Source organism: Hetaerina americana, unplaced genomic scaffold (assembly GCF_022747635.1).
Source record: "Hetaerina americana unplaced genomic scaffold, ioHetAmer1.1.p SCAF_6, whole genome shotgun sequence".
Lineage (NCBI taxonomy): Eukaryota > Metazoa > Arthropoda > Insecta > Odonata > Calopterygidae > Hetaerina > Hetaerina americana.
The window spans coordinates 38589378-38661466 of NW_027287205.1; the positions used below are offsets into that span (position 1 = coordinate 38589378).

The following is a 72089-nucleotide window of genomic DNA, read 5'->3' on the forward strand; positions in this document are numbered from 1 at the left end:
CCTGAAAATATGACCACTCAAAATTTAACTTCTATGTTGAAGCCTCATTCATTTAATGGATTTCCGATAACTCTTCAGAGAAAGGAAAAAGTAGAAGCAAGAAGATAAAAGAATTATCAGGACATGAAGACGAAAAATGGCACCAACTATAATAGGTATTACTAGACGTTTATTAACTACACCATAGAGACTCATAAAGCTAGGAAAAACTGCAAAAACATATTAGTGTAAAGCTAACGCGATAGTTGGCTTGGATAGATTGAATGTGATACGGATGAGATGAATTGGTGACTAGTATTCCTAAATCGCGTGATGGAGAAAATAACTAATAGAAATTGAAATGCGTCGATTTCTATCAATGATACTCAACATAATCACACAAGCATTGAGGGAAAAATGATAGAAAGAGCTTTTTCATTAGTTAAATAAAAGGTAATAAACGAAGTTATAAGATTTAGATAAGATAAAAGGTAATTTGCTCATTATTTGAAATGTTTTACCAATTGATTGTCAATTAACAATTAGGAAAAACATTATTTTCGATGTTGCATTTTCGCTGTCGTATCACCCCTTGCCACACATCCTAGCAGGGTCTTGTAGAGTTCAATGTAGAAGTAAATGAGAGAGGGGGTGAACTTTGAGTAGGAATACAGTAGGCAGACAGCTAATTTAGTTAGATTTGGAAAGATGAATAAGTTTAAACTTAACCAATCAGCCAATATAATGCCATTATTGATGTTTTCATGAAAATATAAATATGGGGAAAATAGATCTGTCAAAATATGACGAAAGCAATGAGATTTTCAAGAAAATGGAATTATAACGGAATCATTCAAATAGGGGTAGGGCGAAGGTCAGTTATTCAGCATTTTTTCGGATAAATATGGCCGTAGAATATTTATGAATGAAAGTGAGTTTGAATTACTAAGGCATTGTATTTTAACTCTGAATAAATGTTTTCCCTCAGATTTACAATTACTTTGCTTGCGCTACCGCATCGATAAATTTTCCGTCACACGAACTTCTATCTCCAAATATAGCAGTTTTGAAAGCCACATCCACAGGTTGGTCCTATTTTAGAATCACCAAGGGTCATATTTCCCCATGCGAGTTTTGTCAAGGGCAGTACATCAATTTCTTAGACGGCATGTATTCCCAAGAGGACCTCATAATTAAGTTCCTTTGATTAGCAACGCTGAAGTAATGATCAATAACAATTGCCATGGTGAAAACGGAAACAGTTCAAATGCAATAAAATCGAGCATATTATTATATTTAATGCATAAAAGACTATTTATATTCAAGTACTGCATTCAAAAGACAAACGATCGTTGTGGGTGTGTATATGTATGTAAATATATACATATATATATATATATAAACACAGGTGTAGATTTTTTAAACAAAGAAACACAAACAAAGGACACTCACATATATGGTTTTGACGTTTCGACGGCTCGACCGTCGTCATCAGAATGGTGTTCTGGGGGAAGAGCGGAGAGGAGATGTGAGGGAGAGAGGTGGGGGAAGGAGAGGTAAGGGACCAATAGGAAATGAACAAGGGGGTGGGAGGGGATATGTAGGCAGCCATACGATGCATTCAGTGGGCGTGGTTCATCCCGGGGGGTTTAAATGACTGGGACACCCAGATATGCGCCATCTCGCGGATTCTCACCTCTATGATACTTGCAGATTTGGGAAGAGTTTCAATCACCGAAACGGAGAAGCAGTCATCAAAAGATTGGTTGTGGGAAGCAGTGTGAGTAGGGATGGGATAATTTAGGAAGGTGGGGGATTTGGTGGAATATCGGTGGTTATTTATGCGAAGGGAAAGGGTGGTCGTGCATTCGCCCATGTAGAAGGCAGGGCAGAAATTACAGGAGAAGATGGCAGCATTTTCAGCGCGGGTGGTTGCATGGGGCGGATATGGGCGGGGAAGAGACGGGGGTGCTCGCAGTTGGTTTTTTCGACTTGAAGATGTCTCGCAAGTTCGACGGGCGTTTAAAAGAAACAGAAGGACGATGTGGGAATAAAAGTGATGTAGACTGACTGTTATTAATAATTGGGAAGAGGTCGGGGATTAAATGTTTAATTTTGTGTGTTCGGAGGAAGAAATTGGTGACAAGATTAGGGCATTTTGGGCGGTTTGGTTTGGGGTGAGGAGTGTAATGGGTTGATGGTTTGAGAATTTTACTGTTTAGTAGTTTTTCAGGGTACCCACATTTTCTGAGAGAGTCATGTAGCTGGTACAAGTATTTCTGTTAGGAGGGGGTGTGGTTGCAGATACGGCAGCCACGCCCCCTCTGAGAGTGAGAAGGGGATGGAGCGTTCTGTATGAGGTGGATGGCAGCTGTCGAAATGAAGATACTGTTGTTTATTGGTTAGTTTAATGTGGACTGAGGTGTGAAACGTATTGTTTTGGAGGTGAATATCCCCACTGAATGCATTCAATAGCTGCCTACACATCCCCTCCCACCCCCTTGTTCATTTCCTATTGGTCCCTTACCTCTCCTTCCCTCACCCCTCCCACGCACATGCCCTCTCCGCTCTTCCCCGAGAACGCTATCCTGATGACGACGGTCGAGGCGTCGAAACGTCAAAACCAAATATGTGAATATCCTTTTTTTTCGTCGTAGGCTGACTAACTCCTAGGTAATTCTGAAGCGACAGTTTAATGAAAGAGCCATTGCGTATTGTGCCCTTTGGTGATCAAATAAAGCTGAAATTCTTTCTTCATAAACAATGGTTGAGATATTACAGCAATAAAATTACGTAAGATTCCTCCTAAATCCACTCATGTAAAGGATATAATAAAGAACATATGAAACCTTAATTATATGTCACACCTCTTTAAACTCCAAAACCCTTTGCTTCATTTGAAGATAGTCCCCTTCTATCATTGTCTTCAACATCATACTGCCTCCTAATATATCTTCCGCCCATTTTTTTACTTCCATCGAGTTTCCCCCGAGACTTTCGTCTCTTTTCCTTTTAATTTTGACATTAAATGAAATAAATCTAAAATGACATAAATCCCTAAATAACAAAAGAGGAGGGACATATTTATATTCATATAAAGCCGCTTTAGTAAGAAGTAAGACGAAGCGAGTTCAACACGAAAGCAATTCTGAGTTAAATTGTATATTTTCTTCTGAATCTCTCGGCCAATGTGACGTGCAAACAGTAATCAAAGTATTAAGTTGTTTTCATCATACAGCGATACAGCAACCGGCGACGTCCAGCATAGTGACAGAGGAAGCGTCGTCCTATTTCCGCAGAAACTGTTAGAGGCCCGACCAACGTGCGTCGGAGCAAGCAAACACGGTCAAGTTTGTTAAGGTCGCGCGGTCAGGTCATGATCGTATCATTTTTCATTCAATAGACTACCTTGACTTGTCAAGGACTCTTTTCTTGACTTCGTGAAAAAAAGTACATAAATTTCCTACAGAATTTCACAGTGTTTCCGAATCGCCTTGCAAACAAAGATGGCGCATTCTTACCACGTAACAGTATGGCTTAAATATTCATAATGAGAACGGCGACTGAGCAAACAAACGGTGAAAATCGCACTATAAATTAGTATCGCGGGCAGATTTTTATTCTGCGTCTTATGAAAACTGATAAACATGCATTAGTATTCCCGAAAAGGAGCGTAATTTTTCGTGGAAGGGAATTGGGCGCTCGGAATTATTCACGTGGGGGGAGGGAGGGAGGACGAGCGAATCGGACCCTCGCCTTCACCCAACTGACCGACGGCTCCCATGGACGCGTAACCTTGGCCGCATGAGTGACCCCGGTATCCGTGCATAATATCGACCCCTCTTTGAATTTCGCATGCGTCCCGGAGCATGAGAGACGTGCGGACGCGACCACCCGGTGGGCCATGAAGGTCATTCACACGCTTCGCCGCTCGCCAACTCACCACGCTCATCGCTGTCGATTCCGGCTTAATTTATTGATGAGTGGAGCTGAATTTGTTTTCCCAAGTTCCTCGAAGACGCTGATGCGGCCAATGCCGGACAGACAAGGGGTCAGTCCGACGAGAGCTCACTCGTCTGCGAAACATTAATTAGGGCCCTGGCTCGGAGTTCTTGGTTCCTTGCACGCCCGATGACGAGGGACGGAAATTTGAGAGAGGTGGGAATCACGTAAAGTCTTCGACCCAACACTCAGCCTTGAAACAAACCAATAACTGGACTTTAACCTTTCACTTTTCCTATTGAATACTAACAAATTAAATATTTCAATTCAACATTGCTAAGAAGCTTTCTTGACTGCGTAATATGCAAATTAACATCCAATACTTTACTTCCACTATGTACCACTGAAACACACCGTCAGATTCGTACACTTTCTTCGTTATGGTCTTACAATAAAAAGCAAGTATTGGTAGATATTAGGAGAGACGACTGACGGCTGAGATAATTATTTTAACGAGAAATAGGTTGGTAATTTCGTAGGAAGTTCAGCGAATGAGAGAATGGTGGAGGGAAATCCAGCATTGTCATATTCTTAATAAAATACGCCGAGTAATTACACATAATTCAACGCTACATCCGACGGATATTGTACACCACGTACAGTGCAATAGACAAGGCACCCCAAGTAGAAATCGGGTTAACTCTGAAAATTTCTGCCGTTGGTACTGTCAGGATTCAAGCCAGGACCCTTAGTATTGCGAATTCAGTTCAGTAGTCACCTCAAGAATCCAAACCCAAAAATATTGATAATTAAGGAAAAGGAAATAGAAATTCCAGCATGATGAGTAGCTTAAATAATGAGATACATTCGTCGGAGACAACTCTACCACGTTCGATTTCCTATACACCACGTAGGATGGAAATTTTGAAATGGAAAGAAAGAAAAACCAAGACACCTAGGTTTTTTCAAGTATGAACGAAGGTTGTTGGGAGAAATTCAAAGAAGGTAGGAAGGGTGAGTACAGAGCATATTGAGTAGCATTCGAATGTTGAAGACTGTGACAGAGGGGAGAATTTAAGATGGAAGAGGTAGGAAAAGAATGGGCAACCTGGAAGGTATGAAGATGGCAAAATTATGTGTTGTTATGGAGTAGATTTGATGATCGGAATGGTGCGGTGAATCATGTACAGGCTTCCCACCGTGAAGTCCCGGATTCTAATCCCGGAGGTCCCAGTACCTTTAATTGTAAGTGGTATCCTTATTATCCCACTTGGGGTATTTTGTGGGAAGTACTTTAAGCGAGTATGTCGTCCGCCAATTGGGAAATTAAAATGTGTGACCCCTTGGCAAATTATACTAAGTGGAGGCTAATCGACGTCGGGTTTCTCTCCACCCTTCTGACATACCCAAACAACTACCCCTACCAAATTATCCTACCGAAATGCACCATATCCATTTTTCTTGCCTCTATTGGATACCTCCCAACAATCCTCTCTTCCCCCACCGTGCCTAGCACTTCCTCCTTTGTTTTCCTCCACTTTACCTTTTCCATCCTTCCCCACACCACTTTTCAAAAGCCTCCAATTTACGCCTATCACCTTGGTTTAACGACTATAATTCCGCGCTGTACAAAACCATGTTCCATATCAAAGTTTTGACGAGCCGTTTTTCGACATTCTTACTCTACGTTCCTGCCATTAATTCCATCATCTTCGTGAAAAGCTTCTTTGTCTAACGAAATTCTTCGTCTTAAGTTCCTTATACTTTGACCACCTGAAACTAAAACACTTTTAAGAAAGGTAAAATTATCCACCTGCAGTAAATGCATTTGGATGCAAAGAAATTCAATGTGGAAAACTTTCCGAATTTCTACAATACGCCGTGACTTAATTTCTTGAGTGAAAGAGTTATTAATAAAAATGGTGCTTTAGGAACCATTGTAAATACAAAAGCTATATACATGACTTGAAATAAAGCATGAATGCAAATTGCATGGGTTTAATGTTCAATTAGAGGGAAGGATTATAGCTCCGAATCACATTGATAGGCCAGACTAAAATTAGAAGGAAAGTTGACGGCAGAACATGACGATAATTTTTCTCTAGCGCAACTCGTGATCAGAAGGATAGTAAAGAGTAAGGAGACAATTTGAACAACTATAAAATTATATCGAATTCCAATACTCACCATTTATATTAATATCTGACGACAAAATACTCCCTGCCACATGCCCTCATGTTAACTTTCCGAGCAAGAAGTGGTTGATATCACCAGTAACCGCTCTCTTACACTGATTCCTACCAACTGGCATCTGACTACCATTGACTGATGTGGGAAAGACCTGCAGCAATCTTTTTAATAGAGGAACAAGAGTATCAAAATAATTGTTCCAAGTCGTAAGTTCCAGAAAATAGTTTTTAAAATGAAAATTCTTTAGAATACTTTTCAAACGAGAAAACATCCTTTGAACCGAGATTCTAAATTCATAACATGCAAAGTAGTTAATTATGCATTGCAGGTAAATAATAACTAATTGTCAAGAATAACTCAAGAATTCGGCAATGGGACGATGAATTAACAAAAATACGTCTTTAAAAAACAATGCACGGAGTATCAATATAAATCAGAAGTCCCCATATTAGTGGACGTAGACTTTCATGGGTCGATGTGACATTGAAATTGGCTATTAGGACTTGGGATTCATGGAAAATGTTGATTAAAAATCACTAATAAATAATTAAATATAATTAAAATTACCCATATAATTTACTGATATATATTATGTCTGTTTAAATATTATACATTTTATATTGTGTTCTTTAACGTTAATATTTAACTAATAAATGTGTTTTCATCAATATTTTTCATTAAGGTCACAACGCAAATGCACTTCCTTTGTTTCTTTTAAAATATGACACTTCGAATTCCATCTAAATAATATTTTCAACACTTTTCCTCTAATTCATTATATCTCAAATTACATAAGCGTTCCTTTTTCGCTTGTCTTATTATAATGAAAATTAAATTTGAGAGGATCGATGACAAGTTGTGAAATCGTCAAAAAATCTTTGGTAACCCCTGATTTAAATGTATGCTATATTCAAACAACATAACATAGTCTTCCACATCAGTATTTTAGTTTGAGTGAGTCACTTAAATCTACATTGAAATGACTGGTGTAAACAAGGAATCATTAAAGGTGAATTGCAAACCAAGATAGAGAGAGATAGAAATTCCGAGACGTAAAGAAAATTTCATGTTCACCTCTCCCATAACAATGCCTCAAATCACGTCTTTGCCCGCTTGTGACGCCCTCGGGAGGAAACAACATATGAATAAAGCTCTCGAGCTATTACTCCTTGGAAATTCCCTACTCGCGTCGTGGCGAAAATCGAACAGAAGGTGTCCGGGGAAGGGGTGGTGAACTACTTGAGAAGGCTGGGAGGGACGGGGTGGGGGGTGGGCTTCTACGACCGCCTGTACAAAGGACGGCGGCCCATTAATTATACCACTGGATTCCATTGGCATTTTCCCCCATCTCAGGATTACCCTCCGATGCTCACGTCGACACTTGTAACGTTCCCCACTCCTGTCCGCAACTCGGATTAATAGCACCATGTAAAGTAAGCGCGCGAGCTACGTCACCAGCGAGCATGCAAGATTAAGAAGGCACGCTGGGGGAGACTCGTGGCCTGAGTCGAATCGACCAACTCCTTGGGCACGCTCGTGGTTGAGGTCAGCCCCCACCCTCCCCCACCCATTCAAGTGCAAGATGGAATGACAAAGGAGGCGAGAAGTAGCGGCTTGTAGGAGGAAAAGCACGATATGCGTGGGCAAGGGTTCCACGTAACCTTCGCATGATCCCTCTAAAATGCACTGTTTGGTCATTTCTGAGTTATTAAGGCATTGAAGGTCACAGCGTGGAAGTGGACAGCCACATTACTGATTACCTATCAGCCAAGATTAGGGGAAGGATAGAGCCTATAAGTAAAACCCCTTATGTGACCATGAAATTACCTTCTCAATACTATTAGTAGGCTCTCTTTTTTCAAGAAATAAAATAAGTAGGAATAATATGTAAAGATCAGTTGATACGATCATACGAATTAGCAACTTGATAATTCTATTGAAGACAAGTGTAATGCCAAAATAGTTTTTAATTCTCTGGCTTGTATTAATGTCAGGCAGAAAGAATACATCGGATTTTCTGAAAAATGTACACCTCATTCCTGCGAAATAAAGGAATTTCCCTGATTCAATTTCCTACAGCAAGAATATAGTTTTTTCCAGTTTTAGAGTACTAGAGTAATTATTCTAATTCCTTTAAAAAATATCAATAAAAAAATTAGCATTTAAGTAAACGGTCAATTTTTATGCAAACAATTTCTACAATAATTCTTCAATTTTCGTCGAGACTTGTTTACTTCCTAGTACATGACGTATTTCTAAATTGGATTACGACTGATTTAAACATATATCTAATTCCAGCTTTTTATGACAATTTTAGGGATAAGAAGTCGTCAAAATTTTTTTCTCTAAAAAAATGCCATCCTTAGGAATTACCAAACCTTATGCTAAGAATCTAGCTCAAGAGCTATACAATTATAAGAATTGAAATATTTCCGAAGTGAATTCCAAGAGAAAAATATTTAGCATAAAAGTTTTAGCGAAAAGTAATACCTACAAATTTAATTTTCTTGAAGTTCTTTCAAGGACTGTAGTTCCAAAAGAAGATAAAGATAGAATATTCGTACACATTAATGTTTTCATGACAAATATAATTAAATGGATACCCTTCGATGGGCTTACTTTGGATAAAATCGATCAAGTTTTGCTATTGTTTAAAAAAGGTAAAAAAGACGAAAATGATTATTTCACCAAAAGTACTCCTAAAGTAACTCATACCAACCGAATTCATTCAAAATTATTGCTCATTCTGACATTCTCAAGTTTGTTTTCCATATATTAATTTGGGGAGGGTTACATTTTTGCAGACTAACATTTGCTTATTCCTAAGACAAACATCCTTTATAAAACTTCACATAGTACAAACAAAGCTGCAGGTATTCTAATGCCATTCAATCTCATCATTATGCTCGTCATTCTCAATCATTTAAGTTACAAGGTACAAGCATAAAATGACGTATTGGTGGCCCAAATTGAGGATCTCGCACGTTTTTAGCACCAGCCCTTTCCTATTTTCAACTCGATGATTGCGAAACCTGTTGGTTGTAGAAATGCCTTGGTGAAGCGACTTAAAATAGTTATTTTCAGGAGAAAAGACTTCAGAAGAAAAGAAGGTCACTGATAAAAGAAGTATTTATCTGATCGAGCCTTGGAATAAGGGGCAGAAAACGGAAAATTCTGAAAAAGACTGGTCTGATAACCTTAGTTAAGAAACGTGCCTAACTACCTACCCATTGAAGAACCTTGGAAGTAAAACTTTTTCATCAGACGCATATTTCCCGGCTACATTTTATACTCTGAACTCTCAAATCAACGCCGCGTGGTTGAGTCTCTAAACACAATCAGCTGATCCTGGCTAGCTCGCTAGAAAGCGTAAAGTGAATTCACTCAGCCAATCAGGGTATTCCACCTATTTCAAAGATAGGTTTTGGACGCTCCCTAGGGACTTTTCGTTTCTTGGTGGGAAGGTAACTTTGCGGGAACCTGCTTCTTTCTTCGTGACCTATGTCTATCTTCATAATGACTAAGAAGCTTGCTCACTTCCTTCCTCTGGTCTGCTTACCCAAATCGTTCTCCCTTCTACGTATTATGGCTTATCCCTTAAAAAACCTTGGATGTAAAATTTTTCCATCAGGCACATATCCAACTATATTTTTTATATACAGAAACCTCTGCATTTATCTTCCTCTACGTCCAACTTATTTTCACCATTCTCCGCTACACCTCGAAACCCTCCAATTTATCTTTCCCAACCCATCTTCTTGCCACCAGAGCCTAGTCTCACTTCCATTAACGCTCCATGCTTAAGTCTATATTAATCTTTGCTACACATCTGTACTGAGTGTATGCTCACATTTCCCTGCAAATTACTGCCGAAACACATAAACTGCTCCAAATGCTCTATTTTATTCCTTCCTTTAATAATTAACTTAGCTTTCCTATTTCTTACGAATTTCATTACTTTTATTTTCTTGTAGTTAATACTCATCCCGTACCTCTCCCAATGATCCTATTAAGCACTCAATAATAGCTGCATTCCATAGGCTGTCTGACACACTATGGCTTGTTAACCCGCAAATCTAACTGAATTAATGCAGGGTTTTTAGCCGCCCAGGGTTATACCTGACTTGGGACCCTCCCTGGCCACCAAAAAAGTGAGATGTAACTAAGCGCTTGTTCTGTAAAAATATTTTCAATGATCAAAGAAGGTATATTTTACGCCAATTTTAAAATCTCTGCCAGAACGTTCGTTTCGTATCCCCGGTCCCAAACCAGCGTGGAATATATAAGACCTTAACGTTGAGCGCAGTACTACAGAAATAAATGGATTCCTGTATATGGATTCTTATACTTATATGGATTATACTCCTGTATATGGATTCAAACCTGGTAATTGAGGCGAGAGGATGAACGCACATCAGAGGATTTTGGGATGTCTTCATGGAGAAAAATTGTGAAAGTAAGTCAAACAGAGAGGGCGGACACGACAAATCTTTAAACTTGATGGAAGATTAAAGGATGTTGTGAGGTGAAATTCGAAGGAGACAGAATAATTGGGTGGCAGAGAATTAAGACAAATTTAATTACTGTGGGGTCTTAAGCACCATGGTACATGAATGAAAAAGCTTCACGCCAACACAAAAAATGCGTTAGAAATAATAATAGCATTTATATGAAAAAATTAAAATTCTTTTCTGTCAGCACTAGTAACAGGATGGAATAATACATTAACAATACAATAATAAGTTAAAAATTACAACCAACATTTCCATACACAGAAATAAATTTATTTATCCCGTTTAAAATATATTAATTAGTTAATTATGCAATTAAAGTAATGCTTCATTAATTATTTGTTGCATTCCATCCCATCGGTTTTTCCATTTTCAACCACTTTGATTTTTAATTAAAATGGGTAAAATGTACATCATTATTATTAATCAGTGTCTACCGTTTATAATAGTTTTTTAATGGCGACAAAATGAATAGCAATACACTTCTTGTCGTCTCCTAAATGTTCAACATAAGGGAAGTTAACAATTAATCGCAAACAGGAGCTTTGAAGTCACCTTAACCCAGTGCTGCGATCTTTGTCAACACATGAGAAAGTAAATGAACAAGGCTCAAAATATGGCAGTTTTAGAGTTTGGGTCAGCTCCTAACGTAATAGCATGGGAATCAGATGCTTAAAACAATTTGATTAGCACAAAGAATTGTACGCATTATTAGATATAACCTTAACATGCCCATGCCAGCTCAAGTTATAATTTAAGCCAACTCCAGTTTGATCTCCTGAGATATTGAGCTTCGATTTGATATTAAAGGCAGTAATATCAAGCAACATTTTATAAAAACGGGGTAAAGGAGTGAATGCAATAAATATTTTTGGTAGGTATGAAGGTTGATGGAACATGTGAGGAACTGATGAAGGAAATAATGAAGTATAAGCAAGAGGAGATGCGAAACACTTGAGAGTTACAAGTGATTATCCAAAGCCTACTTTAGATAGGTTGATTATCCATTCCAAGAAACTGCGGGAGATGCCGCAACAGTAACTTTTAACGGAGTCATTCCACAGGATTTGCTTATTTTTCTCCATATTTTTAAAGATTCCCTGCCCAGTATTTATAACAATGTTGTCACACTCTCCACCCTCCTGTGCTTCCCCAACTCGGATCTTGCTGCCTTCCACAGTTTTCGTATAAGACCTTCTTTATGAGGACCCCGTACTTGCAATGCGTACCCTGAAGTCGGTCTTTCAAGGGTTTTATATGCCTTTCCCTTAGTTTCTCGCTGCCCAATGCAACATTTTGAAATATTTCTTGGCATTAACGTCCACGATTGGCCCTCACCTTAAATCTTTGGTTAAATACACACCTAAGTATTTACAGCTACCGCATTTATGAAAGACATTTTCATAAAAAACCGAATATATGTTTGGTGGGAACAAAACATGGTTATTAGTCTCTCTATGGACCACCCAACGGCTCCCACTCCCAATCACCTGTCCTTCGACTATAACCTCCCGTGTCCGAGGACTTCCCAAAATAACGTCTCCGAAAATGACCATAACTGATTTAAAGATGCGGAATGAAATATTATCTTGGTCCACCTCGACTCGAAAACGTCCACGAGGTCTTTTGGACCCCCCCCCCCCCAAACGATACGACGCAAATATGGCGTGAGTCAGCACTTCACATCACTGAAGTATTCATATGGAGAGAGAAGAAACGATAAAAATTAATCGATTCTCGATGGTTTCCTTTCTGTCCGCGCTCTATCTGATTGGCATGTCGGTAATTATGCTCCTGGCAACCTCATCGCTCTCAAACACGCCGTATGTTGCAATAAGTAAACACTGCCTGGATACAAACGGAAATATTAATAAAATATTATAATTAGGTTAAACGCAAAATGCTTACGTAATTCGGATGTTCTGCATTGTCCGTTTAAGAAAAACATGCTCACTTGAGAAATTCGTGACTAACGGACCACCAGGAACACCTGAAACCTTTCTCTTTAAGTCATTTTATTTCAAAATTTGTGCGATCGTAGCAATAAATTGAGTAATCTCAAACACCTATCCTACGCTATAAAGAAGACTCAAGGATAGAGCAGATTGTTTGTAATCAGAAAGTACTGTCTGAATGAATAAAATACCAGAACTTGTAACCTTGAGAAATCATAAAGGAGACGTAGAACCCTAGAATACAACATGAGCCACCGAATAGAATTGAAAAAATCTCTTAATTTGGATTCGAATATGTCAATTGGAATTACCATGTAAGAGTCTCCCAGCGAGAGAGATTGGTAATATGGACTAAAATGCGCCAAAAAACTTAAAAGCACTCCGTTAATGTTTTTTTGTACCTACCTTCAAAGAAAGTAAAAGACCTTTCGAAATGCGTAGTTACAAAGATTTTATCGCTTCTCGAGCACAGTTTCCATGGTCACGGAGTTGCCGCCGGCTCATTCGTTCGTACTGTAATGAAGCAAGCGAGCTTTGGAAGGCTTTGAGCCGAGTATTACTTCGCATTTTCAACTCAAAGGTAAAGTTTTGCATAATTTTTCATAATCTTGTAATAAGTAAAACACGTTAATATAGGTAAAAAAAATAAATGGCTGCTTTAATGAAGGTTGATTTAAGGCTATCAAAGCTAAAATGGAATGTAAATACAGGGTGCGGTAACATAGCTTCCTTTTTTGAAAGCATTTTGCGTTTGAAAAAAGGAAGTTATGTTGCCGCACCCTGTTTATCCATAGATGCCAACTAAATGTATATAGTTTGATATTGCAGATGGAAATCAAATGGTTAATATGTGCGTGAAGTGAACACAATTCTTTCAATTTCTATAATAAATAAAGACACATAAATGAAAAATAAAAGCCATTGTTTATAATTTATTAAAAAATAGAAATTTAAACCCGTAACTAATGTATGTACTTAATTCTTGAATTGGAATTGGACTAAAAGGCACTTTAAACTTGAAATTATTAACATTTTTCTCAAATTGAGAGAATATATAGTATACCAAAAATATGCGTTCAAATGCAAATTTTGGCAGTTCTTCGTACTTTTCACGTCGTGATCTGTACGAATATCAAATCGCTGTTCTCACGTAATGGAAATTTAAAATATTAGCATTTAAATTAATGGACGTTCGACGCCATTACGTACTTATGATAAATCGAAATTTTAAAAGTCAAACTTCTGGGAACTGAAACTCCATTAATCCCTAATTTTACGCCTGATAGTAAAACAAAAAGATGAATTACTAAATAAATAATACTGAAATCTCTCCAAGATTTGTTATTGATCCCAAAGTCAAAGTTCAATTTAGTTGTACATTGAAAGTACTCAAATTCAAGTACCGAGAAGTATTTTCTCGATGACGTTTCCGATACATCCGTAGACATTTGATATTCAACAAAATGTATGTAAACCATGCGATTAACTTTTGTACAAGACTTTGATCCTTTATTCTTAAGTTCTTGATTTAATTTATCAATCATAAATTACTTAATTTACCTATATGTTAATTCTAATGAGATCTCTCCTTATTCTGCTAGCCGTAGCATCTTATTGCTATTTTAATCATAGTTCTCCTTGACGAATTATTATTTAAAACTAATTTTAGGTTTGTAATTGAATTAATTTTCATTCTCTAATAAAAGTTTACAAAATTAACAAAAATCAGGTCCAGATATAATATATATTTTTTAAATTAAATGCAGAAAAAATTAATAACATTGTCATGATTATAAATACACATAAATAAATAAAAAAAATTATGAAGAGAATATAATATGTAATATATTATGAGACTTCATCTAGAAATAAAAGACGTGCCGATGTCATGAAGTGACAACACATTAATAGGACGTGTGAGAGCTAGTGGATTCGTAATGACTTTTAACAGGAAGATACAGCCAAAACGTGCATAAAAAATTGCAAGACGAAAATTTCGTTTCTGAGGATCAAAGAAACATATTGGTATAAATCTGTCTGGGGCACAACTTTTACCTCGTCTAATCAACCTATATTAAACTAAATGTTCTTTATAATTCCGTTTAGAATGAGGCGAAAATGAGAACACACTGTCCTTGAATGTATTTACATATTTACGGTCTGAGCCGTCGAAGTGGAATGGAATTGCATTAAATACCTCGATATTATATTTTCAGTTTGACGGATAAATTTGTGACGCAGAACTGCTTGATAGGGAGGGGAAGCGGATGGGGAGAGATTTGAAAGGATGGAGGGGAAGAGAGAGAGAGAGAGAGGGATTGAAAGCACGTTGGCGACGGAGGAAACATGATATTTTGGAGAAAAGGGTGCGCGCGCACGAGACTAAGCAGATAAACTGTTTTGATTCCCTTATGGCCGGTCATGTAAGAGTCGAGTCCGCAGAGTATAATTTTACGCCCACGCGTATGCTTTATCCGCAATTCACATACGACCTACATAGTAAGTTTAACCATAATCGATTACGACTACATAAACTACCATGGCATATTCATGAATTTGTTCTCTAGAGTTACTAGTAGAGTTCTCCCCTTACAATAACCTGGTCTTCAATTCCGCATAATTTATACATCCCTTCATTCCGTCCAACATGCCTATCCTCTTCCTACTCCTTCCTCGTTCGCTTACTATTCTCCCATGTATTCTAGTCTTCAGCATTCCAAACTAATACAAAATTTTCTGTACCAACCTTTCCTGCCTTCTTTGGATTTCTCTCAACAACCCCCTCTCTTCTTCTACCATGCACCTACCATACCTAGCACTTCCTCGTTCGTTTTCCTATCCGTAAACGTCACCTAGACCATCCTTCCCCACACTCACATCTCAAAAACCTCCAAATTACATTTGCCAACTTGCTTCAAAGAACAAGTTTCCGCACCGTACAAAATCACGCTCCATATCAAAGTTTTCAATTGTCTTTTCTTAATATCCTTACTCAATTTTCTTCTCATCAATCCCTGCTCGTGATAGCTTCTTTGTCTAACGCAATTCTTCTGTTTATATCCCTAACACTGCAACCATCTTATTCTCAGACATTTCCAAGTGACGTTAACTGCTCCTCTCCTCCAATTTTTCCCTCTTATGTCAACTATTAACTTAGCCTTTCGATTTCTCGAAAATCTCGAGACATTTATTGGTTACTTTGATTTTCATACCATACCTATCATACTGATTATCTAACAAAACAAAAATCTCTTAGGTATAAAAAAAACCAAACTACAAATATGTTACATGTTCGCCAAGCATCACATGCATGCAAAGTATTATCATTACACTAAAATATCTTCGTTAATTATCGTGCATATGCGCTACAGTACTAGGTGTGAACAGTGACTCTTGAAGTGTGAATCGGGAAATGATCATGCGCTGTGTTCCCAATGTTGCCGCTGGACGTGGTTGCCTTTGCGCAAATTTTATTACTCTATCACTCACATCACGTAGTTTTTAATGAGCTGCATTATTAAGTCATCATAGAACGTACCTCGAGAATAAATTCGAATCTAGAGGCCAAAACTGAGCATGGAAAAGTTCCCATTTAGAAAAGAGTGCTTTACGATTCGTTGAGTGGAGATATCACTCTTGTATATGCAAATGTTGCATTAGACCGTACTTTCAACGCCAGCTGGATTATCACCTGCTTATAAATGACCACTTAAAACACCAAGTAATAGCATATTCCAGCACGCTTCCATCATTATGCCCCTTAATGGAAACTTTTTAATTATATTTTTTCATTCGCAGGGCAATTTTTAGCGCATATGCAAGTAATTCAGTGCAATCCATTTTTTCGGCCTTGAAATATATTATTGATGCAAGTATCAAATAGAACTCCCAAACTCAACGTAGAATTACGACGACACGGGTTTTATCTTCATAGATTACGTATTCCTCGCACCTCAAGTTATTAACGTGATGTTTATATGAGGACGTAGGCAACACTATTTTACGCTGGTAACTAGTTGAGTCACAACTGGACTGTAACAAAGTGAACTACTTCTCGAAATAATTTGTTTGTAGTTGTTCGGTTGGCGTTCCGCATTGATCTCTCCACGTTAAACAACCTTCCTCCCCCTAAGGCATTTTGAAGTTCGGAAGTCGATGACTTAGAATCGTCCGCTGCGCAGAATGCTCTTGCGATAGCAATGCACGATTTAATGCCAGATAAAGAACATTGCGTCAAATATCTACGTGCTGACGAAGTTAACTGGGCTTCTACGAAAATCTTTTCTGGCACTTAATTTCTTCACAGTTTAAATAACGAAACGGATAGAGGGAAGTGGTCATAAACAAGGTGTGTTCAAGTTCTAAGTTCACTCATTATTCTCTCGTAACTAGCAGTAGATAGGCAAACATTATTGTTGATACTCTATCGTTTAAGTTAGGTAGTGCGTTGGAACAGACTATAAACAATGGTACAACGATACATCTGCTACAAAAAAAATCACAACCTCACATCTGACCTTACAATAAACCCTTTTTCAATGCCGGAAATAATTCCTGTACTTTCTTCCTCCATTTATTCCGTCCAAAATGCTTATCCCATTTCTTCCCCTTCTCCGTTTGCCTAAGGGTCTCCCCCTTATCACCGCCTTCAACATTCCATTGACAATCTAAATACTCAGTATCTATCATTCCTGACTCCTTTGGGTTTCTTCCAACAAACCCCTCCCGCCCTAACTAGTACTTGTTTGTTTTCCATTCTGTCCATTTCACCTTTTCCATCCTTCTCCTCACCCACATTTCAAAAGCCTCCAGTCTACACCGTATCTACTCTATCATTTTGCTTCAATTACCATTCTTCCGGGCAGTGGAAAACCACGTTCCTTATCAAAGTATTGACGAGCCTTTTCTAGGCACTCTAAACCTCACCACCCTCGTCATCAACCTTCCGTCATCGACTTAGTTCAAAAAAAATCTCATTTGCCTAACGCGATTCTTCTTCTTATCTTCCTACTACTTTTCTCCAAAATACTTCCGAGATAGGTAAACTCTCCGGTCTGCTCCAGTAAATAAACTACTATTTTATATTTCGATTGAGCTTGTCATGCCCGAGGCACTCTTTGTAAGTAAAAGATATCGATGTCAACAAAAGTCAATTGAGTGAGACATGCGGTGGGGGTGTTATGGATCAGTATAAAATGTTCATTCGTGGGTGTCTCAGATCAAAGAAGGCCGAACTTGTTGTGACAACAAGCACTAGAAGCTTCGGTCACGGACCAGCAGGTTTTTCCAGTTGGCAAAAGATACCCAAAAGAAGCATCCTCGGTGGGTTGTAATAATGGAATCGAGACTTTGAAAATACATGTCCACGTGGAGATAACGTTGGGAAATGACAGAAGTTACACATTTCTAGTACACGAAGATCGTCAGCAAAGAATAGGATATGATAGAACTTGGACGTACCTGAAGTATTGTTCCACACAACTTAAAGAAATCATATACAGCAGTTTACTAGAGGGTACAAATTTTGGCGGTGGTTTAACATTGAAGTTCAAGTAACGCTGGGAGTATAGGAAATAACTCTTTAAAAATAAAACCTCCGCTTTCCTAAGTGAGATAGAAAAATCAAACTTTAAGGGAAAAAACGACCACAGTTTTTAAATAAAACTAAGAACGAAAAAAACAAAAAAGAAATAATACTCTTTTTAAAACAGAACTATCGTTGATTCGAACCAGCTGCCCGGAGGTTTATTTGAGCCCTTTCCATCCCATTTTAGGAGTTTTAAGAGTTTAAGTGTAAAGCAGCCAATTGGTGATAAACTTCACTGATCAGTGATTATTATACTATTGTACTTATTAAAATATTAAAAAATTAAGTGACGTGGACGGCGTGAGAAGTTTTATTGCAAAATTGAATGATGTATTAACGGTGCGTGATTTTGAACGGTGTATGAAATTGAAAAGTGCGTGATTATGGACAGAGTGCGGCGATGGACGGAGCGTTGTAGGTATGGTGTGAACCTAGCCCTAATGTGATGCTATAGGTGCGGTTGGTAGTCTTAAAGTGTCATTGTATATAATAGCATTTTGTCTCATATCTGTTCTACCTGTGTATGCATGTATGTGCATTGTAAGAGTGACCGTTGACCAGACTTGACCGTTGCCAGCAGGACAATTGCCTAATTGCAACGAGATTTATATTATAGTAAAAATAAATTAACTCTTTGTTGATCTAGAATGAACTCCTTTCAACTAAACCTCTTTGACTATACACAAACAGTTGTATAAATGGATAGGGGATACATGCAGCAGTTCCTTGACGTCCAGCTCCTTTCTCTTATTCTAAAAATAATCAAGACGTCAAACAAAAAATCGCGCGAGACGTCTGCAATTTCCCCTGAATCCAAAACGAGCAGTGACCCCGTTTTCGTTCGAACTTCCGGCAATGGACTGAGGTTTAAAACAAGGAACAGGGAATATTTTTTTCTCACTCCTCAGGGAACAAGCTCAAACAATTCTGATTGGGAAATGACGGAACCGGAGAAGGGAGAAACACGAAGTTCACGAACCCATTCGCGTTATCCCATTTTCGTGCCACACTTGTGGTCGTCTCTTGTACTTGCTACGGCCAATCGAAGGAACAATCATTTTCGACCACATAGATCGAAGAATTAATGTCCTATGTCATTATAAATGTAGTGTACTGCCTAATTGAGTTATTGTTAAGCTCTTCCTAGCAATCTCCTATCAAAATATTTTCTTCCTCGGTACTCCAAAGAATGATTTTCTTTTAGGTGTCACGAATGGCTTCTTCTACTTGATCTTAAGTAACACAGCTTAGCCATTTATTATCAATGGTAGCCTAATATTTACGGTTGGTTTTGAATTAACACGGATACTTCGTCACGTTTCTACCTCTCACCTGAAACGATACAGCGTAACATGCTACACTACAATAAACTCTTCTTCAATACTGCATACATTCTTCCTCCCTTCATTTCGTCCAACATTCCCATATCATTTCTACCCATTAATCGTTTTCCTAACCTTCTCTTCTGTATCACAGTCTTCAAAATTCCAACGCCTATCAAAATGCCCAGTATCCAATTATCTTCCCTCCTATATATTTCTTTCGGCAAATCTTTCTCCTCCTTCGCCATGACATGCACTTCGTCATTTTTTACGCTTTTTGCCATTCCATGAAAGTAAACAATATCATTCCTAAATCTACAAACTAGAGACGTATGCATGGCTAACTAAGCATTATGAACCAAGCCAAATACTTAGGTAACACGTAAGCATGTAAACAAGAACGAGGAAACAGTATTCAAAATAACTACGCAGCAGATATAGCCTAAAGTTCATTAGATCATCCTGGAAAAAGATTTGGAAAAAATGCTAGGGATACTTTGGCATTAGTGAATTTCTTCTAAGCACAATTCGATAAATTTAGAGTTGGAGTAGGTACATTAAACGTACAAGCTGAATAAATGTACAAATAAAAGCTAAACTGATTAATTAAAAATTACTCTTTAATCTGCCAGTTCTTAAACAGTATGGTTCCAAATTTATCAAACTATGCGCTATTCATTTTGAATAAATAGATGCTACAAACGAATAGAGTTAGGCTTGATGCCTTTGAATAATGAGGCTACCTAAAATACGCCCGAATAATAAACTTACTCTTTTCTACGAAAATGGAAATAAACGACAGAAATAAATACTATCCAGCAAATAGTGTATATTTCGAAGGCACTCAAATATATAAAATGAGCGTGCTGGAATCAAATTACATACAATAGTTCAATAATTTTAACCCTGGGATCTACAGTATTAGTTTTATTTCGACATATTTTTTTGAAAAGGCTTCCAATTTAAGCTTATCTTGTGACCTTAAAAACCAATTTTACGAGCCATACCAAACAACGCTCAACATTAAAGTTTCCACTAGCCATTTCTTCAAATATTTTCTTGTTCTTCATGCAACCAACTCCCGTCTCCTTGTTAAGATTTCCTTACCTAACGCAAGTGTTCTTTCATTGCTCTTATGTCTTTGGCCACCTTTTTCTAAAACACTTCCCAACTGCTTAACTGTTATATCGCTTCTAAATCGTTCTCCGACTTTATTGTTTGCCATAGCCTTCTTAATTCTTGTGAATCCAATTACCTTCGTTTTACTATGATTTATTCTAACATTTATTTTGAAATCCACGAAGAAATTTTGGTAACCCTTTAACTGATTGGTTAACTAATGCTTGATAAAAAAAATCTAATATGCTATAATGCAAACTCTCTTCAATATTTTATTGAGGATAACAAAAGTAATGGTCGCGACTATTTATTTATTGAACGCGTAAAATGTTAATATCAATTCAGTACACAAACAATCACCTATAAATACCGCATACAAACAATCACCGCGACAAAACAACAATTAAACCCATACATTCGAGAATGGCGGTTAAGCTACCAAATGTTTCTCGCCAAACCTAACAGGTTTGATATGAAGAATGGTGAGTTGAGTTCTTGGTCCAAAATTAAAACAACTTTTTGCAACATTTCTCATAATATATGAGAAAAGTTACCAGATAAAAAGGGCTATGGATTGTTCATATATCGCCAGGCGAGAGCGAGCCATAATACCTCGGCAGAATCAAAAGGACAGAATGTGGACGAATATTTTCTCCCACCCTCCCTGACCATAGACGAATGGGGGGGGGGCTATACTTCAGCATGAACTGGTATTGCAATTTGTTTTTTCAATTTCCAAATTGAATCTGATGATATATTTGCCAATTTAAATTAATTATATACATTATATATTACATACAATATAATTATTAACGAAAACAAAGAACGGGGTTCTAATTTGGTCGGCTAAACACACAACGTCGAAAGAAACTTGTTGCGACTCTTCAGAACGTAGATTATAAAAGTAGCTTGTCACCGGAATTATAGTAAATGAGATACTATCAGTGCCATTGATCGCCTAGTCGTAGCAGGACCAGAGAACTTATGGAGGACCACTTTCGAGTAAAAGATAAGATATACTACGCTGTGGTTGGAAAATGAATTGGTCACGAAAACTTTGTGTCACCACTTGTTGCTCATGATAATTTGCATTTTTGTATTTGTGGAACAAGATTTGTCCTAAAATAGAGGCTATCAATACGTGAATCTCAAACAAGTAGAAAAAAATCCTCTTAAAATTGGAAAAAAATACATCAGTATAAGAGGAGGAAAAACAAATCTTAAAGCTGTGAGATAAATTACCCCATAAAAATAATGACGCGGAATATTATATTGAATCCTTTATTACATATTAAATGTATCTGAAATAGCCGCTGAGCGATAAATTACAATAAGTAAAACTTATTATAATTGATCTTCTAACGGTTAAAGTAGGATTTGGATCGACACAGCCGACAGAAGTATACAACAGCACATTTACTTGTCCCTCCTAACAGAAAACATGACCTGACATCGGGCACCACAGTGAATCCTTCAATTCCGTATACTCCCTCCCTGAGTTTTGCGCAATATGGCCATCCACACCCACATATCAAAGGCCTCCCAACATACGCTTATGATCTTGCTACAATGACCATGCTTCCGCACCGTTCAAGACCACGCTGTATATAAAAATTTTTACGAGCCGTTTCTCAACATTCTCATTCAACTTCCCTGTCATCAAACCCCTCATTGTGGAGGCTTCCTTGTCAAACTCAGTTTTCCTCCTACTACCTTAAAAACTTTGATCCAAAACACTTCCAAGACAGGTAACTGTTCCACCTTCTCTAGTTAAGTAACTCTTATCTTAATATTTATCTCAAACTCCCTCTTTCTCAAAACAAAACCACATATGCTTAGTTCTGTTGTACAGTTCATACAAAAACGTGTATTCTAAACCCTCGGTCGAAAAGAAAATTCGATAAAAGTATATCCCAACGATATGAAACGGCAATAATTTTCCAAGCGGTTAAAAGGCATTCAAATTGAAGGATCTCAGGTTTTCCCGGCGTATGGTATTCAAGAAGCGTCGAAACGTTCTCCGAAACTTCGAAACGTCGGTGTACTGCAACCTGACCCGGTGGGAAACCCGAGAGAACTTCTTGAAAGGCATTCAAATTAATTGGTGCAAACTCTTTACAGAAGGCCATAGTGTAAATGGTGAGGTTGAAATGCAAGTATCTATAAAGAACATCGGAAGTAAGAAGCAAAAAATTTAGATATCGCACCCGGACTCGTAGTCACCAATAATGCTAAGGCTCTGGAAAGATGGGCACAGATTTTCGAAGAATGGTTCATGAATATGTATTCCTTCACCCTAGGAAAACATACGAACAAGTATATTAACTATTTCCTTCCAACATTCCTTGCATAATTTTTTCTCTATAACATGCTCCTGAGTGACATCACTTTATATTAGACTTTTACATATGCTGCTTCACTGATTTTTGTGAATATTTTAAATGTGTATTGAGAAATTCTAACATTTATACGAGTGTTCCAAATGTTATAGGCTAAGGTAATTAAACACTATAGTATTATTTATTTATTTAAGAATTACGTTGCAATTAGGCGATTTTCCTGGTGGCAACGGTCAAGTTTGGCCAATGATCACTCTCACAACGAAAAATACATACATACACGCACTAGAAAGAACAGACAGGAGACAAAATATTCTTACATACAATGACACTTCCACATCACATACAAACAAAATTTTTAATAACTACAATGAAGTTTTTCACCCAGTGGCTGCTTTATATTTAAACTTAAAACTTCTAAAATTTGATGGAAAGAGCTCAAACAAACCTTCAGGCAGCTGGTTCCAATCAATAATAGTTCTATTTCAAAAAGAGTATTTTTTCTTATTTGTTTTTTGCATCCTTATTTTTATTTTGTATCTTAAGTGCGCCCAAATGTATGCGAATGAATCTAGTTTTGGTATTGTCTAAACATCAAATCTATGACTTGGGATATCCTTGTATTTAAAAAATTACATTATAGCACCATATATGCACATAAGAAGGAAAAGTTGCAGATACAAATGAACGGTGCCTAGAATATCGCAGTGTGAACTAAATAAAATATACAAACTAAGTGAATAATAAAGGGTAAAGATATGTCTAAAAGTTTGGAAAAAAGAGGAGGAAAGCCTTGTGGATAACAGCGAAGCACAGTGGCTTCCAATACCGTATTTGATGGTCATATATAACCGAATAACTACAGACGAAGACTAAATTACCTTAGAGTACCAAATTACCTAAGCAGAAGCAACGACCTACCAGAAGCTATGACTAGTTCAAGTTACTGTAAACTAGGTCTTAAAAATTATTCAATAACTAGATTAAAATAACTAAGTAAAATAACAAGGTATCAAAATTATAAAATACGGTATAACTATAAGATACGGTATATTGCGTAAATTTGAGCGTGATTATATGGAATGTGAATACATGTGATAGCTTGTTAAGTTATCACATCATTCGAATACAAAAATAAAGCAGATACATCCAACTATACCAGCATAGTGACTTACTCTTATTGTTATTAGTGTTCTACCGGTTAAAGTAGGTTTGGGATGGAAACAACCTATGCAACGATAGGATGAATAATTTACATGCCTCATATATGAGCACAACCTGAGATACGACACCACAATAGGCCCGCTTCAATTCCAAATACTTCATTCGTCCCATCCAACATTCCTATCCAATTCCTACCCTTTCCTCTATTAGCGAACATTCTCCCCTCTTTCACAGGCTTCAACATCTTACTGTCAGGCGTAAATACAGGAAGACTGCTAGTTCCACTCGAATTATTTTTGCTAGTTCCACTCAAATAAAAATCCGAGTGGAACTAGCAAAAGCTAACTGAGCTGATCCAGAGCTAAGTGAAGCTCTGCATCAAGCTTTCCTGTGTCCCTTTTATAACTCCCAACAATCCCCTTTCCTCTTTCACCAAGCATAGGTGTTCTTTGCGCGTTTCCCTTTTTGCCCACTTCACCTTTTCCATCCTCCTCCACAACCACATTTCAAAAGCCTTCAATCTACGCCTATCATCTTGCTTCAACGACCATGTTTACGACGAATTACAAAGACATACAAATGACTCATAGGCAAGAGAGTGCAGGACACTACGTCACGCTACGTCACTAGGTGAAAGTATATAGTGTCCGCATTAATAGAACAAACAACTCTGTAAATTTATACATTGTATTTTCAAACCAATTGGTCAGGGTTTCGACAAATTGTGTCAAACACTTGATAGTTACACACAAATTACCGAAATCACAGCCGGTTAAGGTAGGAAAAAGTGCGAAAAATAACAAATTTTTTTGTTTTATTACTATCGATACAAGAGAGTATACGGTGACCGCGTCATTACGAAATTCAATTCCTATTGTAATATTCATTTCTTTAGTAAAGACAGTCTGGAGAGAGTAATTGAAAAAAACCTTTTGTAATATGTTGCATATTATTTTATTACTGCATGTATGTATATATAAATATATTATATATATATATATATTATATATATATATATATATATATATATATATATATATATAAACTTGGACAGCAACAACAAATTTAAGGACACATAAAAAAGATCACTCACACGTTATTTCTTGATCATTTCGACGGAATTCAGCTCCGTATAATAGATATAAATCATGACTTCTATTTCTTCCGATGAAGACGGAGCTGAATTCCGTCAAAATGATCAAGAAATAACGTGTGAGTGATCTTTTTATATGTTCTTATATTGTTTGTTGCTGTCCAAGTTTATTATCCAACATTTCCGTGTTACTTCGACAATATCATCTATACATATATATATATAGTATATATATATACACATAGATTTTTTTATATATATGCACACATTTTCATGTTTATCTGTATATATATATATATATATGTATATATGTATATATGTATATATATATATGTATATATATATATATATATGTATATATATATATATATATATATATATTATTATGAGACTTACGCGCTGCCTACTGCGCTACCGAGATCCGACGGACGGCGTACTCACTCAAAGTGCCCTCCACAAAGCACCTCAAGTAGGGATCGAGATACCTCTGAAAAATATTCAACATCCCGGCGGTGTTGAATATTTTTCAGAGGTATCTCGATCCCTACTTGAGGTGCTTTGTGGAGGGCACTTTGAGTGAGTACGCCGTCCGTCGGATGGGACGTTAAGCCGCGGACCCCTTGGCGCCTTTCGTAAAGAGTAGGCTAATGCCGACGCGGGGTTTCTCTCCACCCTTCATCCTTTCCTGTCCTTCCCCTATGGCGCAAATGACCTTAGCTGTCGGTCGCCTCCCCTCAAAACTACTACTACTATATATATATATATAACGATTGTAAGGAAAAACTCACACGAGCGGCACAATAATGGGCTGACACAATATAACACAAATAGAATAGAATAGAAACATTTAAAAGGACACTCACACATATATACACATATATATATATATACATATATATATATATTATATATATACACATATATATACATATATGTAAACATATATTTATATACATGTATATTTATGTATATATATACATATATATTTGTATGCATATATGTATACATATTTATATATTTTTTGTATATATATATGTATATATTTATATATATGATGAATCTAATGTGCTGTTTTTAACTAAACAAATAAAGAAAAACAGGAAATTAAAAATTGTTTTTGAGAAAATATCCTGCCGATTTAAGCAATGGAATAAAAAGGAGTTAGACGATGGAAGGAAAATAAATATAAATTATACTCCAGTAAAATAGATAAGTATAAGGAAGTAAAAGTCAAAAAGGCTCGTAAATCAAAGAATTACCTGAGCGTGTCTGATGGAGGGTTGAGTCATCACCAAAGCTAGAACTGATGATGTATGACGAGTTTAATAATTTAAGAAAACATTCTCATTTTACAAATCATGTCAAGCTGGATGTTTTCCGGTTTCTTTCCGATTCCCATGCCAGACATTTACCACAAATAATCGATGAAAATTCATCAGTTTGAAGTTCCGTCCATGTTCACCGATTCCCATGAAACAAGCACCCAAACTCGCCCCCCCTACGTTATTTCTCTGTAAGAATTGAGCCGGATATCGACGAATATTCCCGTTTTCCGGGAAGTCAAATTATATTACGGAATAGCAGCAGCAACTTAAAATGCACAGTCAAAACGATCGTAGCCCATTCCGAGACCCCTACACTGGAGCCCCGTAGCCACAACGAAGGGTATTAATCAATAACCAGAAAGCGAGTGCATTATGAATGAGGGAAAGAATGCGGAGGTCATTCGTATCATGAATTAGGGACTGGGGTTAAGCCTTGGGCGGGGGTGGGGGATGGAAGGGGAAGCGGGGGCGAAGGTAGGGAGGGAGGGTTGGGAAGACCATAGACACGCAAATCATCACTAAAGAGACCCAAGCTGGATGTGTAAGGGATTGGGTCTGTGAATGTCGATTTTAAAATAAAACGCCCATCTGCGAGGCAAACAGAAATTTGGAAGGAAAATAACGGGGTGGAATATCAATGAAATCCAACCGATGCTTTCACTCGGGATCTTATCAGGGGTTTTTAAGACGTCCTTAGGGGTAAAAGACGGGTTCAGGGGTCGTGAAATCTTAAAAAGTAGAACTAAGGAGAAGAAGGCAGGGATTTCTGGGCATCTAAAATTTACACACTAATGCCTACAGCGCAACAGTAATTACTTACAACGATTTTTGATTGCCTCTTCCTCGATGGAACCTGGAAGGAAACTTTTAAATGTTTCATCAGGAAGACCACGTGTGATCATGAATTGTAAATTAGGAGAGACCTAACGATTACCTCATGAAAATATGGACACTTCAAAGTAATTAGCCCGTAGGATCCAACGCTTTCACTGAATCGAATTCCGTAGAAAGAATACAGTGACATTTTTATAAAATATCGAAAATTTCATGATCTACGTCAATATTAGACGTCTTTTTAAATATTCTGCCCGATCAACCAGTTAAAATTGACAATTTAGGGAGGGGGGATTAGGGTGGGACTGAAAACGTCGGATGTGTTTTATCTGACAATCCCCTTATGTTGGAAAGGCACGAAGTTAACACGTGTGTTTTAAGAGTCACTCGTATATAAGCATGCAAGTATATTATTTGGAAATGTGAAAAATGTAACCTTAATTTGCTTTACTCCAAAGGCTCTGCACGGCAAATATAATCAGTTTTCAGTTATATACCCGTAGATAACCTTGCTGAAGCAAACACAAATAGCTTACTTTACATTGCTAATTTAAAATCACAATTTATTCTACTAGAATAAAAATTCCTTGACTCCAGGCTTGTTTTGCTTGCTGTGGACAACACAAGTCTGAGACCACCTGGAGCATACTTCCCTATATAAGTGAGACATGGACAACAACGGAAGCGAACAAGAGGCGATGAAAAACATTGCAAATGTGATTCTATTAACGAGTTATGATAATAAGATGAATGGTTGGAATGGCAAGTGAAATGGCTCTAATAAGAGTCGGAGAAGAAAGAAGTCTAATGAAAATCACGAACAGAAAATCCATAGCCAACTTAGATACGCTTTAGGCACAATAACTTGATGAAAACAAACCTCGAGGGGAAATTTAAGAGGAGGAAATACAGTGAAAACCCCGGATTAGTTATTTAGAAAGAAAAACATCAAAGAAAACATGTGCAGGTATTATGAGATTTGCCGATAGCAAATTTGAGCAAGAATTAAGAGCTACGTTAAATTATTCTTAGGATTGATCCCCAGTAACTATGCATTTCAGAAAAAGGCCTCCAATAAAGACAAGGCTCTTACATTAATTGGAAGGGCGTCTCTTTAGCAGTGATGTTGAAAATGTATTATTACCGCCATCGTGCTACGTTCGGAGAGATCATGTCAATACAATTAGAGAGATAAAGTGCAGAACAGATAGTTTTAAGATGTTATTGTTTCCACGAACGATAAGGGATCAGAATGACACTGTCCGAACGCGGTAGGGTCATGCTCGGGTAAAATTATTCTGGTGTATTGCCACACACCCTGGCGGTGGCTTGCAGCCTGTATATTAATAAAATTTTAAAAAATAATTGCTAATGTTGTAACTATTTTATCTCGAACAATTCTTCTTTAACTTTAAGCCATTCATATGGCATATTATAGAAGTTAAATATTCATACACCTTAAAAGTATTTCACCTTATACACCTAAATAAATATCAAATTATAAAATTACCCTATATGCAATGGTGGATGGCGTAACTTACTGGAACTCCTTCATGATGCGTGGGAAAGGTAACACACTGCTATTCTAAAATATAACTTTATTGCGACCGGTTTCGATACAGCCAGATGATAATAGGCCGTATCAAAACCGCTCGCAATTAAGTTACACTTTGTCGAATAGCAGAGCGTTACCTTTTCTACGCATTAAAATTAGTATTAGCCAAATATATTCATTACTCAATTCATTTATATTTCACTGGTGTAAGTAGCTGTGTTTCCATATATGTGGTTGCATTACATAGCTACCGCTATGGTGTGTGGCAGGGGTTGATTTACACACCAGACTATTTTTTGCCTAGAATACTTTCCTCCCTTGCGCGGTCGGACATTATTCAGATCCCTTCCCGTTCCTTAAAAAATGACATCATAAATCTATCTGTTCTTCACTTAATCTCTCAAATTGTATTTACATGATCATGATCATGTGAAATATGTGGATCCGAACATTAGAAATGAATGAATCAATAGAAAAACCAAGCAATCCATAAGCCCGCATGTCCTGCATTTCAGTGTGTATTAAGTGCATTCAAATGAAAAATATTGTGTAATGCTTAGCCCAGAGAAATATACACGTTTAAAGAGACGACAGGGATTACATTAAACTAAAATCATACAAAAGAATAGGCATTAAAAATATACTCACGCAAAATTACCATAAATAAATAACACTTGTATTTACCGCCAATGAAAAACGTTTTGAGTAAGGATTTGAAAGATGAAAAGACGTTAATAATAGAGTGGAAAAGATTTTTCAAGTCCCTATTGCATAGGAAATCATTCAAAGTTTAAAAAGAATTCCTATCTCGCAAAATAATTCGCTCAACAATTTTAGCCGGATTAGAATTCGTGGAATGCAGATAACTACCACTGAAAATACCATCCACTGATTTATAACTCCGCGAATTATCATAAAACGGAGCTGATGAAATACATTCTGGTAACTCGCGAGCCTTAGTCTAACAAGTAAGTGATGTAAACAAACATGACAAGAAAGAGGTCACCAGAAATCAAGTTGCGCCCAAGAACAGGAACCCGGTGAAATAAACAAACATTAGGTGACTACTGAGAATTGCGGACAGTCGGCCCTAAGGTGGTTGGGCCACGCGAGGTAGGACGGGGGAGTTTTCAGAAGGGGAGATAGGGGTGGAGGGCGCGAATTCGATAAATAAATCCATTCGTGGCGTTGTTTTGAGTTTCAAATTGTCCGCTTTTACTCCTCGGATACTTCATTAAGTTCTTGACGCACGTTACCAAATATGTTTGCCATTACCACCCCATGAAGACCGAAAAAAATGCACTTATGCTTAAACTCACTCTATTTAAGGCGATTGGGAGAAGGCAAATTGGTTAATTCAAAAGTGTTTGAAAACAGTTGGGGGGCGACAAAATGTTTGGTTTAAACCATTTAGCTATGACAATTTTTGCAACTTTCTTGTAAAATATACTGTAAATATATCTTCTTCGCAAAAGTTGAGGAGGTTGCTACGAATTCACACAAAATAATTTTCCTTGAAAGGATTACTTCCTCCACTATCAGTGTAAGATTATCACTGGCATTCCGTTCAGGCAATGAAATCGTTCATTCCTTTCCACTGGAATCTGTGATGATATCCTAATTTGAGCACGCACAGATGGACCAGAATTTAGTCCCACCTTGCTTTAAACTAATGTATCTTTGAAATGAGAAGAATATGATGGTCGTCAAAACAAACTTCAAACAGTATGGGCGCAAAAGAGGGCGCGTGGAAGACTGATGCAGGTAAGCGATTGAAAGGCGGATGTACATCACTGTATACGGAAATTTTTTCCAAAATTAACTAAAAACAACACCTTCTTCCAGAAAACCACTCAGGAAAAAGTATTCAGCAACCAAGAAACCAAAGTAAATCCATAATAAATTTGTAAGGAGATTGCGTAGGAGGTCTTCCTACGCGCAAACTGCTGGACGGATCACAAATCAATGAGGTATCGCCTCATAGCAGCGTCTGTGAAAAGTAAAATACCGCTTTGCTTGTGGTCCTACCTCGACGTTTCTCAGCACAACAGTGATTCTTGTCTGAGCCTGCACACAATTGATGAACTATTTCTTGCGTCGGTGAGAATGAAGGTGTTAGAGAAGCAGCAGCGTGCGTGCATTGAATTTTGTTTTAAACTCGAGAAAAATGTAACTGAAACGTATGAAATGATTCAAGAGGCATTCAACAAGGAATCTATGAGTGAGGCTTAGTGTTTTCGTTGGTAGAACCGTTTTCAGTCTGGACAAACCGATAGACCGATGAAGAACTGAAAAGTGGACGACCATCGACATCAACAAACGACACCCACTCCAACAGTATGAATTATTTAGTGCAGGCAAACCGTAGGTTAACTGTCTGGGAGATTGCTAATGAAGTTGACGTTATTGTTGGAACGTGATTCACCATTTTGACATAAATTTTGGGTTTGCAGCGCGTCGCGTCCAATTCTGTGTCGCGAGTGTCAACGCATGAATAGAGGCAAAAACGTCTAAACATCTTCCAGGAAGTGCTCGATCATTCAAACGATGACCGAGACTTCTTAAAAACAATCGTCACAGGCGATGATACCTAAGTTTATGGTTATGATATAGAAACCAAAACCCAGTCTTCACAGTGGAGGGGGCCATCTTCCCCACGACCCCAAAAAGCTCGGATGTCGTGATCGAACGTGAAGGTTATGATGATCTTTTTCTTTGATTGGGAAGAGATTATTCATTATGAATATGTCCCGAAAGGATAAGCAGTGAATAATCAGCACTATATAGAGGTTATGAGAAGGTTAAGACACGCCATGTTGCGGAAGATACCACAAATTTGGAAAAACAAGTCTCAGAAACAAGCTACCCTACTCTCCAGATCTTGTTCCTGGGGACTGTTTCTTATTTCCTAATTTGAAATACACCTTGAAAAGACGGCGATTTGAAACTATTAAAGATATGTTACAAAATTGTGCCGCAGACATAATGGCTATCCCGAAAGAAGCGTTCCAGGCAGCATTCGAAAGCTGGAAAAAAACGTTGGTAGTGTTGTAATAGCAGCCAAGGGCTGTATTTTGAAGGCGATAAGCATAATTAAAGGGTAACTAATAAAATAAAGTATTTATTCAAACAGTCGTATCTTTTCCTTAACGTAACATATATTATTTCTTAAGTGTCCCTGCTTCAAACCAACTGCCGCATCACGGAGCATGCGTACAAAGACAAATGGATCTTGTTTTCAACCACGCGGTTCATGTAAATAAGAATGCAAAAATGATCGTGGCAAGGGTAAACATATAAAATGGATTTATTGCCAAGACCTCAATTTTGCCCACCTGAACATGTCCAGCCCGACTATTGGAGAAGAGCCCGAACGAGTGGTGTTTGTTTGAAGGTGACAACAATCATAACCGGTAAATGTACGAGATACGCGATAATGGTATACGAACTGATCATTCTCACTTATGGCGGAGCTACATTTACAAATATCTAGTTAAATGCCGTAAAGTAAAATAATGTTGTTTCGCGAAATGTCGTTGTGAAAATATTTTACTGAATCTCATGAAGAGACAATAATTGTCACGAATCGGTAAAAAAAGGGGAACAAAATTAGATAGGAAAATTACTTCAAAAGAAAGCACTGGCGAAGTGAAAAGAATAGCCTCTCCAACACTCAAAAGTTTTCGATGGTCTAGTCATACTGAGCCACTTTTATTCTCAAGAAACCTCTTTTACTCTCTTTTCCCTGAATGACTTTTATCACATTTCGCAACTACCTTTCCAAACTCGAGATTTAGGGTTTTGTACTAGGGTATCTCGTATTATGGGTTTGTCACGAAACGGAATCTCACTTCCAACAGCCCCTTCGCTTCCCCAATACTCCCAAAAGTTCCAGAGTTTATTAAGACTTGTTGAATACCAACGCACGTCGATCCGTTCGCATTACCTTTACGAAAGCGTTTCATAATTACTTTTCCCCTGCAAATCGTTTAACAGGTGGTGCAGACAAAAAAGGATACGAAACGAGCATGAGATTTAATGGATTAAAGAAACTATTGCTTTCCCCTATTGCTCGCGAAAAACTCTATTAATGCATTGAATCCGACTCATAACTGCTTTAACTTAACACTAATTGTCCGAGCGCTAAATAAAAGTGTGTTAATTTGAAATTGGAACATATTCTCTCCATTTACTCATAACTTTCGATTGCAATTCTCCTATTTCTTCTGTTCCCCGAAAATTCCCCGCAAATACAAAAATATTGAAGTGAACAGTTTTTCTAGGCATTAAGGGGGGCTTGAAAATATTCAATATTGCGTGAAGTTGATTTAACGTAAAGTATGATCTCACTTTCCTTAAATTGTATGATATTTACAATTAAAAAAATTAAAATGTGTAACTTCATTTGTGCATACATTAAAATGAAGAATTGTATAAGAAAAAAGTATTGTATTTTGGTGGTGAACATGCTGGAAAAATTGCATTTGAGTCCTAATTAATAAGTACATGTAGTCACGCGATTATTGACAGATGGACGACGGGAAGTTTCGTGCGTCGAAATATAAATGAGGGGAAAAAATGCATACGGAGTTTGCAATGTAACATATTTTATGGTAAAACTCTGCAGGTTGTACTATCATATCTTATATATACTATACCTTTTTCAACACAATTACGATACCGTGTACAAAGAGATATCAATGTCCTGCCACTTTTCATTTAGAGAAATGAATGGTAAGCAATTTGTAGCAGGCGCTCTGAAATATTGGAGCTTACGCGGTGAAAATCCTATATTGTCAACGTCCCCTAATGTTTACATTCATACTAGAGGAGAATGCAAACCCCCAGAATTAGAAATAAACTCAAAACCCAACGGCATTCAAATATTCCAAATAGGAAACTATGAATCAAACTTGTGCAATATGAATCCAACTACAGCATACTTTTTTCTCAAAACTTGACATGAAACATAAACAATAGGTAATTAGTCAAAATAACTATTTAGTGTACTTTATCTCGTGTTCAAAACATACTCATGAGTGGTGTGCAGATGACGAGAAATATTGTAAGATGGCAAAAGTAACATGTAATCCCCGGCTATGTCTCATAACAGCTCCAAGAACGCATGGTTATCCTAACCAAACTTGCTCTGACACCAAAATAAACACAACGAAATATATATCATGCAGCTATCTACTACTAACAATTTTTGTACACAGCACAAATGACTGTAATTTCTTTTTCAACGTAATCTTAATGAAAAATGTCAGTTTACTCAATAAATAGCCTGGTCATACAATTTAAAATAATAATAAATGCACTTTACCTAACGCTGCTCCAAATGAAGAAAGTTCACCGAGATGAGGAAAGCTTGTAGCTCCCAAAATCACCAACAGTTGACATGATGAACACACACAAAGAGTTTCCTTTCATTTTTCAGGAAGATGATTTATTGTTATTGCAATCTTAAACGCACGTTCCTCCTCCTTGAAAGGACTGGTAACACTACTTCTGCCTACCTCGACGACAAACACAAAAATCATTTGAACTCCTCGCGCAGTCGAAAGCAAATCATTATCTATGCAGGACACCTGGCGGACAAATTCACCACTACATGGGATTTTAAGAATAGCGCCAAAATACTTAATGTCGTTCAATAAATCAGGCATTGGCACAGAAATCGAATATGCAGAAATATATAATAAAAGAAGCTGCATTGAGGTGACTTTAACTGAAGATGAAAGACAATCATTTTATCTTGATGATTCTTTCCTTGATATCAATTGTATGTCCATTAAGGAAAATCTGTAGTCGTTAGTGTATATCCGTAGAGCATATTTTACTTTGTGTTTAATGCTAACAGTGATTCAATCTTTAGCATATGTATTTTTATCGAGGCTCATTAAATTATCTAAACATAATATTTATTTGAAGGCTGAAAAAGCCTACTGGGATGCTGGTGAAATGTTTCTTCAAAAACTTAGCCCTCAATATAAAACTGAACTTTGGGTGATAACTGTGGTTGGTTGGTAATATCTTATAGGTTCTTCTGCTGCTAATTGGATTCAAAATTCAAAATATTTTTATAAAAAGGACAGCAAACATCTTAGACCCTCATATTTTTCTCATCCATATGGCATTTGTATTCCATCATAGCAATTTGAAAATATCAAAGTGATAATTTGAAAATTCCGACTTATTCCTTTGAATTTGTCTATCACTTGCCTCTATTATATTCTTATCGAATTCATTTTTTTTTAAATTTTCATTACAAGTAGACCCTTCCCGATCCACACTGCAAGATAAGGCTGTTCGTTGCTATGTAATTATGTCTATTAAAAGAATATGACTACGGTATATTTGAATGGGGTTATCAACCATTAACAAACCATCTGCAGTAAATGGTTGGACTCAGTCTGGATTATCTAGGAGTGTGGATGGGTAAGGGTCTACTTGAATTTTTTCCATGAGTTATTCTTAGGCATCACATCACTAGACCATTATGCACAACACTGATTGAATCTCTACCAACAGCTACTGACCATACTAACATGAAAAACGTAGAAAAATCTAATTTAGATGAAGCTCTTATTAATAAAGACATATAAACCCATCATCATCGTGTCATACCTTAAAATACTGGCACACCAACACTTTATTCATTCAATGAATTTGTCAAAAAAAGAACATTTTATCTCAATGTAATTTACTCATCTGATAAAATTTTTTCTTTCCAGAAATAGCTAATTGTACCCATGACTTTGGTCTCTTACTAGTAGAACAAGAAACTGACCATTAATGTTTTAGAAAAATATTCCTTATATGAATGACTTTATATTTTGTTAACTGTAATTGGGTAAGTTACAATAATGGGAAACATCAATGCAATGTTTGTTCAGATGATGTAGTCTAAATAATATTGATAGTGGATTTCATCTGCTCATTAAGTTTTTGAAGGAACATTTCACCAGTATTCCAGTAGGCTTCTTCAGCCTTCAAAAAAATATTGTTTAGATAATTTATTGAGTCTGTGAAAATGCAAAAGAATGAACTACTGTTAGCATTACACATCAAGTGAAATAAAGTTTAATGAACACGCATTTAAAATTTCAAATCTCTTGATGCCCTGGATATGGCAATAAAAAAATTGGAATTCAAAACTAGTAAAACAAGAGACAGGTGACAAATTCAATGGAATAAGACTGAATGTTCAAATGATCCCTTTGATATTTTCTAATTGCTATGATGGAGGACAAATACCATAATGACGTGAAAAACATGAGGGTCAAAGAATTAGAGTCTAAACATTAGAGTAGGGCAAAGGATGTTTCTTGTCCTTTTCATTAAAATATTTCAAATTCTAAGTCCAATTAGCAGCAGAAGAACCTTTAATATATATTACCAACCAACCGCAGTCATCACCCCAAGGTTGGTTTGATAAGCGAGGGTTGAGCTAACCCAATACCAAGCCCGGCAGTAAGTGAAATTTACATATAAGGGTATGGGGCCAGTTCCTTTCCCTGTCCAACCTATGATTTCCCTGGAAGATCTTGTACCCAAAAAATCATAGTTTGGGTGAATCTGAGTGTGCCTAAGGTTTTCCAGAATTGCAGCCTGGCTCTCCAGTCAGTGGCCCAGTGCTCTGCCCACTGCACTACAATATCCCATATAATTATACCAAATGATGTGGCCTTGAGGTGAAACCATGGTTGTGAAAAAAAAAATTCTAGTAGAACCTGCCAAGTTAATCTTCCCTCATTTACACCTGGTAAGACAGACTTTCACCAAGTAACGTCAGAGGCAGTGTCTGATAATTATAATATATTGCTAGCCAGTAAATTTGTGACTTAAAAAAGTGCTGTAACATTATATGTACATACTTAAAAACAGTAAGTACACTTACAGAATGCACTTCTTTCTAATGCTTAGTTTACCCCAGTATTTTTCTCATTTTACAGCAATTATTATCATAGCTCATTAAAAAATAAAATATGCGCAGTAGTTTTCACATCTATAAAGTTTTATTATTTAAAACAACAGTTACACTTATAATGGAATGGATACATGTATATAAAAGGAACAGCTCTAATTATAGGAACAGTGCGGCCAGAATCTATAAAATAATATTAAAATGTCATCTATATCAATCATAATTCCATTAATGCTAAGCATAAAATTTACTAATGTCAATCAACATTCGTAATCTTCCAATTCACACAGGCATGAGAATTAATTCAAGCAACATATAACAGTAAATAAAGTAAAAAATAAGTCTCATTCATAAGAATTCAACAAAAATCACATTAAAAAATTACAATGTCAGACTAATGTCCGTTGTCTCACAAAAAAATCCATCTAAAGAAAAATTAAAAAAATATGTAAATTAAGTAAACAATTTGATCAATCACAACTATAGAATTTAAGCCATCCTTATTACATTAAAATTTTCCTACAATTTGGCTTTACTTTCCGCGATAATAATTATGTATATATAAAATTCTGTTGTAAAAGCATGCATACAACAAAAAACATCACAAAATTGTTGGTCTAGACTGATTGTACACACATTATATTTATAAGTATTTGCCATATATATGGGCTGGCCACACCAATGTTTTACTATGATCTTAAGAGGAAAAAAGAAATAACTAGTACGTAAGTAAGCATTGATGCATAGGAGAAAAGATTTGCATTTTAAAACAACTATAAGCATCAGGAGAGGTTTAAGTAAATACCACATATTCACAATTTACTAGAACAATATAACTTAAAGCTGGACAAGTAAGTAATAATGCTGAAGCATTAATTACAGTAATAATAATAATTTCAGTTAATTGTTCGCATACAAAAAATAACAATTTATATTTTGGGGAAAATAATTACAAGGCAATCTTTTGGTTCCAACTTTGGAACACACCGTAACTTCAAATCATTAAAATCATTCCATTCAAACATTCTTTTAAAACACTTACAGTTAAAAGTCCAATAAATTTGCTACATTTCAAATCATTACACTTAAAAAAATGATGTATTGATTCATTAAAAGCATTAACCTCAAATCACTTGTTAGAACTCATCCTATTTAATCACTTTGAAGCAAGTCAACTCGATTAAAAAAAAGTCTGAAATTTTTTTTTTGCAATTTCATAACATACAATTTGAGTAACCTCAATTGCATTTAAGTACATACTCATCAAATTCACACACATCCATTACACCAGTCAACTTGAAATTTTTAATAGACTCATACTTCTTAGCAACCACTGATTATAAAATTTATACAATCATTATTGCATACCAAATCGGCTGCATATATAACCAATACGTAACAGATTTAACTTTTCATTTAAAACAACCAAAAAATAATAAAAAATTTATTGGGCACACAACAGTTGTCTCCATAACAAAAAAAATATGATCACATAAATTCTCTCTATATAAATAATATTTCTCTATTTTATAGCAACCCTACAGGGGAAACAATAACATCATTCGAGCCTTGATGAATAATGAAATCACATTATCAAACATACTTTTATGAAATGCAACCTTTATCGTGTACCTCTACAATTAATCAATAATAGCTTTTGATTAATTCCCAACGATTGTGGATTTAAAGGAGAAGTAACATGAAAACACTCCCTGCAAATTGTACTTTTAACCATTTAATTTACTAAGTATTCTCAAGCATGAACGCTACTATGCTTCACAAGATGTTTCTTTTTTGCAAACTCAACACCGCATACCTGACAAGTATGCACTTTGATCCTTTTCGATCCTTTTGAGCTTCTGTGGCTGACCTCCCCACTTGTTTCAGTCTTTTTAGCACCTCTGCCCTTAGAATGCTTCGCTCTACCTGTCTCGACACCCTCACCATTCATACTATCTCCAACTCCATCGACTAATGACGACAGAACATTCTCGGATCCATTCTCAAGTTGAACATCAACATTTGTGGCCTCGTAAGTTGAATTACCCTTTGACTTTTTACTCGAAGACTTCCTGGTGGGGTGAATCCCTATGACGACACCAGACCGAGCATCATCATCCAACACCGATGCAACTCTCGACGAGCCTTCCTCCATAGCCATGGCACTTTTAGCTTGATTTTGCTGATGCCGATTTTCATGTTTCCGGCATTGCTCGGCACGGCCAAACCTATGGATTACATGACAAAAAAAATGAAATGAGGTACTCACATGTAAACATTTATTCATGTTGCACTAGATAAAGGATCACATTCGCATCTCGACCATATTACAAACACTGAAATCACTGTGTCAAAATAAGTTACTCCAAAAGGTAACACAGATCATTTCCTGATACTTCTGTTATATTCATATATACCAAATTTTATAACCATAAGGAGTCCAAGGACTTTTACCTTAAAAGGATCATATTATCTTGTAGCAACACAAATAAATAAAACTGCTATGGATAGAAATTCCCTGGTTTTAAACAATGTTGTTTTGATTTTATAAGTCGTTGTTAATTGCAAGTAGCTATTAAATTATTTTGATAAGTCATTCATAAGTTTCATTAATAATAATTACCATGTCTTGGGATAGGTAAAGGTAAATTGGTAAGAAAATATTTCATAAAAAGAATATACTCCATCCATAGATTTACTGAGTTAGCTATTCACATTTATAAACCTTTTGACTACTGTGATATACAGCCAATATTTCATTGCTTAGGACTTCATAATTCTGCAGAGTACATTTCATTCATGTGCCCTACTAGAACAATGTTTCTTTTCCATATTTTTAATGCCATAAGTATTCTCTAGTCAGCATATAAATATTGAAAAGCAGTAAATGAATTCTGGGAGGCATATTACAATCTGTACAGAAAGGTACATATTTAAAAAAATTAGAACTTCAATGATCATAAAATATGAGCATAAATTCATCCTGTGGTAAATTGCATGTGAATACTGGCAAAAAGGCATCCCTAAATCAGTTATTAATTGGTATTCCACCATTTAAGGTTTTTATTGGATGGCCACACATACTAACTAACAATAATGTCTTTGCCTCTCCTAAGAAAACACATCCTAACATCCTACAAAACAATAAAAATCTTCAATTCCACATATTTCCTTTCTTGATTCCATTCGTCATGCATAACCTTTTCCTACCTCTCCTTTCCTTTCCCAACATTCTCTTCTTCATCACGGGCTTTTTCACTGGATTGACTTCCACTGAAGAAATATAAATCCAACTTAAGATATTTCTCTTGCTTCATTCAACAATTTTCGCCCTCTAAAATCAAAATATTTAAGGCTTGCAACTACAGAACTTAAATTGGTTTCTATTCATATGCATGTGCATGGGAAAAAATTAGTTTTTAAAGTTAAAAATTAATTGGTCCTCCAAAATGCAGAACTTAAATGCAGTGAGAGCGCAGCTTGCAAAGTTCATGTAATGTAGAATAGCATTATTGCATGAAAAATTATCTGAGTGTATTTAGGCCTGACAATCTACGACTCTAGAAACCAAAAAACCTTACAACTGATTAACAAAAAATATGCATTAATTTCCAAGCTGAAAACTGAATCTATATCCATAAATTCAAAGATTATACCATAGGTATTAATTAGGTGAGGGATAATATAAATACATACAATGGTTTAGGGTGGAATACATTATGATTAATAAGTTGATTTAACTGAATCAATTCCATTGATGAACCACTATGTATTTTTAATAAATTAATTAAAACGCTGGTCACTAAGCAGGTTTGATATGAGGATATATGAATTACATTTGCACCAACTAGTGCTGACAACAACATAAGATGTTTTAGATTTAGATAATGTTGCTGATGCTTATATTGAAAAATAAAATGTTGAGCATGCTGAAAGACTAATGGAAGAACAGTGAAGTAAGTACTCATTAGGCACTCACCTTTTACCACAGCAGTTGCAAACGTACGGCTTCAAACCAGCATGCACACTTTTCAAATGTCTCTCAAGGTTCTCCTTCCTCGAAAATGTTTGTGGGCAGAGCACGCAGGAGAAAGCTTCCTTCGCCGCATCCCTCCTGCCTGCAACCATTTCACATGAGGCATTCTCTGACACAAGGTGAGGGGGAGATGGAGATCGACCCCCGTTCGGTGACGAGTTTCCATCCCCATAGAGATCAGCCAAAGCCTCATCACTCTGCGGGATCATTGCCGACACGGCCTCTGCCAATGGATGCATCCTGCTTCTGTGCCTATCCAACTGCTCCTTACAGGAGAAACCCAGAGTGCAGTAGGGGCAAGAATAGCTGACTTTCTCCTGGTCGTCCAACCCCTCAATGACGGTGTCGACCACTGATGTGGGCATTGTCATTTCTGGGTCATCCTCAATGCGGACGACCTGCCTCGATGAGGACAATGTCAACGATGCAGCCTTCATCTGTTCCCGGAAGTGGCTTCGGCGGTGCCGCACCAAGTGCTCTCTCCGGGAGAAGGCTCGAATGCATATCTCGCACTCATATGGCTTCTTCGGCATGGCTTTCATCGCTTCCATCATTGCTGCTTTCCCTGTTTGTGCTTCCGACTGATGGATTGCCATGTTTGACTGGGAATCAGAGCCACCATTAGCCATGTCAGTTTTGTTCCCATTCTCCACCTGGAAAAAGTAGGTTTAAAAAAAAATGATCAAATGCACACAGTAAAATAGTAGTTCCCCCCACCAGGGGGGGGGGAGGGGGGGGAGAACTCCAGTTCTAGACCAACAAATGCCCCGTTTTTTATTTCTGAGCAAAACTTTTTCCACCTAAATTCCATAAGGGACACTGAAATTTTGGTTAACCTTTTTTCATAAATGAAAAACCATTACCAATGAGTTGTTTACCTTCAGGTCACTTCGGACAACTTGATGAAAGAAAACTGTAAAAAATATGTCACCCAGTTTACCCTTGCAAAAATTATTTAAAAATTTACTATTCTGCATCCTGAGCATTGCCATAGTAATGGTAACATTGATACCATAGCAGATATATTGTGTTTGCTGAATAAAATCTGTACTATCATAAATAAATGAATATTTCTCGATTGCATTATTCCAGTATAGTTATCAACTATTGCACATCCAAATACTGTTTTGGCTTCGGAAGAGATTTTTTTAAAATATTAATGGCATACAACCTGCTTGGAGTCTTGAATACTTTACATTTATCATAAAGAATGGTAAACAATATCCATGAAGCAATGCCAAGTGAAGGCATGAAGCACGAATAAGGAGTTAATGGTACATAGAAACTCTATATATTATTGTTTTTGCTATTGAATTCCAGTTTTGATGACACTTTTCAGGATTCATTAATACTAAGTATGTGCTTTCAGGCTACCAAGAAATTGCCTAATTATTCAAGGTGATTATTTTTCAATTTAACCGAAAGATTTTCTGGTTTCATTAATAGGGTTCACCTGTACAAGAATGGTATAGGGAGGAAGAATTTATTGGAATAAATCACCAAACAGCAGCAAATCTGGTAATCCCTAAAATATTTGCAAGTATCATTTCCAGGTGGCTAGTGAAGAAGAGTAATGAGTCTAAAATCAATAAACTATCAAAAATAGAAGAATTCAAGTATCATACATAAAATTAAGTGTATAAACATAAAATAACAGCAAGACATTCCAGTCCAGTTAACATCTATTTGTCCAAAAGATGATACTAAAATAACTTATTGGGCAGCTGAAACTTACAGAGAGAGAGAGAGAGTTCATTTGAAAAATGTGTCCAAAAACTCACTTTTCAAAAAAAAACATGAAGTTTCCCAGAAGAAAGCTTAGGGGAGTTCAGTATCAATCACCTAAATCTACATAAGTTAAAATTTTGCACTCTTAAAGGAATGGGACTAAGATGTAATTGTTCTATCTTCTTCAATCTTTACAGGCTTTGACAAAAAATTAATGCACACCTATTTTCGAAAAATATATCAACTGGTCCAAAAAACATCCTTGCAACAACAGTACAAACCATTAGTAACAAAATCACTGCTTAATCAAATGGTTACACTTATGGTCTTCAAAACCACTACAAAGTCTTTTGGAAATATTAATTCTCTGAGGGAAGAAAACAAGGGTTGTGATTATTATATAAAATTCGGTTCCCTTCATTGATTTCAATCTTAACATATCTTAAAATTACCAACAAATCTCAGAGATGGCTTATTTTGTACATAACAGACTAATTATTTTAATATTACCACCAATTTACTATGTCCATTTATTGTGTGATCAAGAATTTCTCTAAAAGTGGAAAATGTCCTGTTTTTCATACATAATAGGTTAATTTGTACTGAAAAATTATGCTCATTACATGTACTAACCACAAGACCCCAACTAATTGCATATTGAGATCAGATATGTGATGCTTAGCATATTGGGTTTAAGAAGGAATGATACAGTATCCTTCTAGCTATGACCTCTAGATAGAATCTTCACAAAGGGTAATCTAGCATAGCTGCCAAAGATTCTAAGAACATATTGTCCATTATTTCCAGGGTTTCAGCCCTGAAACTTCAGTAACTATGCAGGATTTAACCTGGTGAAGATCCCAAAAACAATTCATCACAAGTATATGCTGAAAAAGCAACAAATTTTTCTTCAGTGTTCTTCTTAATTTTTATAAAACTAACACCCATTTCTCAACTGCAACCTTCGAATGTAGGAATCAGTAAACGTGTACTCTGTAAATGTAGTGCATGGCAGACAGAGTTATCTTGCAGTGTCTCATAAAAGGCCTTTGAATGACTGCTGTCAATGGATCTCATCAAAATTTTATCAAATAGAGGATGGGGCCTCCAAGAAATGTAATTTCTCATCAGGAAATGTTTTCCTCACCATCCCAAAATTAGGAAACCAACCTCGTTGGGGTCTTTCTCTTCATTTCCGTGGCTGTACGAATCTTCAAGCTTTATAAATGCTTCTGGGTGATGACATCTCTGGTGCCTTGCAAGGTGCTCTTTACGTGTGAAAGGTTTCATGCAAGCCTCACATTGAAAGGGCTTTTCTCCCACATGCAGGCTCATATGGCGTTGTGCGTGTTCTTTGCGACAGAAACCTTTGCCACAAAGCCTGAAAAATGATGTACACCATGTTAAAAATAATATTTAAAGGCTACACAAATCTTATTCTCAATTTATTCCATGCTGTACTTAATCCAAAAACAAATATTGTCTGTGAGGAATGCAAAGTTTCCATAATTGGTTTGGACAAAATAGATCCTGAGTAAGTTTGTTTGAATATTTTCATATGCATCATTTTCTTTAATTTTTACAGTTCACACTTTCATTGTAATATATGTGTTTCTTTTAAATGACACCCATCGCCCATCACTGCTTCAATCATAAGGCATTTTAGCGAGCCAAGTGACATTACATTTAAAAAAATTAGTTGGTGCCTATCTTGAGCAGAATGAAGTTTGTAAAATCAAGATTCACATGTTTTTATGCTAGGATTATGCTCTGAGTAATGATTATTATTATTAAGTAATCTACTGGTAAGGGTAGGTTTTGGATGGACACAACTACCAGATAAATATTTTGTTTCTACTAAGAAAACACAACCCAACATCCTACTCTACAAGTCTCTCTTCATCTCTAGGTACTTCCTTCCTCCATTCATCCTGTTCAACATCCCTCTCCTATTCCTACACTTTCCTCATTTGCCTAACATTCTCCCTTCTATTACATTCTTCAACATCCCACTGTCGATCAATATGCTTTCCATCCATTTTTCCTACTTCCTGAGAGATGATATGCGAGTAAATATTAATATAGGATTGTGATTCAAAGCTTCTGTTTCAATAATCCCTCAAACTTAAAGGGCTAATGTTTGATGACACAAAATTAGGTAACACACTGCTGGCTGAACCTGCATTCAAACAACAAAACATTTAATTTTAAACCCAACTGGAAAATTTCCAGTGTTCATTCATTCACATACCCGCCAAAGTCACCTGATTGGTGATGGCGAGAATATTTAATGAATGGAATGGACTACAAATATTACAATGAAATAAGAATCAAATTTGACCACATTCTGGATTTACATCTTCATGAAGCATTAGCACACAGAAAAATCATTGTAAAGGCTATATTTACCTGCAGACAAAAGGTCTGGCTGCCAAATGGGTCTTCTCATGGCGAACCAAGTCACTTCTTCTGTAGTACCGTTTTCCACATCTAAGACACCCATAAGGTCTCTCTATAGGGTCCCTGCCTTGGTCAGTGCTGGAACTTCGAACCCTAGCGCCACTGCGTCCATTTTCCATCATATCTCCCGCACCACTTAACATAAAGCAATTTCCACATAAAGCACAGGGAAATGCTCTTTTACCAACAATATACCTATTGGCAAATTAATGAGAAATGTGTGAATGAAAGAGTCAACTCCAACATAACCATTCTTCTCTAGTAACTAAGACATTATTATAAAACAATCATCATTATATTCTTTCAAAATCTCTCCAAATTTAAGTGAATGAATAATAATAGTCAAAATTTAACACAAGGAATCCACAAATCCGTCTATGATTATAAATCCTGGAACCTATGGAGACTCAAATAGTGCCTGAGAATGGAGTCTTATAGTATTTCTAGTGAAAATGGTACATATACTTTTCAATACAAGCAATAAGGATGGTCTCATTTTATTTTATCTTTAAGGATAGAATATTATCCTCTCCCCATCAGTTAAATATGTTACAATGACCAGACTAATAATATTTAAAATAAAAAATTAAATTAATTATTTTGGGTTGCTGATAAAAACCTAAGAACTCATGCCTTGGAAATACACTGGCTTCAAAATAGCCAAAGTTTACCTCTGGTTGAACTGTGTGGTGGAGAAGGGCATGTCAATCAGGAACCAAAAATAAATTCAACGACACACAGAGAATGGTCTGCCTATACATATACTATTTTTACTTCAATGGTGAAAGCAATATTCCAGATTTTTTCCTCCTTTTCCTGTTTCAGTAGCTTATTTTAATATTTCACTCACTGCCCACTCCATGCCAAAACAGAGATACTACAATTTCCACAATGCTTCAGACAGGAATTGGAATAGAGTGGATTACCAAATGTGCCCCGGGCTCTAGTTTTTTTTTTAAATTATGCATGAATACACATCCTCAGGCTTATTCAAAATTTTAGATTCCATCTTTTATAAAATGGCAATAAGCAAGACAAATTACACAAACAGCATAAATGATAAGTCTACAAAGAAAACTATTATAAATGAACAATGATGACAGAACTGTCAAAATATGTTATGAGCAGTCATATATACTAGTTCAAGTCAATCCACGGGGTGGTAATTCACGATGGAAAATATCATTAGACTTGATAAGAAAATGAAACTCCTATGTCCTAACTGGTGGACATATCTGGGATGGCCAATCTGAACAAAAATGAGGAATTCTAGGCTCAAATCTAATTCACTCACATCAAATATAATCAAACTGATTATTTCCTGATGATTTTCCACAGAAAAGTAAAATAATTATGCTTTATAAATTCAATGAGTACCCATTTGAAAAATTTTAAATTTAACAAGGAAAATCTTACAATGAGATTATTAAAAAAAATAGGGATTGCAATAATTCTGATTTAGCAAGTATTTCCACTTTAAACTAATTTTTCTACACACTACAACAAAACATAGTCATAAAAATCTCATGCATAAATCACAGCATTTACCTCCTATGTGTTACGACCGCTGTTCCTTGAACATCATTCCTATAATCACCCAACACTTTCTCGAACACATCCCATACCGGAGGCAGGAACTGCCTCGACTGTTTCATTATGACTGTATCAGGCTCGACTTCTGTTTTTATTCCATCAATAATATTCTCACTGGGACTTAGGCACTCACCATCCTTGGTAACTGTGTTATTTGGAATTTCTCCCTTAATGAAGCTAAAATCTCCAGCGCTATTAGGGCTGAAAATATGACAAAAGAGAAAAATTATCGAGCATGAGTTTCAGGAAAATCTAAGGACTATCTTTAAAGTCATACATTTTGGCAAAAGATAAAAACATTAGTGTACAGGTTACAAACTTTGATTGCAGCTGAATAAAATTAGTATTATGCTGTACAGAGAATCAAACCAAGGGCTTTCAGCTGGATAGCCCAGAGGGCAAATGTCTACAGTTTGATCTAATCAGGTAAACTTACATTAACAGCAACCAATTCAGCCCTTTGTAGCATTTAAAAGGGAATCTGAGGATATTCTATTCCCTATTAAGAGTATGGGATAGGGAATTGCCAATAGTCTAACCAAAATTTAGTAAATAGATAAAACAGTAAGACTTGAAAGATTAATGAAGGATCTCAGGTTTTCCCGGCATATGGTATTCAAGAAGTTCTCTCGGGTTTCCCACCGGGTCAGGTTGCAGTACACTGACGTTTCGAAGGCTGACTCTGCCATCGTCTTCACCCCGAAGACGATGGCAGAGTCAGCCATAGAAACGTCGGTGTACTGCAACCTGACCCAGTGGGAAACCCGAAAGAACTTCTTGAATACTTGAAAGATTAGTTTAAATAGTGTATTTAAATGTCCAAATAAACAAACAAAAGCAGAATTCTTAATTGAATATAAAATAAATTAATTTCATTATAATTATATTTTACACAGTTTGTTTGAATTTATAACGACACAGATTTGGATTTTGGGTACTCCAACAGCTAGGATTATATCAAAACATCTAACCTAATTAAGTAACATCTCAGGAGCAAAGATTATGCCCACCCATTCTGCCTTTGGGTTGCCAGGTGAGCATGTTACACTAATTGGCCTAAGTCAACAGTGTCTAAACGTTCAATTTGAGTGAAAACAAGCAGTCACTTACGGAAATAGATTTTCTATACTCCAGTTGGCCCCTGCAAGGAATTTCTCCTCTTTTATGAGAAGATAATCCTCTGGATGAATGTCACCAAGCTGTGGCAAGAGCACTTGAGACAGGTTCGCCACAGGGCTCAGAGGTATCGGGAGGTCTCCGAGCGGTTCGCCAATGATAGGGTCCACCTTGTCATCTGCCACAATATCACTCCCAATCAACTCCATCACATGTGTGGGGGAGGGAGTCTTTGTTCGCTCTTGGGCCTTGTAACCCTTCCCACGTCTCATCTTCTTCCCACCCTCACTGGGCAACTTCTCATTGTTCTTCTTTTTTCTCCTTCCACGTGGCTGTTTCTCATTCTCCTTCTTCGATGTACCCTCCCCAACCTCTGCAATACAATCAGGATTCGCTGCATCCGACACCCTTGTGCTGGTACCTTCCTCAAGGCATATCTGTGAAGAAATACACATGACATTCCAATATATTTGACGAAATTCCTTTTCTTTGGCTTTGATAAAATAAAACCCTTTTTGAGTGCCAGATACTGGCATAGGTATTGTTGTACAATACTAATTCAAAAAGTAATCCACTAAAACTGGAGTTAACAAATGGAATATGAGTTTGATAGGTGAGGATAGGTGCCCCTGAAGCTGGGGGTGCTCAGAGGTAACCCTAGGAATTGAGCCCCTCTGGTTGGTTGCTCCATGTTCTACCCTCAGGGTTAGCAAGTCCCATCTCAAAATGATAATAACAATATATTATATTTTTCCTATTGAGCATTCAACATAAACACTTTGTGTTTTGGCGATTCAAAGTCATAATTTGGCCAATATTCTTTTCCATTAATTATTTTGAAAAAAAACTAAGTTCAATGTTACTTTGCAATGTATCAAAAATATATTTTTGTTGATGAGAGTAAAAAAGAAAATTTACACTTCCACAATAAAAATTTAATATTTCCCCATAAGTTTCTTTTTTACCCTCATCACAAAGAAATTCCACAAAGTTAAACCTGAAACTGTTATGTTTATATTTTTGTGTCTACATATAAGCATTTTCCTACTTATGTTTTACATAACTCTTCCAACTGTTATAAATTTGATTCCACGTTGATATCTGCCCAGTATCTAGTATTCAGATAATCCATCAAAATTATCGAGTAGTAAGCAAGATGGTATTATTCGGTCACATGGACTATATTTTTATTATTATTTCAATTTATTTTCATTTAATTGAATTATATCATTTTATCATTCAAATAAAAATGCAATATAATTCATTTATATTCAAATAAATTGAAATAAGCAATAAAAATATAGTCCATGAGACCCAATAATACCATCTTGCTTACTAGTAGACAATTTTGTTGGATTATCTGAATCCTAGATACCTATAACAATAATAAATGCTTTTAATCAGATTGTAAATTCCGATCATGACCCTCAGCTCTTAAAACTTAATTTTTGCATGGAGCAGCTATCAGCATGGAATCAAATAACCAATAGTTGTTAGGATTGTATAAAACATAAGCAGGAAAATGCTTAAACTGTATTTCCTGTCCCATATGATACACTGTGATTTTTTTAGATTAGAATTCAAAAAAATACTTGGACCAGACAGAGAAGGATCAAAGTCTATCAGTGTTAACAATTAATATGAATAAAAATGAATGGTTACATAAAAAAATAAGCAGCTACACATACGTCAATGTTTATTCATCGTAGAATCCTATAAATTCAACATCATTAGGCCAAATGCTTTTGGCTGCCTTGAAGGGTAATTCACAACTTCAAGTTTAAATGCAATACAGTAAGACAATCATCTATCTTAATGTACCATGAGAGGTTATTATCATTTCAACTTTTTATGCTATGCTTAGTTTTTGTTATTATTTTGATATTATCAAACTTGTATCGAAAGCAACCATTTTCTATGTCCATGTGACACCTTTATATTACTTAAGGTTGAAAGCTCATGGACTCCTGAGTTTCTCGGGAGAGATAAAATATTACATCTGATATATTAGCAGAGGGGTGACATCCCCTTCATCTCAATGTGCATTATGTTTAGCAACAGCACCACATGTTAAATGAAACTAAACATGCTTCATGGTATAAATTTATGATTTATTTGAAAATTTTATCAGGAAGTACTTTCAAAAAAATATTAAAACTCTGTCACTTACTACTGACTCAAAATTGTAATATTATCAAAATTTGTAATGAAGTCAACCATTTTCTATGCTTGATACGGGATCAAATACTTAGCAGAAAGTATTTCTCTTGCAAATGCATTCATATGTTGAAGTTATAACTATATACTGCCCATAAGAAGCAGGCTAATTTAAAAGCATACTTCCAGTTCATTAATATAATAATGAAATATATTTATTGACAGCTGTCAACAAGATAATAATAACCATTATTATTATTTGATAGTCTACCATTCAAAATAGATCATTGATGGACACAAAACTTAACAACCCTTCATTTCATAAACTCACCCAAGACACAAAATGATGACCGTCACTGAAATTGACCCTACTTCTATCATACATACTTTCTATCTCCCCTATATCACACCTTCAACATTTCATCGCCAATCAAAATGTTCTGCACCAAGCTATTTAGCCTCCTTTGGATTACCACTAACAATCCTCTCTCCTCCCCCACTTTGCCTAGCACATTGTTTGTTTTCTTTTCTGTCCATTTCACATTTTCCAAACCCACATCTAAAAAGCCTTCACAATTTATGCCCATCATCTTGCTTCAACAACCAAGTTTCCTCGCAATATAAAACAATAGTTTTATTGCTACTGATTTTACACCACATCAAGATTTTCACTAATATTTTCTCAACGTCTTTACCCAAAATCCCTCTCATCAACTTCTTCCTCCTCATGGAAGCTTCTTTGCCTCACACAATTCTTCTTCTAATGACCAAAAACACTCGCAAGATAAGTAAACCATTTTACCAGCTATTTTAACATTTAACTTAGCCTTTCTCCTTCTTGAAAACCTCATGATCTTTGTTTTGTTCACACTCGTAAATGATCGTAAATGCTTGACTGACTGGTTATATTTGAACTTAAGCTTCATCCTTGGCAAATCAAACTGAGTCTATGGATTCCGAACACACCTACTTTTACTCTTGCCTCACTTCATTTTACATCTTACATTTTCTTTAGCTTCTTCTGTCCTTTCACCGCATTTAACCACTAATGCTTTCATGGGGCACGCATCAGTCTCTGGTCATTTTAGCTTACACCTATTCATTTTAGTACATGTAGCATTATATTCCAGTCCACTCTGTCAAAAGCTTTCTTTGGATCCATGAATGTAGACAAGGTTACTCAGGGCTTCAGCATTCCTTTTCTCTGGAAGTACAATGAGAACAAGAATAGCTTGTACTCCTGATTCTAGAATAGAACTGCTCCCCTGCTTCTTCTCAATTGAAATATGTCCTCATTTACATATTCTCCCTTCCTTGGTAAATTATTCTTACATTGACAAGTTTTAACCATGGATCATCAGAGTAATTATTTTACACTTTTCACATTTGAATGACATTCCTCCATTTAGTTTAAGGATGAATATGAGGGTGGTCTCAGAAGCACCCAGCCTGACCTAGATATGGTGGCAGTTGTTTGAAAAATATCACTGTATTAGAAAGTACCCAATCTATACATACATACTTATTTATACTGTACACAGAACTACAAAAAAAACTTATTCCTCTTTCATTACACTTCCCTACTCTATAATTTTCTACTTTATTATCTTCTTGACCTTGATTGCACTACATTTACCCAAGATGAATAGATTTTTTTTCTTCCCTTACAATCTTTACTATTACTTAAGTGATAGTGTTTAATGTAGAGTTATGTTTTGTTAGGAGAGGCAAGGAAATGGTTGCCTCAACATTTGGTAACTAGTGTCCATCCAAAACCTACCTTAATTGATAGATTACCAATAATAACTTAAGTGATACCATTTCAAAGATCCTCCAATTTGCCACTTTTAATGAAGTTTGCTACCAACATCTTAATTTCTATCACAATGTCATCGGTGGGTTTTGTCTCCAACTTCATCATATCAATGATTTCTTTGTATTGATGGAAACCTTCAATTCCTATAGTGGCAATCTTCTGCAGTACCATTAACCCCCAGATTCCCATTGACTGATCTTTTGAGAACTACCCCTTAGCTACAACTCCACATCATCCTTCTTAGAGTCATTTCATTTATACCTAATGTATTTAATCTTATGCTCCAAAATGCTACTTTTATATTCTCGAAGTATCTATAGTGATCAAACATTCTACATCCTAATAACCCACTGATAAACTCATTTAAATGAATTAATTTGATTGATAGGCAACCCCCACCCAGACATCAAAATGGCAGACTAGTTTGCCTCTGCAATATTTTACTTTGGAGGAATCCATCACACCTGTTATCTAAGACAATAAAAGGTGAACATCAAGTGTTGGTGAGCTGATGCTCCAAAGAATAGTAATGGGGTGGTTTCTGGTAGTCTTCCACAGCGCTGCATTTACATTAATACATAGTATATGAATGTAAAGTTATAATTAATAAAAAAAGGAATTAGCAACTATTATTCATTAAATAAGCAATGGTATTTTCACATAAGCAGCAATGGCACTGCACAACTGCAGAGCAATTATATTAAATGGCTGTCATTTCTGACTACAATGACCAGATGAATTGGTTTATAATTTCACCTCAATGTAATAAATTGATATTGAAATGATTGAGGATGTGGGAATGGAGAATCTGTAATCCATAATTTTTGGATTATTTGCCCATTCAGTTCATTACAAGTACACACATAAATTGGATCCCAGAATGATTTCTCAATCCTATGGATTACAATGAGAGATTTAGTTTCCCCAAAATAGTAGCACATGTGGCACAAAAACTTTACAATTCCATCAGATGTAACAGGTTTATTGCTATTAGAATACATTGTCTGTGTAAACTAAAAGATGCAGTAACTTACTTTCAGCTAGGAGAAATGGACCCCAGGATTTGATGGAGTATAAATACAAAATATGTAAATCAAAATGTATCTATATAGAGCAAAGAAATGTATTTATATGATTTCATGCTAGAGAAGATGTACAACTCTATGATGGAGGATTTTCAGATGCTCATATGGAGAATTATGGACAAAATTAGCTGAATAGATAAAAATAATAGAGGTAAGTGGTAGACATTTGAGGAATTTCTAAAAATTAATTAGGGGAGATTGTTAGGAAGTGGGAACTTGGAGGCTATGATTGAAGATGGGATGTTAACTAAGTAATGAAGCATCAAAAGTTAGCTCAAACGCTACGATATTTTTTAAGGCATGATTGTATCCATTCATCAGAGCTTTCAGTCATGAAATTTTATATTGCAATCCAAAGGCATAATGGCTACAAACTATTCAAAGGGAACTCTTTAACACAAAATAACTCATTTTACATATGCAATGAAACAAATATTATTGAAGGAAAATAAAAAAAAATCAAAATACTTTATTGATCATTCATTTTCAAAGCTAGTATATGCTGTATTATGTTTTACCTGAACATTTAACTCACAATGGCTTTTTTTTACCTTAGGATCCGATGAAAAACCAAACTGTTTGCCTTCCAAGTCTGGACAGGCCAAAAGAGATCAAGAATCAATCATTTACTCTTAGAATACAAATGTTGCTTGAGAAACCATTATCTGCCTCACATGCCCTCATGAAACTTATGATATTTCTCAGGTAAATAGAATCCCTTAATAGCTACATATGTGACAATCTTTATGGAATGCCATAAAACATATGGCATTGCTTTTAACAAAAAGCCCTGGAAAATGAACATTCTGATACGGTTCAAGCTGACCCACTACCTATATATCAGCAACAGCACTTATTTATTTACTACCATTATTTCCATTCAAGGCCAATTTTGATTTGGGCACAAGAAATCATGAAGCACGACTTTCAGTATAAAACTAATAAATAAGATACCAATGATAAAATTAATATAAATAAAAAGTATGATACATTTGCATTTAGCAGGACATTCAAATTCTCAGATTATCAAAGGTAATGAAAATGTATTAAATTAAAATGAGGCTCATAAAATTCATTCAAGTTCCAGTAGTTCTCATATTGCAAATGATGATACTGTAATTATTAAGCCAGTATTTGGTAGTTCATCATCCTTCTTAACGTAGTTTCAATTAAAAAGAATTCAATACATCCCAAATAATTTGGGGCTTGTTGAACTCTATACGTTGAGCAATGTTTAACATAATTGCTACACTAGACAGGAATGCCAGAATTTTATAAACGGAAACGTGATAGGCACCTGACAGTTTATTCTATATAAACAACTAGGAGAAACCATTTTGTTTATAAAAATGATAAATAAAAACGAAACAATTGCAGATTAATGATGAGATTGGAAATTTAAAACTTAAAACCCAAAACCTTAGTTTTATAACAACAACAAGATGAGTGGATATTCTCAAGTTTTATAGTATTTATCAAATATACTGTTGACTATAAATATTTTAAATAGCAAGCATATGCATAATGAGGCGACCAGACTAATAAAAAATATTCTAGTTTTGACCTCACCAGGCTATGATATAATTCTAATGGCAGTAAAATCAGTGAAATCATTTTTACTCAACATTAAAGATGATACCTAATATTATTGAAGGTTTTTGGGTTACAATATGTGAATCAATAAAGTAGTCACTGAGCATATTGCCCTTCATCCTTGCAAAAAGATTACGGCCATTTCATTCGAGGCATTTAATTCCAAGCCAAATATCACAATGATATTGTCTATGAGAATAATTGTATCGTCTTAGGATTTCACCATGCTGAAGATTTTTATGCCAAGTCCCTTACAGAGCCTATCTTTTCGAGGGTAAGTTCTGGTCAGCTGAATTCAATTTTTCTTTCATTCAGACCTGTGAAATGCAAACTGAAGTGACCTTGAATGGCTTAATAAGCCTAGCACAGCTTTTTTCTCCAGTGCAACACAAGTTAAAACTTAATACTATTATGAAATATTGAAGTGAATGGTCCTCAAGATAAGGAACAGAACTAAAATGAGCAAGAGATAGTATTAAACATTTATGTAAATTTGATTAGCTTTTTGTTTTAATTAATAATTTGACTTGTCTATTTACAAGAAGTGCAAAAAGAATGTGAATCACCAGAAAGTGGAGGGGAATTATAACATGAAACTCTCCTTCACTTCCATGGTGGATTCTAATCAACACAAAAAAGTTTATACAACAAACTGTGTCTATCATTTAACCATTAATTAAAATAGGAAAGGGTTATACAATGACCAATCTTTTCTCAGTGAATGGGAGGAATTTAAGAAAAACTTCACTGAAAACTAAAACTTTGTACGTAAATTAGGACACTCACAAAAACTTGCTAGTCAGGCCAACTGAGGCAATGTTGCTTGTCCCTAGTGAAACGCATGTGGAAAAAATTACCCTCAACAGTAAAGTGGTGGTATGCGGGCAGAGATTCAATGTTGAAGCTTAATTCCACAAATGAAAAAATCTTTAGAACTATAAAAAAACCATGAACACAGTAATCAACCTGAAGGTCAGTTTGGTTGGTGATGGTAGAGTTCACCCAGTACTAAGCCCTATACGGCGTGTGAAATTCACACATCAGGGTAGGGGGGCCAGTTCCTTTCCTTGTACTGGTTATGGTTTCCCAGGAAGATCTGGTACTCGAAAAATCATACCTTGGGTGGAGCTGCAGGGGCCCAGAATTGCCCGGGAATCGAACCCGGGACCCTCCAGTCAGTAGACCAATGCTCTACCCCCTGGACTACTACGACCCACTTTTAGAACTATATACAGGTTATATTGTCGGAGGGTTCTACATTATCCCTCCCTTTTGTCTACTGTTTGATCTTTGCAAAACATCTGACAGAGACAATGGGTTACTGGTTTAGGGTTTTGCCATACACAAGGTGTATTGTGCCAAGTATCACATACAGAACTTTCAGTTCAGTGTCACAAACATAATAGGGATAAGAAGTAAATTGAAAGATACAGTAAAATATATATTGATGGGGTTTAGGAGCTGATGCATTTCCATTAGGGACAATGATCCTATTCAGTGTCCTGATTATACAGCCTACAATGAATGCAAAATATTGCATAAACGTCCACATGATGCTGATGTAAACCACCATGATCATGAAAACCACCAATTCCAATCATCAACACTGCATATACCTACGCTCAAAACTGACACTTTTTAAAAATTATGCTTGCCATTTAATATAAGACAAGTTTATCATCACTTACCTGTAACATATTCCCCACCACATCTAATTGTGGAAAAGATTCAGAGGCATTCATGAGGTAGCAACCCAAGCTCAAAATGAAAAGTGAGATGATACTACTTTTGAAGGAAGTACAACTTCCAATGAACCTCTTCTGTAAACTCAAGGTGATCAAAACAACTTGGTTCGGGATTTAAATGGTTCAAAAACTTGCTGAATATTAGGTTTCTAAACTGAAAGGATCGAATCTACTACATCAATAACTCTCACATTTTAAATGTTTACATTAAATGATTTCCTGCGTGCATACATGTAAATGTACACACTTCAGCTAGATGGTTCTAAAATACCCTGAATGAATACAATAAACCAGTTAAATATTTAAATTCAGTGGGTGAAGTCCAACTAGGATCATGTTTTTATATGTGTATGAAAAGGCTAAGTCTTCCCAATTGAATTATAAATACTCTACTGGAACCTATTCATGATTTCACTAAGAAAACGGTCAAATCTTTTCCCTCCTCAATTAGAAGATTGATAATCACATACATTTGGGCATTTCTGGTTGATTTATTTTACTGTGCCGGTGGGAAAATTACGTTGAAAGTGAAATACACATATAGAATAAAGTAGTTAAAGGAAAACAGTCTCGCAAAGTAATACTTGTTGATATTTTTTATGGGTTACAGGGCAATTGAAACACTTTTTCAATCTCAATAATTCACTCATTATAGATAACGTTCAGGATTCGAGATTGCTAGTATGTATTCAATTTAAATATGCTATTAATAAGTATATGTGGATTATGTTAACCCTTACGTAAAGAAGTACAACATGCCAAGTGATCCAGAATAGTGGCAAATACGTGCGCTTCTCATATGTTTAACCACTGGTCTCACTTTAAAAAATACAGCTTGTCGATTTAAGACTTCGCATTAACCGTGAAAGGAAGGATATTCATTGTAATATTGTGCATAGAATAGAAGGTATATGGAATTAATGCGGGTCAGAGATAAATCATTCACCAGATATAAAACATACCTCTGGTTCGTGAGGAAAATTCTGTTCTTCTTTTAGAAATGCTTCCAATGTACCTTCAGCTTTTACGCAAGCTTCTCTAAAGTTATAAAAGCTCTCCAATTTGGAGACACAGGGTAGGCAAACTACTTTAGGTAGATTATCTTCTCTATGTACCTGAAATGTTTACAAATGAAATCATTTAAAATTCATAATTATTGCTTAGTTCATAATAAAAAACTAATAAGCTGCACAAAATAGAATAAAATACTATTTTCACTCAGTATTTCTTCTTCTACGACCAAAGGCGTCTAATCGCAGAAGGTCCCAAAAGCCAACTATAACCTTGTATTTTTTCAACGGTAAACCCTCTTGCGAGCAAAAATATTTAATTTTATTATTAAATATTAGTTCCATAATTTAAAGTGAGAAAAAAATGTATAAATACTTACAAAAATTGGTAAACATATCCTAATTTTACTGGCTAACTGACGTACTTCTCCTTCATCGCCAAATATGTGCAAGTTGTCATGTTCTACCGACGTACAAAGCCGACATAAACCTTCGAATTTGTTTTGCCTAACAGCAGACATTGCGATTCATTTATAAACATGAAATTCTAAAGAAAGAGGTGAAGCCCTAGTATTTCTGACATCATTGACAGTTCACATGTACTATCCTTTATGTTGATCGGGCGTCAGCTGTTTGTAAACACTGCACAGCAGCGACGAGCTCTCGTAGTACTTGAAATGGCCACCAGGAACTATCGAACTTGGAACACCAAGAAAGCCAGTAAAAATAAGTTATAATCTTATCACGGCCAAGCTATTGAATAAGTAAGTATTAATCGGCCGCGATGAAGATTGAATACTAAATATAATGCATTTCATAGGGTAATGCCATTCCAATTTTGTTTCAAGTGTTTCGTTCGGAGACGGTTAATTATTTTGGCCGAGACAAACCTTTCAAAAAATATTTCAGATCAAAAATGATAATTCAATGCATTTATTCTTGCAAAAAATGTGGATAAATTTTATTTATGCTTCTCTAAATTTAATTTAATCAACAATTTAACAGAATATATAGGTTATACAACCGAGAAAATTGAGAAACGATATTTAGTGATGAAAATTGCGCATTTCCATTATGCCCTGTTTTATTCATAGAAGAATATAGCTAGATAGGGAAGTTGGCAAGCGCATTCGCAGAAATAATCTGCAGTTAGTTGAAAGAATAGCCGTATGATGGTGCTCGTGGTATTTGAATCAGTGCATTGAAAGAAATGGTAACCACGGCCGTATGAATATACTGGGTAGAATCAACCCCAGCCGTACTCTGAATTAAGAGTACGGCTGAGGTTGATTATTCCCATAATACTTGAATCAGCGTTTGCATAGATAAATGCATGTGATATATAATGAGTATCCTGTTTTGAAATGAAATTATTGATATTGTAATTCTACACTCTTTGCCTGGGAAGACCAAGTCAATAATTTCATTTCAATGTGTTGTACAAATTCTGTAAAGTAAGGCCGGAGACAACAAATTTTATTCTGTTTTGAAGTCTCAGTGCGACAAATTTCCAAGTGGATCTAAGTTAGTCTAAAAATATATGCGTAAATTAACATTAAAATGCGTTCGATAGCATACTGCACTAAAAATCATAGAAATATCAAGAAAGAGGCATAAATGGAGTATAGAAAAATTACAAGTATTTTGGCAGGATGCATTTTCGAAAGAAAATAGATACTTGTTCAGCAATGATCAGAAATGGGAATGAGATAGTCGAAGTAATTGGACAATAAAAAAGAAAACATAGCAAACGAGGAAAAGAAATGCTTTAGATTTGTAAGAAGAGTAAGAAAAAAGGAGTGCCAGATAGTATTATTATTTGAAAAATGTTAGATACGAGTGGGTCGCGGTAGTCCAGGGGTATTAGTGCGTTTGTCTACAGAGGGGGGTGTGCCCGGGTTCGATTCCCGGGCAAGCCTCCCTGGGCAGCTGAAGCTCCATCCAAGCTTGGTGATTTTTCGGGTACCAGATCTTCCTGGGGAAACCGTAAGCGGCGCAGGGGAAGGAGCTGCGCCCCCTACCCTGATGTGCTTATTTCATACGCCAGGGGAATGGAAAGAATATACGTACGTGGAAGAATGTAAATTGGGTATCAGAATTATGGAAGGAGACGTAAGTGGCGGATTTAATATAACAGAATTTTTAAAATTCGAACGATATATGAGCGAAAATATTAGCCCGGTTGCGCAATAAGATCTATGAAATAAAAGTGTGGTCTGATGAATGTTTCCAAACCAATAATAGGGAAAAATAATATAATAAAGTGCGAGGAATCAATGAGTCTCATTTTACATTCTGCCAAAATAGTGTTAAGAGAGAGCAGTTTACAAGCTGGATGGATGGTGATCAAGAAGAAAGAAAATGAATGCAGGATATGAGCTGTTTGGTTTTATCAACGGAAAGAATCGGTAAAGGGTTGTTGAAAACTGTGGAAGATAGGTATCTAGCGACAGATTCATCACGCCTATGCTTTGAAGACCTTGATTAGACTTCCGATGGAGTGTTTGTGATGACATTAATTGAGATTTGGGCTTACGAAGTAATGAGTGAGCGGAGTAAGGTAGGAAGGGAGGCATAAGGCAGGGGGCTGTATATCACGAACGTTTCTTGAAAGTATCTGGAAGAGGAAGTGTGTTAAGGGTGTGAAAATACAGTAGCGAACTTGGAAGGCGGAAAAATAAGATGCATTGCATTTGTGGGCAATATGACAGTGATTACAGAGTTTCAAAAATGTTGAAGAGCATGATTCCTAAGAAAAAGTACCCGTGCCAAAGATAAGGAAGAAGAACAAACAGAAGTGAAAGGAAAGGCATGTGGATCGGAAGTGAAGAGCGGATAGGAAATTTTAAGAAATTCAGCCGATGGAGAAGTTTAAATACTTAGTAAATTGCCGAGGGAAATGGCTTGAAGTGCGAGACGGATAATAGGGATAGAATTTCATTCATTATCAAATGAGGTATATTTTTGGAAGATTCCTTATGCCTTGTTGTGTTTTTGGATCGCGAGAACTTCTCACATTCGACCTACATTATTTTCAATTGCATTTCTTCGTAACTTCTACCTTCCTTCGGGCTGTCTAAAAAGTCTACTCCGCTTACCTGCCATTCTCCTTTCTATAATGACTCTAAATATCCCACTGCCTCTTCATATTCCCACTGTCCACTTTTTCCGGGTTTCTCGGATTTCCTCGGTGAACTTCCTCTCTTCGCTCACCATGCTTAAAACTCCATCGCTTTTCTTCCCCTCTGTCCATTCGCCACCCACGCATCACAAAAACCTCCACTTCACGCTTATCCTCTTGCCTCAAAGATCAGATCAGTTTCACATCCGTGAACTGCTACTTCCATATTCAAGTGTTCACTTTATTTACATCCTAACTTCGTGTATTTACGTGTTCATCAATTCTCTTCCTCTTGTAAATTCAGGGAAAGATTAGGAATTGCTAAAATGAAATTAGAACAATTAAGAATTTGCTTATTAGCATTAATTGATGAAGGAATATACGTAATCATACTTGCTGGAAGGCTGTATTTGGACCTGTGGAGGAGTGAGATGAATTTAAGTGCATAAGGTTTTCTTTAAGGTAATCTACCGGTTAAGGTTTAACGGATTTTAAGAATTCCCCTCCAACTTTTATTCCTATCTCCCACTCTTTCCAGGCTTCTTCAATCATTTCCTCCACATTTGTATACGTTGAGCAGCACCGGTGATAATGGCAACCCTACCTTACACCTCTTCCTAACACTGCCCATTCGGACTCTCTGTCCCCCACTCGCACCTGAGCAGTTTGAAACGTGCAGATTGCGGATTAGCCTCCTGTCATTCCAATCTATTCCTATTTTCTGTAATATACTCGCACTCATTAGTTTTTCCAATTTATTATATCAAAAGCCTTTTCAAAATCAATGAATCAGGCTAATATCCTGATTGTATTCTATATTACTCTCAATTTGTGGTCTCATTACTGCAATGGCAACGTGCGTGCCTCTCGCCTTCTTGAACCCATACTAATCATCCCCTAAGTAATCATTCGCCTTGCCATGGGATATCAAACTTATTGTTCTGTAGTCCGCACATGATGTAGCCATTACCTTTTTCGGTGAAGGAAATAAGACTGGTCTCACAAAGTCTTCCGTCCAGATTCATTCCCTATGGATTCTACGAATCAGTCCATATAGATTCTTTCTCCCACATTTTCCTAAACCATTTAGTAGTTCCGCAGGAATTCTGCCTGCCCCCAAGGCCTTATTTGATTTCATCTCCCTTAATTTCACTTCTCGTATCCAATCGTTTAGTATGCCTGGACCTAAGCCACCTTCTTCTACGTCATCTTCTCCTGGTATGTATAAGCTTGTTGGCATAAGGTCTTTATCATACAGTTCCTCCATATATTCCTTCCATCTCTCTTGGGTCTTTTCTGTGTCAACTATTATCTTACTCGATTTATCTCTAACTGTTAGCACAGACCTTCCCTTCTTACTTCCCGATAGTGATTTAACCTTGCGGTATAGCGCCCCAATTCCACCCTTCCTCAGCAAACTTTCCATATCCTCGCACTGCGTCTTCTACCATGCTTCTTTTGATTCATTTGTTGCCCGTCTAAATTTCATATTTAACTCTTTGTACTTTCTTCTGCTTGACTCTGTTTCTGTCTTCCATTTTTTTCTCTCATCTATCTTTCCAATCATCTTATCCGTGATCCATGGTTTCCATGTTCTTTCCCCATTTACGATTCCTATAGTTTCTTTTGTGGCTTTTGATATCCCTTTTTTGATGTATCCCCATGTTTCCTGGATAGTACTCAGCTCTTTTCCCTCATTCATGATTTACTCTACCGGCTGCTGATACTTCTTCCTTGTCATTCCAGTAAATACTTCTACATTCCATTTTCTAATCCGCCGCCCCTACCTTATCTTTTTGAATCGGACGTTACGCGTCATAACTACTGAGTTGTGATCGGAGTCCGCATCCGCTCCTGGAAAACTGTGCAAAATGATCACACTGTTACTAAACCTGTGCCTAACCAGAATATGAACTAACTGACACCTTTCTGAGTAACCTGGCATTTTCCATGTACACCTGCGCCTTTTGTAGTGTCTAAACCAAGTGTTGGTGATGACTAAGCCCTGTCTCCTACAGAATTCAATTGCTTTCTTCCCACGATCATTCCTCATACATAAACCGTAGTCCCCCAACTCATCACCATCTCCTCCTTCGCCTACCGTCACATTCCAATCCCTTATCACTATCATGCTTTGTTCCTGCAGGAACACAGGCAAATGCGTCCTGTAACTGATCGTATATCCTATCGACTTCTTTCTACTTATGATTGCTCGGTGGAATGTATACCTGAACAATGACCAAGTTCGTCGGTTTTACTTTTTTCTCTACTAGTAATATTCTATCCGTTGCTTGCTCTATGCTGACTACGCTTCTTCCTACCTTTTAATTCAATCCAGCTCCAGGAGCATTTCTATTGCTCCAGGAGCAATTATCATTGCTCCCGCCAGCACAGCTCTAGGGGTCATCGGAACGCGCAAGCCCCTCCTCCGCGTCGAGGTTTTAGTCCATGGGAGGGATATACATATCGTATACATATATAAATCGAATAAAAAGATTTATACCATATTGGAAATAATTATGCAGAAATAAAATAAATTTCGATTGCCATATTGATTAAAATGTTGCTGTTTGAAATGTCGATAAAGTACTTTTGTAGGCTGATATGGGCTTCCCATTGCAACTTAATTTTTTTTACTTTTGGAATGGTTTTCATTCCAAATCCAGGTCTCGAAGCATGACTTCATACTCCGGGCACAGAATTTACTGTGCTTCTCTAACGGCTGTACCGTTTGTTGCGTCATTTTCAAGATACCGAAGTAGACACACACAAAGCATCTTGGTATAGGCTTATGAATACTCGGTTTCCTTACTTTCATATGCAATAGATTATCTTCTGCCAGATATCGAGACACTCCTCTTTTGGACCCCTGCTGTACCATATATATCTTCAGCGTAAATTCACTAACCCGCTCATATATGTTTTTCGCCCTGTTTTACCTAGATTTGTACCTTAGATAGAATTGATTGTAGTGTTGTGGCTTTGTGGTTTTTAATCATGTTAATGGTGATTCCCCACACTTACGTACTGAAATAATAAACGGTTTTGACGTCCTCACATAGCCATTAAAATAAAGTTCTTTTGTACTTAAAATAATGATGAAAATGCATCGGAACCGGTAAGAAATTTCAGTAAATAAGTGTGGACAATTTTCAAGTGTATTTCTCTTTGCTATACCTGAGCGCTCATTACGTCTTTCACGGCATTATTATGAATTCTCATCATTAGTTATGCTGTAAAACGGTAATGTGAACAATTACAATGTTTGTATAAAAAGTATCGATAGCGATTTTTCTTGTCGTGTGCGTGAAGCGCTGAACTCAGACCGTCGGTTAAGTGTGCATACGATCTCAGATTATATTGGCATTGATCAGATGACGGTGCATATGAGTATCACTGAAAATTTGGCGATGCGAAAGATCTGCGCTAAAGTCGTCCCCAAGGTCTTGACGGACGACCAGGAGCAGACTCGAATGTCAGCGTACGAAGACCTCCTGAAACGACATCGCGACGATTCCCCAACCCCCTAACAGTCCAGACTTGGTACCAGCAGATTATATCCTAATTAGCAAAAGTTAAATACTACCTCAAAGGACACCACCATGGGACCTTAAATGCCATCAAAGAAGCTTGCACGCGTACCCTTAAGGACCTTCCTGAATTCGCCTACGAGGGAGCCTTTTGAGTTGAGGAAGAACCGCTGGCAAAAGTGTGTCGACGCTCATTACTGTGAAGAATTTTGAGACATCGTAGCAATATTTGAAATAAATCTATTTTTCTGAAACTTTTCCCGATACTTATTACACAAACCATGAATATCCAGAAAGATAAAATATTTCACATCTGGACTTCGAAAATATGTGATAACTAACGCCATATGGTTGAAGAGCATCTTACGAAGATTGGAAAGCCATTATCAAGGGTTCTGTGTGAACTCTTTTGACATTTTTGTCTACCAGAGAATCTTTTTCTTATTTCTAATTGCATCTCATTCACGTATCCAGTAAAGGTAAGATGTTTTATTCAATTATATAACACTTATTCAGAATATAAATGGCTTAATATAAAGATGTGGCATTTTGGTATTTATGGCCGTTTCGAGGAAATTTAACAATTCTTGCCGTCCTGAGTTCGCTACGAAAAATTCCCATTTCTTTTCTTCGCAGGAAAATATTTCCCCCCGTTTCCGTTTAAAGTTTAGTGGAATGAAACAACATAGGTTTAGAACCGTGACCTTCACGGATTAAATGAGTCTATGAATTGAAACAAGTTCCGGAGTTCGATGTTGAAATTGCATAATTAAATCACAAATATTGTTATTTAATCTTAACTATTCGGAAACTATAATTTGTAATGACGAAGGATTCGAAAGCAGAGTTGAGTATGTCGTATCCTTTACCAATGCGGTTCTAAAAAAAAGATGTCGAAAAGAGGAAACAGCAATTCGGATGGAAAACGGAATTAAAATTATGAGAAATTGTGTGATAAATATAAAAATTATTAGCGTTCCTATTACTAACGCAACAGGGAGTGAAATTATTTTAACACGTGAACCAATTGTATAATAATAAATAATAATAATTTAAAAAATTTATTGCTCTGGGAGCAAAGTCCCTTGGAGCAGAATACATGTTACATTAGGTTTTGAAACCTATGGAGTGAAACAGGTTTACATAATGCATAGAATAAGGTAATTAAACCAGTCACAAAACATAATTTAACATCAGTTGAACTAAACATATAGTACAATATATACATACAAATACAAAGAACAATAGTTAAATATTTAGCCTGATAGAACAGTAATAAGATCATTTTGGTTGTGTGGTAGACAGATATTCAAACATGTTCCTGTTGAATTCCGGGTTTATAGGGACCCTACAGGTCAATACTTGTAGAAGTCTGCAATAGTTGGGGAACGAGATGGTGCGGTGGCTACCGTACTAGCTTCTCACCAAGAGGGCTCGGGTTCAAATCCCGGTGGTGTTGAATATATTTCAGAAGTATCTCGATCCCAACTTGAGGTGCTTTGTGGAGCGCACTTTGAGTGAGGACGCCGTCCGTCGGATGGGACGTTAAGCTGCGGACCCCTTGGCGCCTTTCGTTAAGAGTAGGCTAATGCCGACGCCGGGTTTCCCTCCACCCTTCATCCTTTCCTGTCCATCCCCTATGGCTCAAATGACCTCAGCGGTCAGTCGCCTCCCCTAAATACTACTATGTGAAAAGGAGGCTAACTTCATGGGATTGCTTTAATCTTCTGAATCGACCGGGCTTGTAGTAGTAACGAGAAGTGTCCAACCAATTTGCCTAATAATTAATTTGAACTTGAATACTCTCTTGCCATTCAACCATTGCCTGTCGGTAGAATACTTGCACATTGAGTCAATTGGAAGAGAATAAAGAGGCCCTGTGTTCTATTAAAAGTCACATGCTTAAATTGATACGTCCGTGAAACCGAAATTTCCCAGAACTCCTTCAAATGAAATAATATCATTGGTAGGCAAGGTAGCCAGTCGGGTAAAGTTGAGCATTTAAGATCAGAAGATTGCCTATCGGTGTGCAGATCCGTCGGAGGATAACGGAGAAAAAAATGTCTTCTCAACTTATAAGCGTGAATTGGGAATGCGAGAGGTGAGGAGAGGAATGGAGAAAATTAAATCGGTGGAAAGGAAAACAACCGATGAGGTTCTAGGCGATTATTGAGGGGATGCCTGGAAAGTGAAGCGGAGGAAGGAAAACAATAGGCATTTTGAATGGAATTAGGGCGGTAGATAGTATGTAGAGCTAAAGAACGAATTATCGTGCAGGGTGCGGTAGTATTATTTGATGATTTTAATTGGAAATTCCCGGTTATTCGTGTGAGGGGATACGAAGTTATTTTGCTTCATTTTTGTTAGGGTTTAGGCGTAAAGTAATGTATAGTTCCAGGGGTTATCAAAAGGCTACCATAACCCGGTAGACTGTTCTAAATAATAATTATAATTTGGCAATCTTATGAAAGAGTTTCGAAATGTTTGTTTCGTTTCAGTGTATGTTTTCTAATACCAATAAAAGTTTTCTTTCAAGATATATTAATTTTTTAGTTCAATTACTAATTGAAATAGCCGATAATCGTGAAAAACGCTTACGTCAAGCCAAAATATGCATTTCCTGTGAAAAAGGTGTTTGTTGGGTATGTTAATGATAGAGCTGATAATTACGCAAGAGAGATGAGCTTATATCTTAAGAAAATGAAAATGACCTTACGTAATTTAAAAGACGCCTTCATCCTTATGGAGGCTGACGGATGCGCAAGACACATGAATGGACCTGCTACTTGCACGGGAACGGATATGACGCGAGTAAAAATTTTCCTGGAATTTTCGGATCACATTTTCTTCCCTATCTTGGGTCGTGTCCCGCAGAGAACAGAATTATGACGTCACGATGACCGATGACGTGCCCCCCGTCGTCCAGCTGAGAGCCTGACGCCACAACCGTAGGGGTCAAATGAACGATCAAATGTCCTTTGCTGGCCACCGCCGACACTCTTGTCTACGTAGAGAAAAAAAAACCTTTCCCAATGAGCTCACCTCATCTATGGCCGCAGCCGTCGAGTCTTTACACTCGACAGGGTTAGAATTTTACGTCGAAATAATCCGCCTCGCAATGGATCAATGTAAAGATATCTTGCAGCAATGATCTTCAAGCGGAACCCATCGAGATGCATTGATCCTTTTAGTTTTGCCGAGACAAAATTAAAACCAACGCTCTGAAATCCAAGAATTTCCACGGCGTCTTTATACAATTGTATCTAGCGTGCCTAATTCCTTTCCTCGAAACGTAGGCCAAATAAAATTTGAACCCTTAATTCTAAATATACTAACTACCCGATTGCTTTTCTTCAATGGGAGCCTTGACCTTGCGAGCGAATGCAGCTTTCTCCGAATTTTATTTAGGTCGTCACCCCTTCAATTCTGTTCCAGTATCTTGTTTACTGGCGTTACCATGGTTTCTCTGGAACCAGGGGAGTAATTGCAGACGGTAGCGATTTCATACTTCTCAGAATGGTAAAATGATATTAAATGTCGGCTCGCTGATTTTGTTATTGTAACTGCGCTCCAACGCGAACACTCATCAATTTCCTGGGAAATTCTCAGGCAGTTGAGTAATGAGATAAATACCACTGGGATTTTCGAAATTGAATTCCAAGTAAATTATTAAGGGGAAAATAAGTTTTAAGGCTATGAAATGATAATACACCCGAAGTGGGTATTCTCACAAATAAAAATTATTGCAGCCGGAGGTATGTAATTTTGTGATTACCCGAGAATAAACACTTAAAATTCGCATGTACGCACGAAAATTCTCACGTCATCGTGGAGGTTAAAACGATGGAAAATATACCATCATTGGAGTGCATCTGCATTTATTTACCTCGATAATATACCTTCACTAACATAATACATCAAGGATAATTTTAATGAGAATATTAACACGGTGTTTAGAACAATCGCGTTGACCAAAACTCCACAGATATTCGAATAAATCTTATAGAAATTAAAGAAAACGAACGCACTAGTTCAGTGTAGTTTTAATTCGCCTCACAGAATACTCATATAATGATCAAAGTTTAAAATATCATTGAAATTTATTCAGATATTCCCGATGATTGACGAACCGATTTATGTAGCGGGGATGTCCAAATGAGCAACCGCAAGGCTTCAGTCCTCAGCCAAGCGCTTATCCATGACACCGGATAACGGAATGAACGAAATATATACTGTCCGAAAAGTATCCGACCAGCGTTTTTTTTAATTATATTTTAATTGTGAGGGTGTTGGGCACTACAAATTTTCTCCAAGATGTAAGGCGATCAACAAAGAATATTACGTTGAAGTTCTGGAAAGATTGCGTGATGTCATGAGAAGAAAACGACCACGTCTCTGGTCAAGTGGTGACTGGCTTCTTCATCACGATAACGCGCCAGCGCATTCACCTAAACTTGTCGAGCAATTTTTGGCGAAACACACGACTGTACAGCTCCGCACAGTCCCGACATAGCTCCCTGCGACTTTTGGATGCTCCCAAAATTTAAAATGGCGCTCAAATGAAAGCGGTTCGACGACATCGAGGAGATTCAGAGTAATGCGACGTGCGAACTGAAGGCCGTTCCAAAATCTGCGTTCGAGGACTGCTTTAAGATTTGGAAGCACCGTGGGAGCGTGCGGTTTAATCAAATTGGGACTAATTCGAAGGATGCCACGGCCCGGATGACGAAGATTAGTATCAATGCAGAGATTTGAACGCAGGTCGGATAGTTTTCGGACGTACCTCGAAAGTCGTGAAAATCATACCACAAGGCCAACGGCTGAGTGGAAATAGAATTTAAAAAATCAATCAAGAGATGGGTGATTTATGAGTGGTATGGGAATAGAAAGAGTTGTTATAATTCGAGACTGAGGTAAGTACCGACTATATGGACGAAACAATAAACCTGCTTTACATCTTCAACTATCATTTCCCGCATCTGCGCTATCACTTTCCGGCATGGAACGCTGCTTAGCAACTGTAGTTTACAGATATATCTCCATATTAAATCAAAGTTCATGATGGAAACGGGCCATTGATTATTTGGAAAGAGAATTTTTTCGAAATTGAATTGATGGTAACATTTTGAGGGTAAGTACCACAGCAGGTAAAAATAACTTCGTACTCTCTAAATTTACTTCCGCGCCATACGCTGCAAGGGCATATGGCGGGGGGTGATAGGACTAGTGTCAATTACGCTTGTTTCTTGTACATAAATATGTAATAAACTCTTTAAAACTTTTTTTTTAATTCAGATTTCAAACATATGAGTCGTGTTCAAGTGCCATCGCCTTCGGTTCGTTTGTATCCACATTATGAGAGTAAAGCAATTAACTGGGAAAAAATAATAAAATAGCCTTTTTACCTTGTATGACTCATTAAGTCGAATTTACGGTCTATGCTTTTCACTTTTTAATGGTGTAAATATTCAAAAGTTCGTTCGTCACACAATAAAAGTATTTTGCAGGGATCGAAATGGAACGGTGGCTATCGTGCTGGCTTCCTACCCAGATGGCCCCGGTTCAAATCCCGGCGGTATTGAATATTTTTCAGAGGTATCTCGATACCTACTTGAGGTTCTTTGTGCAGGGCACTTTGAGTGAGCACGCGGTCCGTCGGATGGGACGTTAAGCTGCGGACCCCTTGGCGCCTTTCGTAAAGAGTAGGCTAATGCCGACGCCGGATTTCTCTCCACCCTTCATCCTTTACTGTCCACCCCTGATGGTGCAAATGACCTCAGCTGTCGGTCGCCTACCCTAAATACTACTACTATGAAGATATAACTTCAGAGTCTTATGATATATAATTTAGTACTCTTCAATTATTTTTTCCGCAATGACAGTTTTTACAGAGAAATCGCTTCCTACAATCTCTTATTTTAAATAATTAGTTTTATATCAAATTATTTACCTATTGTATGGAAAATATTTTTAGGAGAGAAATGATCTCCTGAGGAAATTTCTCGTTTTACTTTGAAATCTTTAGGAAAAATTCCAACTGCGGTTACAGAACAATCTACGACAATTTAAATCTGATAGAACGATGATTAATAATCTATGATAAACTGCATAGATAAGCATTCTACATAAACCTTGATTGAACTGTTGACCTGGAGCATTTTTTATGGTTACACTTTTTGGATTGTCAGTCTTCGCACTCGTGTGGAAATCCACGGTTTTCGTAGGGATAGAATTGAGCAGTATTATACCTACTTTCAGCAATCAATTATTAAATCTAAGCGATGGTATCACATGATCAGAGTTTCAATGAGTCTTTTCTTAACATCTTCACTCAACGTCCCTGTCATCAACTCCCTCCTCCTCGTGAAAGCCTCTTTTCCAAGTGCAAATCTTCTCCTTACGTCCAATATTCTTCTACTTTGACCATGTTGGTCCAAAATACTCCCAAGATACATAAACTGTTCTACCTGCTTTAGTTTTTGCCCTCCTATTTTAATGCTTAGATTAGCCTTTATCTTTCTGGAAAATAGCAGAGCCTTTTTTTTGAATAACTGATCGAAGCACTTTCCTCTCAATTAAATTTTTATTTTACAACCGGGTTTCGATGGATTACATCATCATCAGGTCTGACGATGATAAATCGAAACCCGCACGTAAAATAAGAATTTTATCAAGTGGAAAAGTGCTTCGATCACTTAATCATTATGTTCGACTTCCACCACATCACACCTGAAGCAACTCAATTAGCCTTTGTTTTATTTATATTGAGTCTCATCCCATATCCATTGCAATTATTTCCCAATGCACTGAGCAATTCTTGCAACCCCTTCGTTGACTGACAAACTAGAGCTTGGTCATCAGTAAACCTAACTGATTTTACGAATTCCCCGCCGACTTTGATTCCTACCTCCAGTTCTTCCCATGCCTCTTTAATCATTTCCTCTGCATACAGGTTGAACAGCAACGGTGATAATGGGCAACCCTGCCTTACACCTCTTCCTAACACTGCCCATCCGGACTCCCCGTTCCCCACTCGTACCTGAGAAGTCTGAGACATGTAAAGGTTAGGTATTAGCCTCCTTTCCCTCCAATCTATTCCTATTTTCTGCAATATACTTATTAGTTTTTCCCAATTCACTCTATCAAACGCTTTTTCGAAATCTACGAAACAGGCAAATACCTCCTGGTTGTATTCTATATTCCTCTCGATTAATAATCTCATTACTGCAATGGCATCACGCGTACCTCTCCCCTTCCTGAACCCAAACTGATCATCCCCTAAGTAATCATTTGCCCTACTCTCTATCCTTTTGTTTATGATCCTGAGAACAACTTTAGCTGCGTGGGATATCAAACTTATTGTCCTGTGGTCCTCACATGATGTAGCCATGGCCTTTTTCGGAAGAGGAACTAAAACTGATCTCACAAAATCTTCCAGCCAGATTCCTTTCTCATAGATGCTAAGAATCAGTCATTAAAAACTTTCCCTCTCTCATTTTCCTAAACCATTTGGTAGTTCCGCAGGAATACTGCCTGCCCCCAAGGCATTATTTGATTTCATCTCCCTTAATGCCCTTTATATCTAATCGTCGAGTATGCCTGGACCTAAGCTAACTTCCTCAACGTTATGTTCCCTTTCTATGTCTAACCTTGTTGGCCTAAGGTCTTCACCATACGGTTCATCTATATATTCCTTCCATCTATCTTGGATCTTTTCTGTTTCAGCTATTCTACCCGACTTATCTCTAACTGTAAGCACAGATCTTCCCTTCTTACTTCCCGATAGTGATTTAATCTTGCTCTATAGCGCAGCGATTTCACCCTTCCTCTGTCGACTTTCCATATCCTCGCACTGCGTCTTCTACCATGCTTCTCTTTTACTTTATTTGTTGCCCGTCTCAATTTAATATTTAACTCTTTGAATTTCCTTCTACCAAACTCTGTGTTTACATTCTTCCATTTTCTTCTCTCATCTATCTTTTTAATCATGTCATCCGTGATCCATGATTTCCTAGTCCTTTTCGCGTTAACGTTTCCTATAGTTTCTTTTGCGGCTTTCGATATCCCTTTTTTGGTGTATTCCCATTTTTCCTCGATAGCACTCAGCTTTTACCCTCATGATTTTCTCTATAGTCTTCTGATACTCCTTCCTTGTCAATCCTTTTCATGCTTCTACATTCTATTTTCTAACCCGCCGCCCCTACCTTATCGTTTTGAATCGGACGTTACGCGTTATGATTACTGAGTTGTGATC

At 36.7% G+C, this 72089-nt stretch overlaps 1 protein-coding gene across 1 annotated transcript; it reads right to left on the reverse strand.

Moving 5' to 3' along the window:
* Positions 1-36959: 36959 nt before the first annotated feature.
* LOC139695375 (zinc finger protein 271-like) lies at positions 36960-57791 on the reverse strand. Its single transcript, XM_071594100.1, has 8 exons — positions 57565-57791; positions 57137-57289; positions 47773-48215; positions 46618-46863; positions 45019-45264; positions 43780-43990; positions 40825-41534; positions 36960-39073 (listed from the first exon to the last, which is right to left on the reverse strand). The coding sequence occupies exons 1-8, from the start codon at positions 57703-57705 to the stop codon at positions 38599-38601; spliced, it is 2625 nt and encodes an 874-aa protein (XP_071450201.1). The 5' UTR covers positions 57706-57791; the 3' UTR covers positions 36960-38598.
* Positions 57792-72089: the final 14298 nt, after the last annotated feature.

What these genes read in the sequence shown, in the direction of transcription:
- LOC139695375 (XM_071594100.1), bottom strand. Translation starts at nt 57,705, where the DNA reads ATGTCTGCTGTTAGGCAAAACAAATTCGAAGGTTTATGTCGGCTTTGT. An exon ending in ATTTTCCTCACGAACCAGAG is followed by an intron (nt 48,216 to 57,136) that starts GTATGTTTTATA and finishes ATTTCTTCACAG; the next exon opens with ATATGCCTTGAGGAAGGTAC. An exon ending in TGCAACTGCTGTGGTAAAAG is followed by an intron (nt 39,074 to 40,824) that starts GTGAGTGCCTAA and finishes TGTAATCCATAG; the next exon opens with GTTTGGCCGTGCCGAGCAAT.